The sequence below is a fragment of the Eubalaena glacialis genome, chromosome 3 (genome assembly GCF_028564815.1).
Source record: "Eubalaena glacialis isolate mEubGla1 chromosome 3, mEubGla1.1.hap2.+ XY, whole genome shotgun sequence".
Taxonomy (NCBI): Eukaryota; Metazoa; Chordata; class Mammalia; order Artiodactyla; family Balaenidae; genus Eubalaena; species Eubalaena glacialis.
Window position 1 is genome coordinate 182,680,433 of NC_083718.1, and position 60,980 is coordinate 182,741,412.

At 54.9% G+C, this 60,980-nt stretch overlaps 3 protein-coding genes across 3 annotated transcripts; all 3 read left to right on the plus strand.

Moving 5' to 3' along the window:
* Positions 1 to 1,505: 1,505 nt before the first annotated feature.
* CPLANE2 (ciliogenesis and planar polarity effector complex subunit 2) lies at positions 1,506 to 6,275 on the plus strand. The gene is made up of 6 exons (XM_061187069.1): positions 1,506 to 1,591; positions 1,975 to 2,097; positions 3,431 to 3,583; positions 4,188 to 4,312; positions 4,614 to 4,750; positions 4,989 to 6,275. Exons 2-6 carry the CDS (start codon positions 1,986 to 1,988, stop codon positions 5,236 to 5,238), a joined length of 777 nt encoding a protein of 258 aa, XP_061043052.1. The 5' UTR covers positions 1,506 to 1,591; positions 1,975 to 1,985; the 3' UTR covers positions 5,239 to 6,275.
* A 2,662-nt stretch (positions 6,276 to 8,937) lies between these two features.
* LOC133087260 (anoctamin-7-like) lies at positions 8,938 to 26,342 on the plus strand. The gene is made up of 23 exons (XM_061184086.1): positions 8,938 to 9,000; positions 9,059 to 9,212; positions 9,787 to 9,903; positions 10,412 to 10,539; positions 10,993 to 11,091; positions 11,176 to 11,297; positions 12,094 to 12,148; positions 12,227 to 12,337; positions 12,434 to 12,460; positions 12,557 to 12,616; positions 12,876 to 13,007; positions 13,124 to 13,291; positions 15,485 to 15,622; positions 15,732 to 15,830; positions 15,960 to 16,054; positions 17,745 to 17,840; positions 18,344 to 18,480; positions 18,562 to 18,675; positions 19,012 to 19,072; positions 19,506 to 19,596; positions 20,102 to 20,233; positions 23,262 to 23,391; positions 26,254 to 26,342. The coding sequence occupies exons 1-23, from the start codon at positions 8,938 to 8,940 to the stop codon at positions 26,340 to 26,342; spliced, it is 2,418 nt and encodes an 805-aa protein (XP_061040069.1).
* Positions 26,343 to 27,084: 742 nt separating this feature from the next.
* Positions 27,085 to 36,911, plus strand: ARHGEF19 (Rho guanine nucleotide exchange factor 19). The gene is made up of 15 exons (XM_061187070.1): positions 27,085 to 27,514; positions 27,930 to 28,211; positions 28,386 to 28,494; positions 28,574 to 28,650; positions 28,969 to 29,231; positions 30,051 to 30,211; positions 30,316 to 30,468; positions 30,714 to 30,843; positions 30,989 to 31,063; positions 31,238 to 31,327; positions 31,504 to 31,664; positions 33,628 to 33,786; positions 34,106 to 34,185; positions 35,781 to 35,885; positions 36,302 to 36,911. The coding sequence occupies exons 1-15, from the start codon at positions 27,100 to 27,102 to the stop codon at positions 36,457 to 36,459; spliced, it is 2,418 nt and encodes an 805-aa protein (XP_061043053.1). The 5' UTR covers positions 27,085 to 27,099; the 3' UTR covers positions 36,460 to 36,911.
* The last annotated feature ends 24,069 nt before the right edge of the window (positions 36,912 to 60,980 follow it).

Consider the following 60,980-nt stretch of genomic DNA (forward strand, 5'->3'; position numbering starts at 1 on the left):
GTGGTTGAGAATCCGCCTGCTAATGCAGGGGACACTGGTTTGAGCCCTGGTCTGGGAGGATCCCACATGCCGCGGAGCAACTAGGCCCGTGAGCCACAACTACTGAGCCTGCGCGTCTGGAGCCTATGCTCCGCGACGGGAGAGGCCGCGACAGTGGTAGGCCCGCGCACCGCGATGAAGAGTGGCCCCCGCTCGCCGCAACTAGAGAAAGCCCTCGCACAGAAACAAAAACCCAACACAGCCAAAAATAAATTAATAAATTAATAAATTAAAAAAAAAAAAAAACTTATAGAGGACTTCCCTGGTGGCAGAGTGGTTAAGAATCCGCCTGCCAATGCAGGGGACATGGGTTCGAGCCCTGGTCCGGGAAGATCCCACATGCCGCAGAGCAACTGACACCATGTGCCACAACTACGGAGCCTGCGCTCTAGAGCCCACGAGCCACAACTACTGAGCGCGTGTGCCTAGAGCCGCAACAAGAGAAGCCACCGCACTGAGAAGCCTGCACACTGCAACGAAGAGTAGCTCTTGCTTGCCGCAACTAGAGAAACCCTGCGTGCAGCAACGAAGACCCAACGCAGCCAAAAAACAAAGACAGTGTAATAGACAACCTGTCAGTAATGACCCACTTTGCGTCCTATCCAACTAATGGGCATTTACTGAGCACCCATCTTCTGGGTAACAGGCCTGATGCCCAGTGTTGGAAATCTTCAGGGTAACAGGCCTGGTGCCCAGTGTTGGAACGGTGGAGAAGGGCTCATGGCCTCAGTGCTGAAATGTCAGCTCCAGGAGGGCAGGGACTTCTTGTTGCCATTGTATTCCCAGCAGCTGGAACAGTCCAGGCATACAGTAGGCGCTCAGTTATTATTTGTTGAATGAGTGACATCAATCAATCAATCAATAAATGAGTGACTGGAGAGCCTCTGACTCATTTTTAAGACCTTGAGCAAGTCCGTTGACATCTCTCAGCAGCTTTTTCCCCATCTGTGAAGCCAGTGGTGTTTAATTCATATCGAGTTCCTGCCGAGCAGGAATAAGTAACAACAATAATAAGTAAACTTATTGAGCACTGCTATGGACCAGGCAGTGTTGTAAAGAACCCTAGGAGGTAATAGTATTTTACCTCCACTTTATGGAAGAGGAAACTGAGGAGCAAAAAGGCAGGGAAGGCTCCTGGAGAAGGGGGATTTGATCAAGTTTTGGAGGAAAGACTGGGGCTGGGACTGAGCAATGTGAAGAGGATCCATGGCCCAGAGGGCAAGTCCCTGTCCAGGGTGTCTCTGAGCCGGGGTGGCTGCACACATAGGAGAGACCAAACTTACGTGGAACCCTGCAGCCCAACCCCGCCCCCCGCGTCTCCATGACAACAGCCTCCGCACATGCGCCTCAAGCACCGGCGCCTGGGCTGGCGGCTTGAGCCGAAGCCGGACGCAAGCAGGGCGGAAGCTGACCCCGCGTGCTGGGCGGCGGGAGCGCTGGGCGGGCTTTTAAAGGGGCGGTCTCCACCGGGGCCCATTCGCCCGCGGGGACTGCTGATGGTGAGGGCTGGGTGGGCCTGGGAGTCAGGATCCAGGAGGCAGAGGAGAAGCAGGTCTGTGTGACTCCCCCCCAACCCCCCGAGGTGACAAGGGAGCTAGGGACTGTGTAAATGCCCGCTGGGGCAATAATGGGATGGCTGTCCCCCAGGGAGCAATACGGAGGAGAAAGGACTATGGAATTGCACCTTCTGGGTGGTAAGACAGGGACGGGGGTGTGTAACCCCTCAGGATGTTGAAAGGGAGCTTGGATTCCAAAAATGTTAGTCGTAATAATGAGAAGGGTGGGGCTCCATAATTGCTGCATCCTCCAAGGAGGGAGCTGGGGCTCCAGGGGAGAGTCCGAGGGCAGGTTAAGAGGCCTCACAGGTACAGCTTGGAACAGTTACCCTTTCCCATCTCCTACTCTCAGCATTCTACCATCTCCCCTCCCCGTCAGGTGGCCCAGCCATGGCCAGACTACCCGCCCCAGGCTCAGTGATTGTCCCAGACTGGCACGAGAGCGCCGAGGGCAAGGAGTACCTGGCCTGCATCCTGCGCAAGAACCGACGGCGGGTGTTTGGTAAGTGCCCCCCTCCCCCAGCCTGTCACCTGCCACTCCCTGGGGAGAATAGTGTCCCCTGTGGTGGGGGGCGTGGAGCAGAGAAGCAGGGCAGTGAGGGCCTGCTCCACTGCACTCCTCAACCTTGGGGACCCCAGAAGCCCTATCCTGGGGTCCCCACCCCCAAACCTCCTTAGAGTTAATTCTGTCATCAGAGCCATGGAAACAGCCAAAACCCTGCCAGGAACCACTATCACCAGAGAGGCTGTTGATTGAGGCCTCACCTGGTGGCAGGCCCTCTGCTGGGCACTTTATACAATGGACTCCAATTTAGCCTTCTCAACAGCACGTTGCAGACTTGTCCAAGATCCCCTAGTGAGTAGAGACAAGCCTCTTCCATATCCTGCTGTCTCCAGGATAAGACACTCATGTTCCCCAGGATGAAGCTAACTCACCCAGGCAAGGTCAGCTGACAGGCCAGCAGAGGGGCCTGGCATCGGCTGCAGGAGTCCAGCTCTGGCCAGGAGAGACAAAACACCAGAAAGCTTAAGACCAGAGAGTGACAGGCAACCCACAATTTAGGACTTTGAGGTCCTACGCCTATAGATGGATCATAGTTTAGACTTTATTTTTTGCGAGTTTTAAATTAAAAACATTCAGGGCGGTCCAGTGGTTAGGACTCGGCGCTTTCACTTCTGTGGGCCTGGGTTCAGTCTCTGGTCAGGGAACTAAGATCCCACACGCTGCACGGTGGGACCAAAAAAAAAAAAAAAAAGAATAAATAAATAAATAAGTAAACATTCATAAATATCTCACTGTATTGATTCTAAGGAGTTTATATTAATTAAGAATACTTTTGCTGATATTTCTCCACTGAGGAGAGAATTAGGAAAAACCTTTCTTTTACCTGTGGGAAATCTAGGATATGTGATAGTATTAATAAAAACCATATCAGGGGATTCCCTGGTGGTCCAGTGGTTAGGACTCAGTGCTTTCACCGCCGGGTCCTGGGTTCGATCCCTGGTCGGGGAGGGGGGGATCTAAGATCCCGCAAGCCGCGTGGTGTGGCAAAAAATAAAATAAAATAATAAAAATCATCTCATGCATCAAACTTTTTTTGAAAAATGGTGTTATTTGGAGTAGGCACTGGCCCAGTTCACAGAGCACAGGTGTTCCCAGCAGAGCTTCTCTTCCGGGGATGCTGCTTGTATCCCAGGCCTCTGTCATGAGTGCTGTATAGGGAATGGTTGGTTGGCACTGAAAAAGCCCTGAGAGATGAGGTTGTACACCCAAGGTATGATGGGGCAAGTGCACGTTGACTCCCTGACCCCACCTGGATCCCTCCTTGCCCCAGGGCTGCTCGAGCGACCAGTGCTGCCCCCGCCTGTGGCCATTGACACCGCCAGCTACAAGATCTTTGTGTCTGGGAAGAGTGGTGTGGGCAAGACAGCGCTGGTGGCGAAGCTGGCTGGCCTGGAGGTGCCCGTGGTGCACCACGAGACCACTGGTGAGTCCCTCCTAGGAGGCCTTCCCTGGGGTGGAGAAAAGACTCACCCTGGACCACATAAGCTGGGATTTGTAACCAGCCTTACCATTTACTCTGCAACCTTCGAAAGTCACTTCACCTCTCTGAGCCTACATTGGCTCCTTTGTCCAAAAGGGATAATAGTACCAACCCCTTGGAGTTGTGGTGGGGTTGGTACTAGCGATAGTGGTGGTAACATGCATAGCATTGAGCTGGCACAAGGTAGGTGCTCAGAAAACACTGATCTTCCTTTCTTGTTTCCTTCCACTGGATGCTGATTGACTATCATGTTGCAATATCTGAGAGTATTCCGGGACCTTTGGCTTCCCCAGTGCACAAGAGCGAAACTACTTTGTCATGGCTAGGGCTAGGGCTGCCTCTCCCTGGTAGACTGGAGGCTCCTCTGGGGAAGGGCAGTTTCCCCCATCAGACTGAGAGTTCTCCCACGTCAGGGACTATGCCTTCCCCATCAGACTGAGGACCCATTAAGGTAGGGACATATCTCTTCTTCCTGTTCCTTCTGGGCCCCCTACTCCTCTCTACCTCCGCCTGTCCCATGCTGAGTGACTGACCCCGGCCTCCCCAGGCATCCAGACCACCGTGGTATTTTGGCCGGCCAAGCTGCAGGCCAGCGACCGTGTTGTCATGTTCCGCTTTGAGTTCTGGGACTGCGGGGAGTCTGCGCTCAAAAAGTTCGATCACATGCTGCCGGTGAGCAGGAAGGTGGGCCTGGGTGGGTCCAGGAGGGGCTGGTTGCCTGAGGTGGGCTTCTGAGCACAGGCGTCTGAGTCTGGCCTGCCTGATCTGCATGAGCCAGAAGTGGGCATGAATGGACTGAGGATGCTGCCCGGGCTGGAAGAGCTCTGCCCTGGGACCAGCCACTCCCTGCTCTGGGCCGCAGTTTCCCAGTCTGTGAAAGGAGGGATGGTGCTGAGACTTCTCAGGGCCCTGCAGCCGATAGGTTCTGGTTACAAGCCTCGCGTCAGCCTCTCATCAGCCTCTCTATCCCCAGGCTTGCCAGGAGAAAACAGATGCTTTCCTCTTCCTCTTCTCCTTCACTGACCGTGCCTCCTTTGAAGACCTCCCTGGACAGCTGGCCCGAGTAGCAGGCGAGGCCCCTGGTGTGGTCAGGATGGTCATCGGCTCCAAGTATCCTTTGGGTGGCCCCTAGGACTGTCAGAGGCCACACTTGGCAAGGCACGGAGCAAGGGTGTCAGGCAGCCTGCCTCTGCCCAGCTATGGGGTCCAGCCCCATGGGCTTTGTCTTAAAGGCTACAACAGGGCCTCCCCCAGACCCTGGGTGTGGGGGGCAAGGGAGGAGGGAGAAGGCTGGGTTTGATGGGGTGGTAAGCAAGGCGCCCGGACAGGCTCCTTGACCCTCCTCCAGATTTGACCAGTATATGCACACGGACGTGCCTGAGCGTGACCTCACAGCCTTCCGGCAGGCCTGGGAGCTGCCCCTCCTGCGGGTGAAGAGTGTGCCAGGGCGACGGCTGGCAGATGGACGCACGCTGGATGGGCGGGCTGGGCTGGCCGACATTGCCCACGTGCTCAACGGCCTGGCAGAGCAGTTGTGGCACCAGGACCAGGTGGCAGCTGGCCTGCTCCCCAACCCCCCAGAGGACCCCCCCAGCTGAGGGGTGGTGGCATGATGAGTGGGCACTCCCGACCCTCAGGTGACCCAGAGCAGGACCCCAGGGCCTAAGGCTGGGACAGGAATATTGATCTCATCCCGAGGACTGGCCAGAGGGTTCTAGTCAGGGAGAATGGTGGCCTGAGAAGGCTCCCGCCCCCAGAGCACTTTGCTTGTGGAATTCTTCGCAGTGAGGTGGGGCACAAGGCTCGGTAGGGCAGCCGTCTGAGGGCATCTGGCTGTCCTCTGGCCTCCTCCCTCTGCCCTAGGAGTCTGGGTTTCTGGAAACTGAGGAACTGTATGCGCAAGGCCTGAGGGCTCAAGCATCTCCCCAGCCTCCCCCTGCCCTTCCCCCTTCTGCAGCAACCGTGGAGTGTGATTGGGGAGAGGGGGTGCCTCAGCTGGGCCCTGGACCTCAAGTGACTTCAGTCAGAGCCTGTACGTGTTAGTTGAGGTAACACCATCTGCTGTACCAGGTAAACCCTGAACTCTCAGTGGCTTAACTTAAGAGAAGTTTTTTTCTTTCTATGTCTCACCTCGGGTGGAGGTGAAGGTGGGTGTGGAGGCTCTGCTCTATACACTGATTCAGAGACCCAGGCTCTGACATCTTCAATGAGTTTCTTCCCAGTTTGTCCTGGGGCATCAACATCCAGTCAGCAGACAGGATGAGTGCGGGTGGAAGGTCCCCCAGCAGGTTTCTACGGACCTGGCCTAGGACGGTGTGCATTTCTGCCCACATTCCATTGGCCAGCACCTAGTCACATGGTCACACAGAGCAGCGGGGGAAGTTGGGAAATGTAGTCCACCTGTGTGTCCAGGAGGCAAGCACCTCACTCTGGAATTCCTTTTTTTGACCATGAAGCTGTCAAGCTATGCTTAGGACAGGGGCCCTGCCAGCCTGGGGGAACCAGAAAGTATCACTGGGCAGGGACTGGGCCAGGTGGGGGGTCAGGGCGTGAGCTGGCAGGAGGCCAGCAAGGACAGGAGCAGGAAGGTGAGTGACCTTGTGCCCTTGCCCCATCAGCCAGACACTAGTGAATGCGGGCCGTATTTATACTTTGTATAATAAATGTATAATAAATTATACATTTATTTATAAAGCCGTCCTTTATACTTTCTTTCCCTCCCCGGTGACACCCTCTCCAGCCCCATAGATGGACCCCTGGGCAGAGAGCCGGCCTGAGTCTGACCCAGCTGGAAGGGCCCTGGATGCCCAGGTCAGCCAGCTGACCCTCAGAGCCCCCTCTCGAGAAAGCAGCTCTGAACACTCCACACTCACGCGCATGATCATGTGCCCACACACACCAGTACTTGCCCTAAAATGCTGCCCCGCTTCTCCCTCCTGGCACACACAGGAGGCTCCTGCATGCTCTGCCTGGCTTACGCTCCTACGCTTACTGATGGCCTGCATGGCACTGCTTGTCAGTCTGTCCACCCTGTGCACTCACTGCCTGTAGGTTTGTCAACCTTTCCAGAGCCTAAAGCATTGATTTTAGCACCTTCTTACCCCCAACTCAGATTCAGAGCTGAGACCTGAGCTTAGCCCATGTGCCAGAGGAGGAATGTTGCTGGGCAGGACCCAAGCCTCACAGCCTGCACAGCCCACTGGCCGACTCCTGCTCCTGGGCCACAGAGTGTCCCACTGCTGCCTTCAGCTCTGCTTTGGCCCATTTCCCTCTGTTCTTAGCTCCAGTAGACCTTACCCACCAGGCAGAGCAAGGCAGGACCCAGCAAAGGTGGCCTCTGGGCTGGAATGTGACCTTCCAGCTATGGATACCCGTGTGTGTTGTGGGCACCAGCTACCCCACATCCCAGCCAGTTATCTCGGGCCTTAAAGCTTCAGCATCCTTCTTGGGCACCAGCTCAGCCAAGAGCCAGAGGTTGCTCTGGAGAAATAACCTAGATCCTCCCCACAGCAGAGCAGGGCACTGGTTGGCACTGGTTAGCACTGCTCCAGTCAGAGAATCGACCCCTCACCCACTTTCACCCCAAACCAAGAGGTAAACAATTCCCTTCTCCCTGAGTAAGAACAAAGTGGGGACCACAACGGTGCTAAGACTTGGAGCCGGCCACCTGCCATCCCAGCGCTGCTTTCTCAGCCCCTCAGAGCCCAGGCCCAGTGCCACTTTAGTATTTCGTAGGCTACCCCCTTAGAGGCCTCCACCGAAGTGCAGAGAACTGGAAGCCCGAGGGAGGAGGGAGCTGCAGAGCCATAATTCTCCTAATAGCTGGTGGCTGTCCCCGCAGAGTGGACTCTGGGCAGGGTCGCGGAGCGTGAATGAGAAGAGAATGTGTGTGCACACACACACACACACACACACACACACGGACTCAGGCCGGCTTTGTGGCCCTGGCACCTGAGCAGTCCACAGGGCTCTGCACTGGGGGGCCCACACCTGGTTTAATGCTCTGCTGTTGCCATCTTGAAATCCTTAATAATTTTTCAATAGTTTTCCACTGGACACCACCAATCACATGGTAGGTCCTGCACAGGAGAGGGTCCAGACTCCAGATAAAGTTCCTCTCTCAGGGCCTTGGAGACAGAGGCCATTCTGTGGCATGTCCGGAGGCCACCGGAAGTCGGGGAGTTGCCTTCTCCCCATTTTGGTGACAGAAATTCCACCATTAGGTTAAGCCTTGCAACAGCTCAAAGGCAAATACCCTGCTGCTCCCTTTGTGGGCCCTGGGGCTACCTGGAGGGAAGGGGTGGTGACTATGCCCCCAGGCTGGTTCAGGGGTGAGCCCTGACTTAGAGGGGATCCTTGGGAAGAGGGTAGCCATGTTTGCTCCTCCAGGCCCTGGTGCCCACAGACTTCAGGGCTCTAGAGGGAAGCTGGTGGGAGGAGGGACTAGCTTCTCCAGGGGTGGGGGTGTGTATGTGCTGCAGCCCAGCCCTGGTGCTGTTTGTCAGGACATCCCAGACCCCTCTTCTTCCCTCCCCAAGCCCCTTTCCTACAGAGGGGGAGTGCTATGGACCGAATGGTTGTGTCCCCCCCAGATGGGTACACTGAAATCCTAGTCCGCAGTGTGATGGTATTAGGGGCCTTTGGGAGCCGATTCGGTCATGGGGACAGAGCCCTCATGAATGGGATTAGTGCTCTAATAAGAGAGACCCCACAGAGCTCCCTAGCCCCTTCCACCATCTGAGGACACAGAGAAAAAGTGCTGGCTACGAACAAGGAAGAGGGCCCTCTCCAGAACTGGACAGTGGTGACGACTTGATCTTGGACTCCCAGCCTCCAGAGCCATGCGAAATAAATTTCTGTTTTTCATAAGCTACCCGGTTTGTGGTTTTTTGTTGTAGCAGTCCAATGGACTAAGATAGGGAGGCTGAGGCCAGAGAGGGTCAGGCGTTTCTCCAAGGTTGCAGAGCCATGGAGCAGCCCTGATGCTCTTAGCCTTCCGTGCTCCTCTCCCCTGGACTGTCCCTTCCCCTCATCCCCCAATGGTGTCTTCTGGGTCCAGCCCCTCACACGATCCTACCTGGTCTTGCTTTTCCAACCAGAAGCCTGGGGCTGCCTGTAGGAGGGGAAATACGGTACTGGTGCCTCGCTCCCTCCTCCCTCTCCTCTTCCTCTCCTTCCCCCATCCTTCCCAGGCCACAGTGAGCTGGTAAGTGAAGCTCCTGCCTGCTGCCAGCCACCAGCCAAGCCTGGCCTTGTGGACAACAAGGAGAACCCCAGGCAAGTTGCCTGCTCCCAGGATGAGGAAGGGGATGCAGGAGCCAGATCTGCAAAGGCTGCTGGGCAGGCCTCCAGAGCCTTGGGTGAGTCCACAATGGGGGTGGGACTCCCTGGTGCTGCCCTGGATCTCCTTACTCCCAGGGCAGCCTGGTGCCAGACATGACACCACCCCCAGCCTCCACCCCGTGCCATGAAACAGACTTGGGGGAGCAGTGCCCAGAGGGTGGCATGGGGCTCAGGGCCCAAGACAAGTCAGAGCTGTGTGGAGGCAAATCCCCAGAGGCCCAAGCTGGGAGTAAGGGGGTGGGGGGCCCCTCCCTCCCTGTGACCTCAGACCTAGAGGCTGGGCCAGTGGAGGCGAGGTGAAGTGGGGAGAGTTGGTATTCAATTCTATTCTAGAAAGAAGGGGTGTTTCCTGGGAGCAAAGGGGACCGACTGAGGCTTGGGACCATGGTCCAGAAGGAAGGTGAAGAACTGTGACTTTGGATTGTTCACTTTAATTCCTTTGTGTCATCTGTAAAATGGAGATAACAAGAGCACCCACTCACTACTTTTGAGTTGTAACAAGTAAATGCGTGTAAAATACTTAGTACTGGGCCAGGCACTGAATTAAGGGCCCAGCAAATGTTGGCTACTGTCTTTGTCGCTGTTGTTACTTATGGTCGTGGTGGTGTTTCTGGGGCTGAGAGCGAGTGGAGAAGAGGGAGAAGTGTCGCAGATCGCGCCGACAGTGCCTCCATTGTTGCGCTTTATATTTAGCCAGAGGTGGGCGGAAGGAGGGGCGGCCCATCTGGGCGGGTGGAGAAGTTCCTGGCACCTGCACCTTCGCCGGGGTCCTCTCACCCGCACTGCGGTCCTGTTGCGCCCAGGACGGCGATGGCGCCGAGGACAAGGATCAGAGGACGACCGTCTCTGCGCGTCCCGCGGCAGCATTTATGTCCCAGACTCCGGAGGCAACTTTTTCCGCGACTGGAAAACCGAAATCGGTGAGACTGGGGCCAGACAGGACTCTTACCCCCACTTCACCGCTTCACTCAGGCAGCCAGAGTAGCCAACCCACAGTCCCTCTCTTACAGGGAGGAAAGAGAGGTCTTACCTCCGCGAGGAATCCCGTGGCATCTCTGGTCCTTTTCTTGCAATGGGTAGTTCCTCCTTTGAGCTAAGCCCAGTCGCTCTTGCTGTGGCGCGAACTATTTCCTTTTTTTTTTTTTTTTTAATTTATTTGGCTGTGCCTGGTCTTAGTTGTGACACGCGGACCTTCGTTGCCTCCTGCGGGATCTTTAGTTGCGGCATGCGGTATCGAACCCGCGCCCCCTGCATTGGGAGCGCGGAGCCTTAACCACTGACCGCTAGGGAAGTCCCACGAACTATTTCCTTTAATTTGGGCTTTAGTGGGACTGATAAACCCAGCCCCCAACTCCCCACCCAGGGTGGAAGTGGGGTAGGGTGGGGCAGACCGTTCCTAACTGCCCTTCTGCCCCCGCGATGGGACAGACTTCCTGCTCGTGAGGGAGGAGAAGCTGCGACCCCCGCGGCGGGCGTGGTGGCAGCGACTCCTGCAGCGGAGCTGGCGCGGTAAGTTCCAGAGGAACCTGCGCGCGGCCGGGCTCCTCCTGGAGGAGGTGAGCGCGGCGGCGACGGGCTGCGCGGGCTCAGTCCCCGAGGCCGAGCGCGGGCTCCCCTAACGAGCCCTGTGACCTGCGCAAGCGACTTCAGCACCTCATCTGTAAAATGGGCTTTACCGTAGCGTCAGCCCCATAGAGGGGCTGTGATGATTAAACTGGCGAGTGTGCAAAGCGCTCAGCCCAGGGCCTGCACATTGGAGGTGCTCAATAAATGGGAACCAGCAGCCACTACTGTATGACGCCGGCCTACTCAGCGTCTATCTCCACGTTTGTAAAATGAGGGTGCTAGTTCCCCCCTCGTTTGAATTTCAAACGAGGAAACGCAAATCAAAGAGCTTTTGAAGGCGGCCAAGGGCCCGCGCGCGCGGAACGGGATCTTTCACTCCCAGGCGGGATCATGAGAGGAGGGGCTCCGGGCTCTGGCCCATCCGGAGACCCCGGCCCCCCAAGGAGTGCAGTCTCGCCAAGCGCCGCGCCCTCGCCGTGTACTTCGCCAAGCTGTGCGCCCTGGGAGCTGCTGGCGGAGGAACTGAGCCTGCGCGTGCTGCTGTAGGTGGGAGGGATGGGCAGGGGCGAGGTCAGCCCGGGGGCGAAGTCTTCCCAGGTACCGGTGACCCTGCCCTGGTCCCGCAGGCCCGACGTAACCCGGACTCGGACGGAGGGGGGAGCTACTGCGGCGCCTTCGCCTGCTGCAACCTCTGCAGCAACACGTGCCCAATAAGCAGCTGGACTTTCCGCCGCTCCAAGCTGGACTTGTGAGCGGGCGAGTGGTCTCGGGTGGGCGGGGCCTCCCGCAGAGGGGAGGGGCGCCAGCCGCAGGCTTAGCCAAATCGAGGCTCCGTTGTTCCTCCTTGGTTTGCCAAGGCGGCAACTCCTGCTTAACTCACTTTAGGTCTCAGGCTTGTCCTTTTCGCAGCCTGAGGTTCAGGCCGTGCCCGAGCGGCTCCCCGTCCCTGGCTCCCCTCCCCGGCTTCCCACCCGTTCAATGCCCCTCAGATGCTCACCTGGCTGCAAAACACCCAGCCCAGGCTGAGCTTTGTGGGGAGAAGGGCCTTCCGGTTTTAGCAGCTGGCACTTTTTTAAAAAAATAATAAATTTATTTATTTTACTTATTTATTTTTGACTACGTTGGGTCTTCGTTGCTGTAGGCGGGCTTTCTCTAGCTGCCGCCAGCGGGGGCTACTCTTCGTTGCGGTGCGCGGGCTTCTCATTGCGGTGGCTTCTCTTGTTGCCGAGCAGGGGCTCTAGGCACGCGGGCTTCAGTAGTTGTGGCTCGCGGGCTCAGTAGATGTGGCTCGCGGGCTCTAGAGCGCAGGCTCAGTAGTTGTGGCGCACGGGCTTAGTTGCTCCGTGGCATGTGGGATCTTCCCCGGCCAGGGATCCAACCCGTGTCCCGTGCATTTGGCAGGTGGATTCTTAACCACTGTGCCACCAGGGAAGTCCAGCAGGCACGTTTTATCCCTGTGTCCCCAGCCTAGAGACTGCGCTCCCATCGTGTTAGGTCTCGCATTCGGTGGAGGGTTCAGCTTCTGACCCCTGCTCTGCTCACAGATTCCTGGGCAGGGCTTCCCATGACTCCTACTTCTCCAGCACCCAGAGGCACCAAGTGATGAGACAACTGCCTGGGGAGGGTCCAGCTGGGACCTTACGGGGGCGGAGTTGATACCAGAATTCTTTCTGGCAGGTGGCAGAGATCCTGGCCCGAACAATCTATGGGAAACAGAAACGTGCAGAGATGGTCATGGCCCGTCTGCTGACCGAGGGAGTCTACACTGCAGCCTTCCCACTGCGTGAGGTAGAGATGACACAAACCCAGCTTTCTTTCACTGCAGGGGCATTAGGAGAAAATTCTGGGACTTCCCTGCAGCCCTCCCGCCTTTCCTCTCCCTAGGGCCCCTGTGATCTGCCCGGGTACCAGGTGCCTGGTGCAGACCTCAACCCTCGACAATTGCTCTATTCATACTGGGCCTGCTGAGGGTGCTGGCACAAGTACCAGCCCCTGCACCACATACAGGAGGACTTTGGGGACAAGGTAGCTATCTACTTCGCCTGGTTGGTGCATCTGGTGTTGGGGGTGAGGGCTGGGAGCTGGGGTTGAGTACAGAGATGGGGGCTCATGAGCATTCTGTCCCCCCGCATTCTGTCACCTACACAGCCTGGCTGCTGACTGCTGCTCTTGTGGGTACCCTGGTCTTTACCTCTGGCCTAGTTACCATGGGCACAAATGTACAAGCGTGAGTGACTGGGAGTGCTGGGGGGATGAGCTGCATGGGCTGGGTCAGCTGGCTGGTTGAGGATAGACCCTCCCAGGATGGGGTACTCTTTGCTCATAGGGAGGAGATCTGTGCGAGCAGGAGTTCCTTCCTCATGTGCTCACTCTGTGCCACATGGAATGGATATTTGTGACACATGGAATGGATACTTGTGCCACATGGAATATTTCCGAGATCTGCCCCATGGCCAAGGTGAGCCAGGGAAGAGAGCAAGGGAATGGGTAGGTGTTTTGGACCCAGCACCTTGGGCCTAGCTGCTGGGAAGGCAGTGTGCCCTCTGCAGTGTGCCCTCTCGCCCTCCTTTGCAGCTGGGCTATCTCTTTGACCATCTGGGAACTGTGTTCTTTAGCATCTTCGTGTCCTTCTGGGCCATGGCCTTCCTGGAGCACTGGAAGCACAAGAGTACCACCTTGGCCCACCACTGGGACTGCAGTGACTTCCAGGAAGAGGAGTTGACGCCCAGCTCAGCCCTCCAGGCCCAGAACTCTGCTTCCCGCAGTTCTCAGAGGCCATAAGGCATGCTGGGAACAGCTCGGACTCTGGAGTCCAGCATCCCAGGATCCAAATCTGGCTCTTCCCTACAATTTTCCTGGGTCACTTTTCCACCCTCCCCTGACATCAGGATGATATAAGGTTTGGTGAGGTTAAATACTAGAGGCATTTAGAGGCTCAAAGAGAAACTCTTCCTGAAACAGGGAAGAAGGAGAGAAGCGTTCCACGCACCTACCCATCTAGCCATCCACCTGTCCATCCAAACATCTAATCATTGATCCTGAATCTGTTTGCTTTTCTCCATCTCCACTGCCACCCTCACTTTCCCCACCCCCTAGCCCCAGTCAAAACCACAATTCTCTCTTACCTGAACCCCCGCAGTAGCCTCCCAATATATCTCTCTGCTCTTATGTTTGCCCCCATTCAATCCATTCCCAGCTGCCAGGGCAATTTTTTGAAGATACAAATCACATCCTGAATTATCCTACTCAAAGTGTTCTAGTGGGTTTTCATATGCACTTGGAAAACTATCCAAGCCCCTCACAGCAGCCCACAACCCTGTGTGATCTGGCTTCTGCCTAGTTCTCCTCCACTAGCTCCACTGGCTCCTTGCTGTTCCTTGAATAGGACAGGGTTATTTCCACCCCAGAGCCTTGGCACTGGCTGTTCTCTGCTAGAATCTTCTTCTTCCAGACTTTATATGGCCTACTTTTTGTCATTCATATCTTGACTTAAATGTCACCCTTTTAAAGAGCACTTTCTTGGGAATTCCCTGATGGCCAGTGGTTAGGACTCCGCTCTCTCACTGCCAAGGGCCTGGGTTCAATCCCTGGTCGGGGAACTAAAATCCTACAAGCTGCGAGGGGGTGGCCAAAATAAATAAATAAATAAAAATAAAGGGGCCTTCCTTGATCACCCAATCTAAAGAAGCTCCCTATCACTGTTTTAATCTCATCACAGCATTTATCACTACATTTTCTTGTTTATTGTTTTTTGTCTGTCCACTAGAACGTGAGCTCCAGAGACCTTGTGTGTGATGTTGCTGTCTCCCTAGGGCCCAGAACAGTCCCTAGCATATAGAAAGTGCTCATTAAACATATGATGGGTGAATCTACGAATCACAAATCTATCTCTCCACCTATCCATCTGTCCAAATATCCATAATGTAATCCATCCAACAGTTAGGGTTGACAAGAAGATAGAAACCAGACTAGTTATTTCAACAGAGAGGATTTATTATAAGGTATTGATTGGTTAAACAGGTTCTGGAGGACTGAAAAAGCAGGAAGGAAAAACTGAAGTAACAAAGTCATTGTGAATGGCACCTCTTAGAGCAGTGAATTATACAACTCATGTGACTCAAAGAGTGGCCCTGCCTCTGCACACAGTCTCCTCCCCAACCCCTGCAATGCTTCCCCTTCATTTTCCCCTTACTTAGCACCTGTTTATCTTTTAGGTCCCAGCTAAAATGTCATTTCCTCTGAGTGACCATCCCTGAAGACCAGTTTTCCTTCATAGGAGTTATTCACAAGTACATATTTGTGTTCATTTATCTAATGTCCGTCTCCCCAACTAGACTGTAAACTCTGTTAGGACTTAGATTTTGTCCAGTTTGTTCATCATGTCATATCCAGTATCTACTGCAGAGTGTATGTGGTCAGATAATAGTTATTGAATAACTAATACATTATCTACTCATCCACCCATCCATCCATCTACCCATCCATCCTCATGTCCATCATCCATCCAACCACACCCTCATGTCCTCCTCCACCTAGCCATCCATCCATCCATACATCCATCTGCCCATCTACCCACACATCTGTGCACTCACTTATAGAGATTTGCCTGTCTAGTTTGCCCACCCACCTGTCCACCTACTGCCACCCATCCTTCAGACTATCCAGCCCTCTCCCACATGTGCATCCATTTGTTGTTTACTTCTCTGTCTACTCACCCGCCCATCCATCCATCTATCCATCCATCCATCCACAGGCTCTTAGCCAGGCCCTAGGGGAAAAAGGCCCTGCAGAAACAAAAATGAATCAGACCTCATTCCTGCATTTCCAGAGCTCCCTGTGCAAACAGGAAAAGGCAGGAGGCTTCCCCCACCCCAGGGTCATGACACCCAGACCCTTGGGCCCTGGGATGCACATTTCTGTTGCCCCCTCTGATAGGAGTGCCCACATCCAGAGTTTGCTGCCCTGGCCCCACAGATGGCCCAGAACCCAGTGACAGGCCTGAAGGAGCCCTACTTCCCACCCCGCACCCGTCTTCCCCGCCTACTCACCAGCTCTGCAGCCATCCTCATCATGGTGAGGGGGCGTTGGGCCCTTGCTCTGGAAGGACTGTGCCCTGCAGGGTGGGCTGGTGCCCTGGTGGACCTGCCTTCCAGCTCTGACAGCTCTCCCTGCTGGCCCCCAGCTCTGTGTGGTGATGATTTTCCTGGTGTCTGTCATCATTTACTGCAGCATCATCAGCATTGCAATGTTCCACACGGCCAACTCTGTGCTCATGACCCAAGTGAGTGCCCCTTGGAGCAATGGAGGGTGGGACCACTGTTCCAGACTCCGGGCACAACGGGGGCATCCTCAAGTTCCTTCTGCCTCTCCACGTGGCTGGGCTCAAGGTGATGGCCATCACTCTGCCTAGGCTGGTAACATTGCCAACATCAGCAGCACTGTGCTCTACCTGGTACTGATCCTCCTGGGCCAGGTCTATACCTCACTGGCTGAGCAGCTCACCAGGTGGGATGAGTAAGAGCAGGGGATCGCAGGGGTGTCCTGGCATCACTTGGGAACTGTGAGCCCTGAGGCAGGGCTCCCTGCATCTCAGAGCCTGCAGCTCCCACCTTGGTGTCCCCAGCCTGCTCAGCCATCCTCAGATGAAGGTGGCCAGGGGGGCATGGTCGGCCTTAGGGGAAGGTGGATTGGGGACAGAAGCATATGAGCTGACCCAATGGGCTGGGCCTGCCCCCTTACACTCAATAAAACTCTGACCAGCTCTGCCTTTTGTCCGGAGATGCACAGAGCCCAGACCCTCCATGAAGATGCCTTCACTTTTAAAGTCTTCATCCTCCAGTTTGTCAATTTCTACTCCTCTCCTTTCTTTTTTTGTTTTTTTTGGCCATGCCACACAGCATGTGGGATCTTCCCCAACCAGGGATAGAACCCATGCCCCCTGCACTGGGAGTGCAGAGTCCTAACCACCGGACCGCCACGGAAGTCCATCTACTCCTCTCCCTTCTTTGTGGCATTCTTCAAAGGCAGGTGACGACTCCCCCCCCCCACCAAGGCTGTCGACTCTCAAATGATTTGCCAGCAGAGTGGCAGCATCCTTGAGCCTCTAGATTTGTCTCTACCAAGGTCTTGACCTTGAAGTTGGTCCTTGATTTCCCTGGACTTCAATTTTTTTTTTTTTAATATTTATTTATTTATTTTGGTTGTGCTGGGTCTTAGTTGCGGCAGGCAGCCTCCTTAGTTGTGGCTCGTGGGCTCCTTAGTTGTAGCATGCGAACTCTTAGTTGCGGCATGCATGTGGGATCTAGTTCCCTGACCAGGGATCGAACCTGGGCCCTCTGCATTGGGAGCATGGAGTCTTAACCGCTGCCCCACCAAGGAAATCCCTGGGCTTCAATTTTCTCAACTGTAATATACCAATGCATCATTGGGTAAATGTGAAACTCTAACACCTGCATTCATTCATTCACTCAACCTCCCATTGCTGACATTTGGCTTCAACACCATCTTTGTGGTAGCCTTTCCACTGAGCAGTCTGGACTGGATGCTAGGGACACAGAAATGAACCAGAGCTGGGCCTTCCCTCTAGGAGCTTCCAGTTTTTAACAAGGATGGGTCAGGAGTCCTCAAGGGCTAGACTCCCAGGAGGTGGTGTTAATGTGTAATTGCCATTGTCATTTGGCAGGAATGGGAGGGAGAATCACCAAAAGAACCACCCCTCCCCCCACCAGCAGCATGACTCCCTCTTCCTGGGCCAGAAATACCCAATTGACTTCTCATGGGTTGAGCAGTAGATACGGGCCATGGTCCCAACAGGCCTTGGGAACATAGCCTAGTTGGGGGCGGTGGGACAAGGCCTCCCAGCAGCCCGGTCACCAGAGTTATCTCTCAGTGGGTGGGCGGGCAGAGAGGTCAGCCTCAGCATGGAGTTTAGCTGTGGCCTGGCTCCAGAAGGGGAGGGCACATTACCAACAGATGCGGTGGGCCTACAGGTTTGTGGGATACCCTGGTGAGCATGGCAGGCTGCTTGGCATGTGGAACGAGGACGTGAGTATCCTTAGAGGGCCAGCTCTTGAGGGACGGTGGGGGGCATCACACCCTCAGGTCTGGCAGGGCAGGATCTGCCTCTGGGGCCTCCAAGGAGTAGGGGGCCAGCCCCTAAGCCCTGAGTAAGGTGCTGTGTGTCTGCCAATCACAGCGAGCCTGGAGGCTGCCTTCTCGAGCTTGCTCAACAGCTCTTCATCATCACAGTGAGCAAACAGCTGGTCAGCAACGTGCAGGAGTTCATTGTGCTGTGAGTGCAGGGGATGATCTGGGGGTTGGGCCTAGTCAGGCTGGGGCAGGGGGCCTTTATGAGAGCAAAGCAGAAACCGCCCCCCCCATGGGGGTCAGGACCCCAGAACATAAGTCCTAGTTCTGCCTCCTGTAAGCTCTGGCTTTGCTTCTCTCTAAGCCTCAGTTTGCTCACCTGTACAATGGGGACAATAATACCTCTCCAAGAGAGTTGAGTGGATTAAATGATATGCTGAACAGGAAAGAGGAGGGCTTTCTATTAGCACTTTAGATCGGGGAAGGGCTTTCAGAGACGGAGAATGGCCATGTAGGAAGCCCAGAGTTTAAGAGCCCTGGACTCTGGAGTCTAACAAACAGGACTTGAGCTCTGGTTGCACCATTTACAACTTGGGGAGCCTTGGGCCAGGTCTCTGAGTCTCCATTTCCTCATCTGTAAAGTATGAATAATCATGGTGCCTATCTTTAAGGGAGTGGGAGGATAGAAATGGCGTTGTCTGGTCCCAGGAAGCTGAAGACCTGGCGGCAGAAGAGACACCTGGCCGGGCTGCTGGACACCCAGATCAGGCAGGAGCAGCGGCGCTGGGAGGAGGACTATGAGCTCATTGAGTTCAAGGGCCAGTGTGATGAACACCTGGAGATGGGTGAGCAGTGGCCCAGCAGGGTTCCTGGGGGCCTGGCCCAGCAGGGGAGGTGACCCCAGGCCCGACACTCCCCAACTCCAGTGCTGCAGTCTAGGTTCATCACCATCTTCGTGGCAGCCTTCCCACCGGCACCCCTGTTTGCTCTGCTCAACAACTGGGTGGAGATCCGACCGGACACCCAGAAGTTCTGTGCGAGTACCGGCGGCTGGTGGCTGAGCGGACCCAGGGCATCGGGATCTGGCTGGTCCTGCTTGAAGCCATTGCTTACCTTTCTGTCATCGTGAATGTGAGGAGAGGCGGGTAAGGAGGGAAATACAGGGTCAGAGGGGGAAATGAAGATCAGAGACTGGGAGGAGGCTCGGGAATAGGGAAATGGGGGCTGAGGCTGGAAATCCGGGTGAGAGATTGGGAAATAGGGGCAGAAGGCTAGAATCCTCGGGCACAGGCTCCTGCCTGCGGGAGTGGGACTGGACCTGGGCGACATGAGTTAGGAGACTGGGCCCTGAAAGGCGGGACGGCCTTCCTGTGAAGCCCCCTTGCAGGCTTTCCTCATCGCCTTCACCTCGGACTTCCTGCCACGTCTCCTGTACCAGTAAGAACACCACAGCCAGCTGCGCGGCTACGTCAACTTCATGCTGGCGCCCGCACCCCCAGCTTACCTTGCCTAGGGCAACCACACGCCCCGCAGGTGGGAGAACCACTGGCCGGGGCTGAGCGCGGTGGGGCGGGGCCTGCTTGGGAGGGGCGGGGCCTGCTTGGGAGGGGCGGGGCTCTGAGCCTGCAGACCCGCTGGGCCTGGCTGGGGGCGGGGTGCTGAATCTGGAGGCGGGGCAGTGAGCTTGTGGGAGGGGTGGGGCGGAGCCTAACTGGGAGGGCAGGAAGCTGAGTCTAGGGGGCGGGCTAGAGGGCAGAGCTGGCTGAGGGTACTGCTAACCTGTCAGGGCCAGGCTCTAGGGTGGGGAGGGGTGGGAGTGTCGGTCGCGGAGTCGAGAACCTCGCGGGACCCCGCGCCCTCCTCAACCCAGGGACAAGGGCTTTCGCGACGCTCAGAGGAATCTCACCCTCTTCTACTGGAAGCTGCTGGCTGTGCGTCTGGGCTTCATCATCGCCTTCGAGGTAGGCTCAGCCATCTGTGCGTCGGACAGACCCGGGTCCAAGTTCAGGCTGTGCGGCTGACTGGCTGTAAATGGGGTATATTACAGAATAGGATCTACTTCATAGGGTCGCTATGAAGATTCAGTGGCAAGTACTTGCACAGCATAGTGGGTGCTCAGTGAATTAATGTCACGACTACTACTATTATTATCTCTTGGCAACAGCCCTGGAGCTCCTTCCAGCTTTGCTCAAGATCCTCTTTCTCTAGCTCTGATTCTAACAGGGTCCCTAGTGTTAAGGGGTTCGAATTATACCTCTGTGTCTTTGGGCAAATGACAACCTCTTTATGCTTCGGTTTCTTTACAGGTAAAACAGGAGAAGTAATTTACTCACCTCCTAGAGTTGTTGTGAGGATTAACTGAATGAATACCCGGAAACCCTCAGCATAGTGCCTTGCACTTAGTAAACGCTCGGCAGATTAAGATTGCTAAAGCAGTCCTTCTCTTTGGCCCCTCCTTCTCCCCAGCACGTGGTGTTCTTCCTGGGCCTCATCGCCTGGCTCGTGCCCGACGTGCCAGCCGCCCTGGCTACCAAGATAAAGCGCGAGCGCTACCTGGCCAAGCAGGCGCTGGAGGACAACAGGGAGGCGTTACTTTCGGTTAGCGCTGCCCACGGAACCTGGCCCCACCCCCTGACCACGCCCCTCTGCCTGCCCCCAGGCCCATGCTCAGCTTTCTTGCCCCGCCCTCTTGTTTGGCCTCGCCCAGGGGGAGGATTGTCCGCTTGCCCTCAAATTTTCGCCTGGCCTCCCTCTTCATCCAGCTCCGCGCACGCCACGCCCCTTCTTTTACACTGTTTCCACCACTGTCGCTTCTGCTCTGGAGGGCCCTCCTGCTCAGCCTGACCTAGCCTTGCTTTCCGTCTACTGCAGCAAGGGCGCTGTCCCCAGAGCCCAGGACGCAGGGTCGAGTGAGGAGAGACTGCCCTTCCAAGACCCTAGTTCCCCCAGGATCCTCCCTCCTTTGGGGTCCTCTGCTTCCAGCTAGGGGTCTGGGCAGTACCTTGGCCAGCGGCCCCAAGGTCGGCCCTGGAGTTGGGATGAGAGGGCTAGGGTTCTCTGAGGAGCCCTAGTCCTGCATTGCCTCCCTCTTCATGTTTCCAGTGTCCTGCTCTATGTGCAACGCTGACAATAAACCTCTCTGCGCCCCAGCGTGCCACCTCTCCATGGACACCTGGTCCGCAACCACTCTGTGCAGTGTCTCCTCATTATGTGACTGTGCTCTGGGGGGCGAAGTGGATATGAAGGAGTGGAGGGACCTAACCTCTCTGAACTGAATGGTCAGCAGTTGGTAAGGGAGAGCTCATTAGGGTCTGGGCGTGGACCTCCTGCCCTGTATGCTCATCAAGGCCTGTAGTGTGTCAATAATAATAAAAGTGTTTATAGTTAGGTCAGCTGAGACACCTCCCAATGGACTTTCACACACTTTTCACCAGATCCTCCCCAAAGCCTGGGGAGGCAGTACTGGGCAGTAGTTAAGGGCACAGATTGGTGGTGGAGTCACAGACCTGGGTCTGAATATTAGTTCTGACTTTTATTTGCTGTGTGACCTTGGGCAAGTTCAATTTCTTCATTTGTAAGATAGGGACTTCATAGAGCTGATGAGAGATTTAAATGGGATAATATACTTAACATGTACAAGTCTCATGTCCTCATCTGGTAAGTAGGAGCAGTAACAGTATCTATCTTGTAGGGTTGTGGTGGATATTAAATGATTTTATGTGAAGTGCTCAGAACAGTGCCTAGCACACAGTGAGTGTACAATAAGAGTTATTAGCAACGTGAGTATTAGTATTTGTATGCAGCTTCATATTAAGTGTCTGGCAATTACCAATTGCTCAAATAAATGGCATGCGAAGGGGATTCCCTGTGGTCCATTAGGACTCGGGCACTTTCACTGCCAGGGCCGGGGTTCAATCGCTGGTTGGGGAACTAAGATTCCACAAGCCTCACTGCGTGGCCAAAAAAAAAAATAAAAGGCATGCGAAGATTGCATACCACTGGGCTATCTGAATTTTTTTTTTTAACATCTTTATTGGAGTATAATTGCTTTACAATGGTGTGTTAGTTTCTGCTGTATCACAAAGTGAATCATCTATATGTATACATCTATACATATATATACATATATACATATACATATATACACATATATACATATACATCTATATGTATATATTCCCCTATCCCCTCCCTCTTGTGTCTCTCTCCCACCCTCCCTATCCCACCCCTCTAGGTGGTCACAAAGCACAGAGCTGATCTCCCTGTGCTATGCGGCTGCTTCCCACTAGCTTTTTTTTTTTTTAATTAATTAATTTATTTATTTTTGGCTGTGTTGGGTCTTCGTTTCTGTGCGAGGGCTTTCTCTAGTTGTGGCGAGCGGGGGCCACTCTTCATCGCGGTGCGCGGGCCTCTCACTGTCGCGGCCTCTCTTGTTGCGGAGCACAGGCTCCAGACGCGCAGGCTCAGTAGTTGTGGCTCACGGGCCTAGTTGCTCCGCGGCATGTGGGATCTTCCCAGACCAGGGCTCGAACCCGCGTCCCCTGCATTAGCAGGCAGATTCTCAACCACTGTGCCACCAGGGAAGCCCCCCACTAGCTATTTTACATTTGGTAGTGTATATATGTCCATGCCACTCTCTCACTTCGTCCCAGCTTACCCTTCCCCCTCCCCGTGTCCTCAAGTCCATTCTCTACATCTGCGTCTTTATTCCTGACCTGCCCCTAGGTTTTTCAGAACCTCTTTTTTATTTTTAGATTACATATATATGCGTTAGCATACGGTATTTATTTTTCTCTTTCTGACTTACTTCACTCTGTATGACAGACTCTAAGTCCATCTACCTCACTACAAATAACTCAATTTCGTTTCTTTTTATGGCTGAGTAATATTCCATTGTATATATGTGCCACATCTTCTTTATCCATTCGGAACATTGAATTGGTTTTTTGAGGGCTCATTCAGTGTGGACTAGAGTCCGGGAAGCCTGGTGGAGGAGGCTGTTGGAGATGGTGAGGGTGGGTCACTACAGGCAGCAGGGGAGGATGGATCATTCGTGAGGAGCTGTGATGCTGGGAGGATGGCCAGGATGGTGCCAGGTGTGTCACATCACTGGCTTTCACGATTTCCGTCTCCCAACCATAGAGATGAGTGATCCCTTTATAGATGCTGTAGCGGGCTCAGAGAGGATCAGCACACTGCAGAATTCTCAGGATCCCTGAGGAGACCAAGGCTTGGGAGTTTCTCTGCAAAACTCCCAGGATGCTCCCCAGCCTCAAGAAGCCCCCTGAGCACATCTCACATTTGGGAAGCTCCAGAAGAGGGGTGACCTGTCTGTCCCCTGGGAGGAAAAGCAGTGCCTCCCCCATCTTTAGGATGTCGGTCTGGGGTCCTTCAGAGCCTCTCCTGGGCATAGGACTCCCATTGTTCCAGCCCCCCTCTTGTACCTCAGACTGGCCAAACCGGTTCTGGGAAAGGGGGGCGGGGAGCAGGCACGTTGAGACAGCCGCCTGCCCGCCCGCGAGGTTCCCTCCGCCCTTGCCTCCCCTTCTCCCTGCCCCACACAATACCCGGGAGCTTGCATTGCCTGGCTCAGGGGCCATGCTGACATCGCCCCCTGAGGACCCAGCTGCAACCCCAGAGCTCCCAGGGTGTCCTGGAGCCCTGGACCGTGCTGGAGGCTGGACGGAGCTCCCTGGCTGAGGTAGGACCCCACCTGGCTGCCAGCAACCCCATCCTCCTCCCGCCAGTCTTCCCAAGTGAGTCCTTTGTGCAGCCTGCCTGGCCTCTGATCCTGGCTCCCACACACTTATGGCCTCTTGGGGCTCCACAGCCTGCTTGGCCTGGATTCCCTTTCCAGTCATGACCTCCCACTTGGCCTTGTCCCTTAAGGAGAAGAGGGGCCCTGGCAGGGCCCTACTCCTCGGGCAGCAGGGCAGGGGGCACCAGGGAGGGGGAAGGGAAAAGCTGGGCACAGGAGGTCAGAGGTGCTTTCTCCGGACCATAGTAGTGTCCAGGGGCCTTCCCTGCCAGCCTTGCCAAGTGGGCCCATTGTCCATGTGATTAGCAGTGGCCACTGGATGGGACCCTTTCTGGCCCTGCCCATCCTTCTCAGCCTGCAGAGATACTCATGATGAGCAAAGTTTCCTAGATGGGGTGGCTGAGAGGGGCCCTGGGGGCTACTCTACAGATGGGCACACTCAGGCCCAGGCACAGGCTATGATTTGCCTAAGGCCAGTGTCAACGCAGGGCCTTGAATGTTGGCAGGGGTTTTCCCCTGTGGGTTCCAGAATGACCCTTGCCTAGTGGGCACTAGAGTATCCTGTGACAATGTCTTGGGCAGGTAATGTCCCTCTGTTACCTGGGGCCAGTCTCTTCCTGAGGTTTTTTTTTTCTTTTTTTTCTAGCAGAGATAAGCTATAAACACTGTGAATATAGTTCTGCCCCTCCTTGGTCCCCAGCATTGAGGCTGAGTGGACCACATCCATGGAAGGCCACAGGGCTGGCATCCTGGCCAGATGGGTCATTCTCATTGTCCCTTGGCCCGGACGGAGGTGGAGGCTGACCCACTCCTGACTTCCTCCCTAGGGACCTGCCTCCAGCCTTGTGTCCCCTGAGGAAGCCTTACACGCCCTCTCCATTTACCCAGCCTTCTCCTCGGAGGCTTTAATAGGGGGTGCTCCTTGGAATTCCCTGGTGGTCCAGTGGTTAGGACTCTGCGCTTCCATGGCAGGGGGCACAGGTTCGATCCCTGGTCAGGGAACTAAGACCTCGCATGCCGTGTGGCATGGCCAAAAAAAAAAAATTTTTTTTTAAATTGGGGGTGCTCCTGTCCCAAGGGTTCCACGTTTTGCTCATTTATCCCTGCAACTGACAAGGGCAGGGGGTTCCTCCCTGCCCTCTAGGGGCTTCCAGAACCCAAGTGGAGAGAATCTCCCAGAATACAAGGGAGCAGAGGCATGTGTGTATTCTTGCACATGTGTACCCGCAGAAGCAAGTGGGACTTCTGTGTTAAGGACTTCTGATTCCAGCAGAGGAAGAGACCTGTCTGGTGGGCAGTGGTCCCCTGTGTCTCCTGCCACATGCTCCTACAAAATAGGGTGTGTCTCACCCTCACTGCCTCAGTTTCCCTAACTGTGATGGCTGAAGCCATCCCTCTGACTAGAGAAAGACTAACAACACCCAGAAGAACGACTATCAACTGCAAAGCTCCCACTATGTGATAGGTGCTTGATATGCATTATTCTTTTTTTTTGGCTGCGCTGTGAGGCATGCAGGATCTTAGTTCCCCGACCAGGGATTGAACCTGTGCCCCCCTGCACTGGGAGCGAGGAGTCTTAACCACTGGACTGCCAGGGAAGTCCCCCTGCATTATTCTTAATTCTCCTATTAGCGTTTTGAAGCATGACTGTCCCATTTACCAGATAAGGAGAGACTTGCTCCCTGTGGGGAGGGTCTGGAGGAGTAACTGTTCCTCAGGAGCAGCCACCCTACCTGTACTCCAGGCAGGGGATGAGAAAGCAGGGGGAAGCAGGTTGAGGGACTGCAGAGAGTGGGACCCAGTCACAGATCCAGCTGTCCTCCACTGGGTCCTCCCCTCTTTCCCTCTCTCCCAGGGTCACTGACACTGTCACTGTTTCTCTCATGCCGAGGCTTTCTCCCTATCTCTGTGGACTGGGTCCTTGGGTATTTCAGCCAGAACAGTTCACTCTTACTTCCTCCAGGATGCCTTCCTGGAATGCCCGGGTTGAGCGGAGCCCAGCACCCTAATCTGACGGTTCCTCTGGGTTGGCTCTTGCCAACCTGGATTGTAACTGTTTTCATTTTTGGCTTCCCCATGAGACTGGCAATCCTGCAGGGCATGAAACATTTGCCCATCTGTCTCCCCGAGTTTTTCCAGGCTTCACATCTGTCTCTGAATATCTGGTCTGTCTGAAATTTTCAGTGTCTCTGTCTCTGTGTCTCCATCTCTGGGTTCCTGAATGTCTCAGCGTCTGTGGTTTTCTGGTTTTGAGTGCTTTGGGGTCTTGGTTTCTGGGTTGCTGTCTAAAGGGCCTCAGCTTTCCAGGTCTCAGTCCCTCGGTCTCTCAGTCTCTGTCTCCTGGGTCTCCTGGCCCTGCGAGGCTGGGCACTGCCCCTTTGGCCTGAAGGGGCCTCTGGGGGGGTCCTCGCTGCCCAGCCTGCCCACAGCGAGGCCAGGCTAGGGTAGGCCCCCGCCCAGCCCGCTGCCTGTTCCCTCCCTCCCTACCCGCTTGCCTTACCACAGGGTTTGATGAATCAAACTCTTTGTCTGGGTGGGATCTCCCCCAGCCAGCTGGGCAGAGAGAGGGCTTCCCCTGCCGGAGCAGCCGAACAACGTCAGCAGTGGGCCTTGGCTGGAGAGGTGAGGGGCTGCAGGAGGGCAGCCAGCAAAGGGCCACGGGGCAAGGGCTGGGGGGCTCAGACCCCTTGATCCGTAGACCTGTCCTGAGGCTCCGGCAGCCTCCCTCGGGACGACGTCCTGCCCAGAGAGGACCCATTCAGCCTGGCCTGATCCTGGGGCTGGGAGCTGGGGTAGGGAAGAACCCCTCCCTCACCCCAAGCTGAGGGGCTGGGGCACTTCCCTACCCGTCTCTTGGGAGGGCCCAGTCTGATCTGTGTGGTGGGCCGCCTGCCAGTGTGTGACCCTCCCAGCCAGCTTGGCATGGGTGTGGGCACCACTCAGCGCTAAAGGCTACAATCTGGGCACGGGAGGGGAGGTTGGGTAACACCAAAGCAAGGATTTCTGGGCCTGTGTGTTTGTATCTGCATCATGGTGTGTGACTGTGAATGGAACAAGAGTGTGAGAAAACTTGAGTGGATATGTAAATATCTGATGGGTCATCATGTGTTTGTGAAAGTCTGAATGAATATATGTACTTGTATAAAAAAGTGTGTGTGAATATGTGAGCCTGCGAATTAGAAATGTCTGAGTGTATCTGTGAAAGTATGTATGTCAATGTGTATACTTGGAAGAAAATGTGTGTGGATATGCATGGAACAGACATGGGTTTGTGTGACAATGTGTATCTGTATGTCTGATTGCATGTCAGTGAGAGTTAGGAAATGTGCAAGGTGCTTAAAAGCACAGACTCAGAAGCTAGACTGCCTGTGTTTGAATCCTGGCTCCATTATTTACCAAATAACAACTTCTGTGCCTCACTTTTGTCACCTATAAAAAGGGGCTAATAATAGCATCAACTCGGGGTTGTTGTGAGGATTAAATGAAATAAGATGTGTAAAGTACTTGGCCTGTCATTCAGTAAGTGCCAAGTAAGCATTAGCTATTTCTGTATAATAAGGTGTGTGTGTGCTTGTACAGATGTGTGTACACAAGGCTTTGTCCAGGTCTCCAGGACATGGTGCTTACTGGCCAGCCCTGCTGTCCTGTTTCTCGCTCTGATGCCTTCTCCCCTGCAGGCCCAGGTGGGGGGCAGAGCAAAGGAGGAATGGACTGTGGGCCACCTCCCACCCTCCAGTCCCGTCTGGCTGGGTCACCTAGCACTGCCCACCGCCCAGTAGCTGTGTGCCAGCAGGAGAGTCTGTCCTTTGCGGAGTTGCCCACCCTGCAGCCCCCAAGCCCTGTGTGTCTGGATCTCTTCCCCGTCGCTCCAGAGGAGCTGCAGGCACCTGGCAGCCGCTGGTCTCTGGGGACCCCTGCTCCTCTCCAAGGGCTGCTATGGCCACCATCCCCAGGAGGCCCAGACACCGAGATCTCTACCAGTGGGGGAATGCGGCCCAGCAGGGCTGGCAGCTGGCCACACTGTCCTAGTGCCCAGTCCCCAGCTCTGGAGGGACCCTGGAGTCCCCAGCACCTACAGCCACAGCGCCGGGCCAGCCACGGCTCAGAGAAGAAGTCAGCCTGTGAGTCACTCAGGGTGTGGGGGTGGCGGCCTGGTGGGGAGGATGGGGAAGAGGTTGGGTGGCTCTTTTAGGACCCGTAAGCCCCCAAATTCCCCAAATAGGTGGGACAAGTGATAGATTTTAGTGATAAGGGAACTGGGGCTCAGGGGAGGCAAGTGACTTGTCTGAGGTTACACAGTGAGTGGCTGGCCTGGGCTGCCTGGTCCTTTGCCCACCCTTTGCCAACTGCAGTCAGGCACTTTGCTTTCTCTCTGTCCCTCTTGTTGATCCCATTACTCTGGGGAAAGATCCTGGCAAAAACATTGGCCTTTCTCATAGGCACGTCCCCCTGATGCTCAGGGCCACAGAGCAGTGGCAGGGAGGAGAGGCCCCAGTGGATGCCAGCCTATGCCCTCTCACCCCACCCCCCCTGCAGGGCGCAAGATGCGGGTGTACCAGCAAGAAGAGGCCCTTGGCAGCCCTGAGGCCCATGCTGTCTTCCTGGAGCCAAGCCAGGCGACAGAACAGGCCCTGAGCACAGGGGAGCCTAGGCCGCTGGAGCTGCCTGGGCCCACCCGAGTGGGCCTCGAGGGGCCTGAGCGGAGGCGCTTCTCAGCCTCTGAGCTGATGACCCGGTTGCACTCTTCCCTGCGCCTGGGACGGAATTCAGCAGCCAGGGCACTGACCCCAGGGTCAGGCCCTGGAGCTGCCCGGGAAGGTACAGCCTCCTCCCCTGGGCCCTAAGAACAGCCCAAGAGCCAGACGTGGGGTGGGGCACAGCTCACGCTCACTGGATACCTGAGACTGGGGCCTGGTCAGCTGGAGTGTGGTGGTGCCCCGGTGCCCAGCAGCACTCTTGGGGCCACGCTCCCTCAGCTCTTGCCCCCTCCAGGGAAAGCGTCTGGAAGAGAGTCGCGCAGTGTAGACATGCGGGTGGACGCTATGGCGATGCCGGCTCTTGTTGACCTGAGCGGGGGCCATGGCAGCTGTCCCGAGCCCAGGTACCACCCACCTCCCACTGCGGCCTTGGGTCCGAGGCGGGGTACAGGTGAAGAAGGGCCCTGACACTCCCTTTCCTAGGCTAGATGCGCAGGAAGAGCCGGCTCCGGGTTCCAGGAGCGCCAGCGAGCGTCGCCAGTCACGGTTCCTCCTTAACTGTACGTGGGAGGGGGTCACCGAGGAAGGGTCTAGGGGCTTTGGTGTACTGGGAAACTGGGGTTTGGAGAGTTGAGAGGTAGGGCTCTTGTGAGAGGGAGAGAATTGAACTCTCAGTATCCAGCACAGGGGCTAGCACGCAGTTGGTGCTCAAGTAGTGTTTGTGGAATGAGTGAGTGAATTAATGAATTCACTGAGTCCCGCTATCCGAACCATCGGAAAGGCTGGTTAAGTGAGGCGGGCCCTCGGGGTAGCCTGGGAAGAGCCGGGCAGGGCTGGCGGGCGCCCCACGGCCCTCCCCCGCCCCTCTCCCCGCCCAGCGGTGCTCTACCAGGAATATAGCGACGTGGCCAGCGCCCGCGAACTGCGGCGGCAGCAGCGCGAGGAGGAGGGCCCGGGGGACGAGGCCGAGGGCGCGGAGGAGGGGCCCGGGCCGCCGCGCGCCAACCTCTCTCCGAGCAGCTCCTTCCGGGCGCAGCGCTCGGCGCGAGGCTCCACCTTCTCGCTGTGGCAAGACATCCCCGACGTGCGCGGCAGCGGCGTCCTGGCTACGCTGAGCCTGCGCGACTGTAAACTGCAGGAGGTGGGCGCCGGGACCCGGCGGGCGGGGCCGGCGGGACTGCCAGCCGTGGGAGGCGGTCCTGGGGCCCAAAGAGGCCGGGGCAACATAAGGGGCGGGGTCAGGAGTAGGTGGTCCGCGGACTCTGCGGCGACACGGGCCGCAGGGGTACCCGGCCAGCGGGACTACAAACTGCAGTAGGTGGCCATGGGATCCAGCGGGGAAAGAGGGGCCACAAAAGAGGGGCTGTCAATGGGGAAGATGGGTCTAGAACACGACAAGGTGAGGCTAAATGCAAGCGAGGACGCAGGAGCCCTGGAGCCAAAGGCGAGTGGGGAAGCTCGATGGAGGGGCGGTGTCAACGGGGCAAGGCCTAGGATAGGGCAGGGCCAGAGGAAGGGCGGAATCAGGCTGGGCCTTATGACAGAGAGCACTGAAAGCGGGGACCGGGAGGAGGGAGCCATGCAGAGCGCAAAACGCAAGGTGCGCGCAGGACCAGGCGAGAAGAAGAGCAGGGGCGGGGTCGGCGGGAGGGCGGGGCTAATGGGAGGGCGCACCAGGGAGGGGCAGGGCCACCAGAAGACTAGGACCCGGCTGGATGGGCGGAGCTAGGGGCGCAAACCAGGGCTGCAGTAGGGTTTGGACAATCGCAAGAAGCAGGAGGCGTGTCTCCGAACCCCATCTGGCGCCAGATCCGGGGTGAGGCTAGAGAAGGGGAGGGGACACGGGAGTGCAGCTACGTCTAAGGAGGTGGTGTCCAGGGCTTGGAGTGTGCGCGGTGGGCGAAGCGAGCGCATTCAGCGTGGGCTGGTTCGGCCTTTTCAACCCTGCGTCCGCCCTCAGGCCAAATTTGAGCTGATTACGTCCGAGGCCTCATACATCCACAGCCTGTCGGTGGCCGTGGGCCACTTCTTAGGCTCGGCCGAGCTGAGTGAGTGTCTGGGGGTGCAGGACAAGCAGTGGCTGTTCTCCAAACTGCCCGAGGTCAAGAGCACCAGCGAGAGGTGAGGGAGTGGTCTGGCATCACCGGGAGTCAGGGACCGAGCCTGGGCTCCCATATCTCGGGTCTCATCCTGGTGCTGGCCCTGACGCCTCTCTGACCATTCAGGTTCCTACAGGACCTGGAGCAGCGGTTGGAGGCTGATGTCCTGCGCTTCAGCGTGTGCGATGTTGTGTTGCACCACTGTCCGGCCTTCCGCCGCGTCTACCTGCCCTATGTCACCAACCAGGCCTATCAGGAGCGCACCTACCAGCGCCTGCTGTAGGGCTGGGGGCTCTGAAAGGGGAGGTGGGGGAGGATAGGGGAGTCTCAGGCAGCAGTAGGTGCAGAGGACTGGGTGAGGAAGGGTGACCTGGGAGGGGAGGGGTACCTGAAAAGGGCTCTGTGGCCAGGAGAAGGCTAGACCTGAGAAGGCACCTCAAGGACAAATGGGGTGGCTGGAGTCGTGGATCCAGAAGTTCAGGGTCACCTGTGATCGCAGACCCTCCCCTCTCCCCATTTTCCAGCCTGGAGAACCCCAAGTTCCCCAGCATCCTGGCTCGCCTGGAGGAGTCTCCCGTGTGCCAGCGTCTGCCCCTCACCTCCTTCCTCATCCTCCCGTTTCAGAGGATCACCCGCCTCAAGATGCTGGTGGAGGTACCTAGAGGGCACCGGGCTGTGGGGAGGGCTGGGTGGGGGAGATGCTGCCGTGCCCTCCACAGCCCCTTCCGGGCACCCACGGCTGGGCAGGGTCACTGGGAGAGGTCACAGCCTGCCTCATTGCGCTGACTCCACCCTCCAGAACATCCTGAAGCGGACAACACAGGGTTCAGAAGACGAAGACATGGCCACCAAGGCCTTCAATGCACTCAAGGAGGTGAGCTCGGCAGGGCAGGGGATGTCTGGCTTCCAGGGGCCTCCCCGGAATCCCTGTGTGCCTCTAAAGGAGCCCCAGCCTTCAGAGTCTCTGGTCCCCAGGTGGGAGCCTGAGGCTGGACTCTGGGAGCCAGGGTAGGGGATGCTGCAGGTGACCCACCTCTGGTCTCCCCAGCTGGTGCAAGAGTGCAATGCCAGTGTGCAGTCCATGAAGAGGACAGAGGAGCTCATTCACCTGAGCAAGAAGATCCACTTTGAGGGCAAGGTGCATGACCTCAGCTGATAGGATGGGGCACGCGAAGGGGCAGCCCTGTCTCCTCCTTCCCTGGGGGCTGCAAGCCAGTTCATCACTGTCCAGCCCTCCCATCCCCTGCCCTGTGCTCTCTGCCCTGCTGCGCCCGGCCTGACCTGTGCTCCCCCTTGCCTCCTCTATCCTCCCAGATCTTCCCGCTGATCTCTCAGGCCCGCTGGCTGGTTCGGCACGGGGAGCTGGTGGAGCTGGCACCACTGCCCGCAGCACCCCCTGCCAAGCTGAAGCTGTCCAGCAAGGCGGTCTACCTGCACCTCTTCAATGACTGCCTGCTGCTCTCCCGGAGGAAGGAGTGAGTCGGGGCGGGGGTGGGTGTAGATGAGAGTGGAGCTCTCTTCTTCCCCACCAATGGGCTCACAATCAGTCCATCTGACAGGCTGTGCTGCCAGGGCACCCTGAGCCTTGGAGGTTCCCCTAGGAAAGGCAGACCTAGGGCAAGTCCATCTTCTGGACCTAAGAATCAAGGGCTGAACTGTGTGCCAAGAACTTTGAAGCTGCTCTGAGCTTAAGCTAATTGGAGCAGAGATTAAAAGCACAACCCTAGAGTCCCAATCTCCCCTGAGTCATAATGATAATAATCAACATTTACTGAGCGCGTATTCTGTTCCAGGCATGCTATGTGGATTGTTCCCTTTAATCCTCTAATCATCTTCCTGAGAAGTAGTCTCCCTTGTTTTTCTCAAGATCATGGAGCTAGTAAGTGCAGGAGCCAGGAGGAGGCCAGGTCTGTCTGATGCCAGATCCCAGGCTCTTAACTATTGTACTATCCTGTCTTCCATATGTAAAATAGAAGGGAGATTCAATGTGATAATAATATGTGAAGAGTTTAGCAGAGTGCCTGGTACATAATGAACATTCACTCAGTATTAGCCTTGGTTATTATAAGTTTGGGATGAGGGAGAGACTTCTGGAATGAAGTAAGCCTTAAGGCTGGATGGGACATCTTATGCCATGAAAAGGATGGACATCTTATGCCACGAAGGATGGACATCTTATGCCGTGAAAAGAGTTCATTGCTGATTTACTCATTCATTCAATGAAGCATCACTGAATCCCTGTTCTGTACTGGGCCCTCCAAAGTGTGTAGGAGCTCTCAGACCAGTGAAAATACATCCTGATAACCACCTGTTCAGGGTTTTGATGGAAGGGGGTAGTATACTGTAGTATCCCCTGGTGTGGGGTGAGAATCAGTAGTTTCACAGAGGAAGGAACATCTGAGTTGGGTTTTGAAGGATAAGTAGGAGTTTTTCAGGTAGAGAAATTTGGGGGCTTATAGCCAAGTCACAGAAGGGTATAAGAGCAGAGTATGTTTGGGAGACAATGAAGCCTAGTATGGCTGGATTTGTAGAGGGGAAAGGCAGGAGAAGGAAGTTGGGATGTTGAAAGTCATGGCAGAGAGGCTAGACTTTCTGAAGGCAGTAGGGAACATGGGGAGTTAAGCAGAGGAGTGATATTTACTCCTGGCCAATTTGGAGAATGAGCTGGAAGGGCAGAGACCAGAAGCTCTTGTAACTGCCCAGATGAGAGTAGATGCTCCAGAAGTGGTAATGGGCTTGGGGATAACTGGATTCTGGGGACAATAAGGAGATAGACAGATAGGACACAGCTGCTGGTTGGGTGTTGGGGGAGAGGGAGGAAAGAGGTGAGAATGAGGACTGAGTTTCTCAAGTTTTGGGCAACTTGGTGGCGTCTTTCACTGGAATGGGGAACAGTGAAGGGACCTGGTTTGGGGTAGGAGATACTGGTTTTGTTTAGGTGGGTTGAGATGAAGGAATTTATGGAACATCCTTGACCCACCCACCCACCCATCCTTCCCACAAGGGTTTATCAGACCCAAACAGTGGGCCTGGCAGTGTTGGGCGCTGGGATACAGCGGCAAATGAGACAAAGTTCAGCTTCTCTACCAGTTAGAGAGTCAGACACGAAACAGTCCATAGATCTCATCAGGGGAGCTGCCCAGTTGGTTCTTTGGAACAGAGCCTCCAGGAAGAGGTTCAGAGAGAAGTGGAAAGTGTGCCTGACGGCCAGGGACTGGTCTCCATCACCTTCCACCTCTGTCAGTGAGCCAGCACGAATGGAGCCCCCGTTCCTTTTAGGGACTTTGCTGGCTGCCAGGGAAGCGGTGCCCTGTGCAGCCAAGTTTCCTTGAGGAGGGTCCTAGAGGGACAGGTGACCCCTTCTCCTCTCTTCCAATCAGAACTCACCTCGTCCTGAGGGTGGGGGCCAGGCTGACCTCGCCTCCTCTGGTCCTGCAGGCTGGGGAAGTTCGCCGTCTTTGTCCACGCCAAGATGGCTGAGCTGCAGGTGAAGGACCTGAGCCTGAAGCTCCAGGGCATCCCTGGCCATGTGTTCCTCCTTCAACTCCTCCATGGGCAGCACACGAAGCACCAGTTCCTACTGAGGGCCCGGACAGAGTGAGTGGGCTTGGGTATGGGGAAAGGACCCCCCGGCAGGCACAAGGCCTTTATCTCTGGCTTCAGGATGGCGGCATAAGGCTGGACATGGGCAGAGCTGGCATCCAGGGTGTCCTGCACCTGTTCTGTTCTTATGCTCAGAGCTGGGTGGGGCACCGGCTTGGGAACAGGGCTGTGGGTGGGCTCTGGGGTAGAGAAGACCTGATCCTGGGTCCCAGGTCTGGACATCGTACCCAGTTCTCCCAGCTCCGGTTTCACCACCCTGGCCCTGGGAGACTGCACTTTGCATGTTGTGACAACTCAGCCCCCCTCTTCCTAGAAGTGAGAAGCAGCGATGGATCTCAGCCATGTGCCCCTCTAACCCCCAGGAGGACAAGGAGGTCATCAGCGAGGGGGAAGGTAACAGCCTGCCCCCTACTGCGACTAGAGCCACATTCCCTGGGCTGGGTACCTCATTGCTCTCCCCTTTCCTCCAATCCTGGGTGTCCTGTTGCCAGCGGGGCTAGTGCGAAGAGAGATCAACTGGCCTGGGGCAGGCAGGGGCAGCTCTGTGAAAGCTTGAAGGATGGGTAGGCTTGACATAGGACAGACCAACCTCCACGTGCACAGGTAGCACCCTGGAGATGACATAGCCTTTTACATCCTCCCATTTTGTCCCCATTTTACAAGTTAGAAAACAGATTCAGAAAGGTAAAGTGACTTGTCCAAGTTCAGCTAGTAAGTGGCAGAGCTGAGACTGGAACCCAGGTCTGTCTCTAGCTTTGCATCAGTTGCAAAGAGGACGGAAACCAGAGTGGCTGGGGCACAGGGGTGGGGGTGGTAGGATGAGGGATCTGCTCTGTTGATCCAGAGGCTTCTCTGGGTATGAAATGAGGCTGGTAAGCTAGGGTGCAGCCCAATCAGAGAGCATCTTGGTATAGTGGGTACCAGGTAGCTTTGGACGGTTTCTGAGAGAGGGTGTGAAGGCTAAGCTAATGAAGGTGAAGGTAGGGAACTCATTTCCACCCAGTACCTTCCATGTGCCAGGGTGCTAGGGGTTTTGTATATGCCTTTATTTTATTTAATCCTCATGACGATCCTATTAGGTAGGTTCATTTTTCCTATCTGAGAAAACTGAGGCCCAGTAATGTTAGGTAACCTGCAAGGTCATACAGCCAATAAGCTGGTCTGGCCCCAAGGCCTGTGGTTTTCCCGATACTGCCAGCCCACCTAGTGTGGTAGAAGGGGCTGAGGGCCTGGAATGGAGCTGATTCTCTGACTTGAGCTAGAGGTCCTGTTTGGGTTGGAGGGTAAACTTCCCACTCCAAAGAGGTGGTCAGGGAAGGCCCCTGAAGGATGGGGAGGGGCAGCCATGAAAAGATCTGGGGAAAATCATTCCTGGAAGGGGGAACAGCCAGTGCAAAGGCCCTGAGGCAGGAGGGAGCCTGGAGTGTTTGAGGGACAGCAGGGTGACAAGTGTGGCTGAGCTTCATGAGCGAAGGAGAGAGGGGAAGATGAGGGAGGTGAGGAGGTTAGCAAGGGGGGCAACACCAGACTGTGTAGGGCTTTGTAGGCTGTGGGGAGGACTTTGGATTTTATTCCAAGAGGAGCGGGAAACCCTGGAGGATTATAAATGGGGGAGTGATGTGGCTTGTATCTCAGTCGAGAAGGAGAGACTGGAGGGGGCACCAGAGTAGCATGAGGGGGCATACAAAGGGACCATTACTGTTTTGTGGGGGCTTTCTGGGGGCAGTTAGACCAGGAAGTCAGGAACAAAGTATGGAATTGAGCTGGGGAGATGAGAGCCCAGGCACAGAAGCAGTATTGAAGCCGGGAGAGACTGGATTCACCTAGAACTTGTGTTTAGGGTCAGAGAAAAGAGTGGCCAGGGTGGACAGAGGAAAAGCAGCAGCAGAGACTACCCTCCCACCCCTTATTTGCTCCTGCTGCCTCTCCCTGCCTCCCCCTGCCCCATCCTACCCTGGGGACTCCCTCACTCTCCCTTGGGCTCTCAGACCGCCCCCAGGTTCAGTGTGTCAGGACATACAAGGCACTGCAGCCAGACGAGCTGACCTTGGAGAAGACTGACATCCTGGCAGTGAGGACCCGGACCAGTGATGGTGAGAGGGGCCTCCTGGGAAGGTTGCCCTGATGGGGCTTCGGTGGGCAGGAAGTAGCTAGATAGCTAAGACTGCACAGGAAAAAGGTTATGCAAGTGTTGATCAACCACAGCATGCAAGAATCAAGTTAGACAAGAGGAGGAACTTCCTGCTTGCAAAGATTAGGATTGAGAGTAACTGATGAGGGAGAGTGGGAAATCCCTTCTCAGAGGACGTCAGGAAAAACAGGTCAGAAGTTCATCTACAAGTCTGCTAGAGGCATGCTCCTTCCTGGGTCTGGGGGGTGCTGAGATGATGTCACCTCGGCCCCAGGGCTGCAGACGAGGCTTGTATCAGGGCCTAGATGTTTCCTCGAAGACCTAGCCCACGTGTTCCTTTGATGCCACTGATGCAACTCCTGGCCTATGTGCCCTTAGGCTGGCTGGAGGGGGTCCGCCTGGCAGATGGTGAGAAAGGGTGGGTGCCCCAGGCCTACGTGGAAGAGATCAGCAGCCTCAGTGCCCGCCTCCGAAACCTCCGGGAAAATAAGCGGATCACAAGTGCCACCAGCAAACTGGGGGAGCCCCCCGTGTGATGGGCAGCCATGGCCTGGGACACCTGCTCCACGCCCGGCTCCTGGACAGGTCTGGAGGGGGCCTGCAGTGTCTCCATGCCCCAAGCTGCTGTCGCTGGGACTTCCGTTCCGAGGCCTGGCATTGAGAGTACAGGCTGGACACAGGAGGGCGTCTCCCCTGTCCTCATGCTCCTCAGTGTCCACAATTCAGGGACGAGGGTAGTTTCTTCCTCTGGCTTGGGGGCCACAACTTGTGACCTCTGATATCTGGCAAGGACTGGGGCCCTCTCCCTTTCCTGCCCTCGACACTGCCTGACTCTTGGTCCCTCTGGCAGGGACCTGGCTGGCAATGGCTCTGGTGCTGATGGGTGCTGGGACCTGTACATGTATATGTATTTGGAGTCTTCTGGCCTGAGCCTGTGTGGGCCCTGGTTGCTGTGACCTGTCTGTAAATAAAGTCCCGTAATGCCTTTGCTTGGAGTCTGTGAGCCTTTTGGTGCTGCCTCCACCCCAGCCCTATTTCCCCAGCTAAAGATCAGGAGGGTCTCTGGCTACCTCCCACTGGGGATTGGCCCTTCTGTAGAGTTCACCTCTTAACCAGAGGAGGGTGAGCAAGGGGCTGTATATCAGTTAGACTGCTTTTGGCCGCAATTAACAAAATATCAGATTCAAATAGTCTTAAATATTAAAGAGAATATATTAGTTCTTGGATTTTTTTCTTACAGCTTCTTTAACAAATTATCACAAACTAGATGACTTAAAACAACAGAATTTTATTCTATCGCAATTCTGACCAGAAGTCTGAAATCAGTATCATTGAGCCAAGATCCAGGTGTTGGCGGGGCTGTGCTCTGTCTTGTAGAGGAGATGTGCTCTAGGGGAGAATTGTTCCTGGCCTCTTCCAGCTTCTGATGGCTGCCAGCATTCTATGGCTCGTGGCTTCATCACTCTAATCTCTGCCTCCGTGGTCACATTGCCTTCTTTGTGTGTCTGTCTAATCTCCCTCTGCCTCCCGCCTATAAAAATACATGTGGTTGGGGCTTCCCTGGTGGCGCAGTGGTTAAGAATCCGCCTGCCAATTCAGGGGACATGGGTTCGAGCCCTGGTCCGGGAAGATCCCACATGCCGCGGAGCAGCTAAGCCCGTGTGCCACAACTACTGAGCCTGCGCTCTAGAGCCCGCGAGCCACAACTACTGAAGCCCGTGAGCCTAGAGCCCATGCTCCGCAACAAGAGAAGCCACTGCAGTGAGAAGCCTGGTCACTGCAACGAAGAGTAGCCCCTGCTCTCCGCAACTGGAGAAAACCCGTGCGCAGCGGCAAAGACCCAACGCAGCCAAAAATAAAATAAATAAATTAAAAAAAAAAGAATACATGTGGTTGCATTTGGGGCCCACCCAGATAATCTCCCCATCCTATAATCCTTAATTTAAATCCCATCTGCAAAGAACCCCCCTCCTCTGCCTTTGTCCTATAAGATAACATTCACAGGTTCCAGAGATTAGAATGTGGATATCTTTTGGGGGGGACATTTCTCAGCCAACTGAGAAGTGTAGTGGCAGGATGGGCTTCAGGCAAGGCTTGATCCAGTGGCTCATTGATGTCACTGACAACCCAGCTTTTTCCATTTCTCTACTCTGTTGTCCCTATAATTGTCTTCATCCTAAGGCTTCCAGGGGCTTCTTCATTTACATCCAACATGGAAGAAGAGAATCGTCTTTGTCCTAGCATTCCCTGTCAAAGTCCTGGGATGTTTTAGACCTGCTTGGGTCACATTGCTTGGGTCACATGGCTACCTCTGGGCTGATCATAGTGGCCAAGGGATGGTGTGTGCTAATAGACCTAGCCTAAGTCATGTGCTTTATCTCTGGAACCAGGTTATATTCTCTGGAACCCCATGGATCCCCAAGTGGAATCTGATGGCTGCTGCGAAGGAGGAGTAGGTGCTAGGGAGGCCAATATTCACTGAAACCCAAGTCACCCAAGAGAGTGGAAGGACCTGGGAATAATGAGCTTGGAGATGTGTACACACCTGAGGGGATAGGAGCATCCTTCATGTCTCAAGAGGAGGTCATGGGGCAAAGGAAACAAATGAGTTAGGGTGGTCCGAGAGGGCAAACGTGGGAGAGGGGAAGAAGCTCAGACCCATGAAGAAGGCTTTGGGAATGACCTTCTAACATGAGATGGTGCGGGGAAGGTGGAGTGTATGGGCTAAGGGGACAGACATATTTGAATTTGAATGCTGGTTCATACATTTATATCCTGTATGATTTTTTTTTGACCACATCGGGAGTGCAGAGTCTTAACCACTGGACAGCCAGGGAAGTCCCCCGTATGATTTTTTTTAATTAATTAATTTATTTATTTTTGGCTGCGTTGGGTCTTCGTTGCTGCACATGGGCTTTCTCTAGTTGCGGTGAGCAGGGGCTACTCTTTGTTGCGGTGCGCGGGCTTCTCATTGCGGTGGCTTCTCTTGTTGCAGAGCACAGGCTCTAGGCACACGGGCTTCAGTAGTTGTGGCACGTGGGCTCAGTAGTTGTGGCACACGGACTTAGTTGCTCCGCGGCATGTGGGATCTTCCTGGACCAGGGCTTGAACCCACGTCCCCTGCATTGGCAGGCGGATTCTTAACCACTGCGCCACCAGGGAAGCTCCCCCGTATGAGTTTTTAAAATATAGCTTTTACTTTGGAATAATTTTAGGTTTACAGAAAAGTTGCAGGATTATACAGAGAATTCTGTATACCCCTTATGCAGTTTCCCCTAATGGTAACATCTTACATGACCATGGAACAGTTGTCAAAACTAAGAAACCAACGCTGGTACATGACTATTAACTGAACTCTAGATTTTCTTCCGATTTCACCGGTTTTTCCACTAATGTCCTTTTTTTTGTTCCACGAGCCAGTCCATGTTCCCACATTGGATGCAGTTGTCATGTCTCCTTAGACACCTCTAGTCTGTGACAGTTTCTTAGTCTTTCCTTGTTTTTCATGACCTTGACAATTTTGAGGAGTTCTGGTCAGTTTTTTGTTAGACTGTCCCTCTGTTTGGGTTTGTATGATGCTCATGACTGGGCAGGAGTTGTGGGTTTGGGGGAAGAAGACCACGGAGGTGAAGTGCCCTTCTTGTCACATCATCCCAGGAGGCACATGGTGTCCCCGTGACTTATTACTGGTTGTGTTAACCTTGATTACATGGTTGAGTTGGTGTCTGCCAGCCTTTTCCACTGTGAAGTTACTATTTTCTCCTTTTCACAGTCTGTTATTTGAAGCAAGTGGAGCCCACACTCAAGTTGGGGGGAAGCCATACTCCACCTCCTGGAAGCTATATCTACATATATTATTTTGAATTCTTCTGTTAGGAAGATTTTTCCTCCTCCCACCTCCCCCCCTCTCCCCCCGCCACATTTATTTCTATCAGCATGGACCCATGCCTTTATCTATCTTATTCTTTGGGTTATAATTCAATACTAAGTTATTTATTTTATTGTTCAGATTGTTCCAGCTTTGGCCATTGGGAACTCTGTCAGATTAGCTCCTGTGTCTGTGACATCCCCCATCCTTTTTTTTTTTCTTTTTGAGCATTTCCTTACTTTCTGGCACACGATGCTCCAGGCTCATGTTGTATTTTCCCTTTCTCAGCACCAGAATCACCCATTTCTCTAAGGAGCATGGTTCCTTTTACTGAAGAGTGGTGTTTAGAAACTAAGATCTGGGCACTGGATGTGCTCATTGCTATTGAGGTGTCACTGTTTCTAGGCCCTTTCATCAGACAGAGGTAGGAAAAAAAATATATATATATACACACACACACAAAATGTGATTTTAGGCAAGATGCATAATGGCTCTAAACCTCAGTTTCCACCTCTGCAAAATGGGGATGGTGATAATAGTACCTACTTCACGGAGCCACTGTGAAATACAGTATGTAAGGTTGACACAGTGCCTGGTCCATAAGAAATTGCAAAAAATGGTGGCTTTTATTGTCAGAGCTGCATAGCCAAGACATGGGAGCCCTTGTGAGGTGGTGTGGCCTCTGTTTCTTGAGGATTTAAGGAACTCAGAGAGTCCAGGAACGGGACTTCCCTGCACTGAGTAAAGAGCAAACGGCCTCTCTGCTTCTTCCAGTGCTGAATCTGCAGGGCGATAGCCAAGGTTGGCACCAGGTTGGCAAAGCAGAGGAAACAAGCTCTCCTCATTCAACCTGCCCTGGCACATCTGGCTGACACCGGAGTCTGGGCTAGGCTGCTGGGGGCTGGCGGGGGTGGGGGGTGGCTCTCTTTGTGGCCGTGCTGCCGGGCAGAGAGGCAGGCTGCACGGGGTCCCATGGGGTCTACTTCAGGAGGTATATCCGGGCAAGGCATCTTGGGGGAGCCCCTCTCTCAGTGGAACCTCTGCACAGTAGGCTGTGCCCTGGCATCTGGCCTTGGCCAAGGACCCAGGGCCCTGCCCCTGCTTGCTGCAGGAGACGGAGGGAGGTGGGGGTGGTATTGGGCAGGACAGGAGATGGGTGGGCATGTCTGGGGCAGGGGTTTTGGCCCCTGAGGCTGTCTGCTCAGCCAGTGTCCAAGCCATGGGCTTCCAGGAGCTCATCTCAAAGGCTTCCCGCCCAGTGCCAAGCCCCTTCTGCAGTGACTGAGGGGATCCTGCTGTTCTCCGCCCCTCCCAATAGTTCCCAAACTCTGAACCTATTGTTTAGAAGACTTTATCCTGAAATGACTTGAGAAAGAAACTTATTCAATTGTTCATTTTTAGGGCACAATGAGGTTTCAGGGTGAACCAGAGCCAAAGCTTCAGCCCCAGCAGGCACTTACCTCCGGGGCAGCCAGCATGGAGCCCACAGCACAGAGATATTCGCCTTTCTTTGTTCATTCTCTCCCTCTCTCCTCTCTCTCCCTCTCTCCCTCTTTGTGCTTTTTTTTTTTTTAAATGTAGTTTAACTTATTGCTGTCTGTTTATTTATTTATTTTTTAAAATTTTATTTATTTTATTTATTTATTTTTGGCTGCATTGGGTCTTTGTTGCTGCGCGCGGGCTTTCTCCAGTTGTGACGAGTGGGGGCTACTCTTCGTTGCGGTGCACGGGCTTCTCATTGTGGTGGCTTCTCTTGTTGTGGAGCACGGGCTCTAGACACGCAGGCTTCAGTAGTTGTGGCTCGTGGGCTCTAGAGCGCAGGCTCAGTAGCTGTGGCGCACGGGCTTAGTTGCTTCGCGGTATGTGGGATCTTCCTGGACCAGGGCTTGAACCTGTGTCCTCTGCATTGGCAGGCAGATTCTTAACCACTGCGCCACCAGGGAAGCCCTATTGCAGTCTGTTTAGAGTTAATTTTGTTACAGTTTATTTTTTGGCCACACCATGCGGCTTGCGGGATCTTAGTTCCCCAACCAGGGATCGAACCTGGGCCCCCAGTAGTGGAAGTGCAGAGTCCTAACCACTGGACTGCCAGGGAAGTCCCCTTCTGTGCTTCTTTCTAATCCCCTTCATTCTCCTCTCTCTCATTTGTGTCTCCTGTGGGCCACGTGGGCTCGGACAGCCTCCTCTTACCCTAATCGGTGAGACAGACAAGTGAACAGATGCAGTGCGGGGGCTACCAGACAGTTTTGAGAGTAGACCAGGATGTGGGGCAGCAGGAACTCTCCTACTCTGCTGGCAGGGTGTAAACTGGCACAACTACTTTGGAAAACAGTTTGGCTGCATCTGCTAAAGCCGAGTACATGCCCACCCTATGACCCAGTAATTTCACTTCTTTGTTGTTGTTGGTTTTTTTAAAAAAAAAAAATATATATATGTTTGTTTGTTTATTTATTTATTTTGGCTGCACCAGGTCTTAGTTGCGGCATGTGGGATCTTCATTACGGCGTGCGGGATCTTTTTTTTTTTAAGTTGCAGCATGTGGGATCTTTTTTAGTTGTGGCATGCGGTATCTAGTTCCCTGACCAGGGATCAAACCTGGGCCTCCTGCATTGAGAGCACAGAGTCTTACCCACTGGACCACCAGGGAGGTCCCTTGCTTCTTTCTTTGCATATACACCCAACAGAAATCTGTACACATGTGGCCCCCAAAACACGAACTATTTAAAATGTTCTTAGCAGTACTATTCATTAACTGACAAAAATACTGGAAATTACCCAAATGCTCATCAATGGTAAAATGGATAAATTCTGGTCTAGTCACACATGGGAATGCTATGAGTATTACCGTTCACATTGGAACGGTAATGAGAATAAACCATCTGCAACTATGCGTAAAGAGAGAGAAGCCAGACACAAAAGGGGACTTCTTAGATAATTGTTTTTGCATAAAGTACAGAAACAGGCAAAACTAATTGAGGGGTAGAGGTCAGGGTGGGGATGCCCTGGGGCAGGACTAGTAACTTGTGGGGGAGGAGTCTGATGATGCTGTTTATACAGGCTGTTCATTTGGGGACAATCCATTCAGCTAACCGCTCAAGACCTGTGTGCTTTATACCTGTGAGTTAAACTTCAACAGAAACTTTACCCTGGTAGGAGGAACCCTGGGGCTGTGGGTGGGCAAATAAGGGAGCAGCCAGCTCTTACAAGGGATCAGGGCAGGCTTCCCGGAGGTGGTGTCACCCAAGCTACAACTTGAAAAGCTGAAATGGAGGTGGCAGGACAAGGACACAGCAGAGCAGAGAGACGCAGGATTTGCCCTCCTCTGGGAACCAGCAGCTTGAGGAGAAGCTGTTTCCTGTCAGGAAGTGAGAAGGAGTCAGTGGCTTGAGTCCTTGACCTGACCTTGACTTTGGCCTGCTCCTGATTTGCTTCCATGTGAGAGGGTCCAAGGATCATTCTTGCTCCAGTATTTTTTCTGGGTTTACATGGAGGCTCAGCTTCTGATTCCAACAGAGCTTAGCTGTGATTCAGAACCTCCCAGGATTAGGAATCTATGTGGCTGGAAAATGATCCTTTCTGCAGATGAAGGAAGTTTGGTAAGAAAGGCCTTTGGAATTTGAAAGTTCATCATGGAGGCAGGAGTGGCAGGACCTGGACCTGAAATCCTTTGAGCACCTGCTGTGGGCCAGGGACAGACAGACACTCTGCCATCCAGTGACTCCAAAGATTTCCACAGCCACCTAACTCTGCAGGGCAATGGAAGGATGGGAGGAAATGCTTTATAAACTGTGAAGTGCAGTACACTTGGACAAGACCTAAAACACTTCAACACCTCACTGAATGGTTGCGCAGCCCGTGTGCATGGTGTGGATAGTTTGGGGCTGGGGCATGGTGTTGAAATTAAACCCTGAAGGATGCCACCCATGAACCTGTTATTAGAGCAATGATGAAATACCAGGTACGGGGCTTCCCTGGTGGCACAGTGGTTAAGAATCCACCTGCCAATGCAGGGGACATGGGTTCGAGCCCTGGTCTGGGAAGATCCCACGTGCCGCGGAGCAACTAAGCCCGTGCACCACAACTACTGAGCCTGCGCTCTAGAGCCCACGAGCCACAGCTACTGAGCCTGTGTGCCACAACTACTGAAGCCCACGCGCCTAGAGCCTGAGCTCCGCAACAAGAGAGGCCACGCAATGAGAAGCCTGCGCACCGCAACGGAACAGTAGCCCCTGCTTGCCGCAACTGGAGAAAGCCCTCGCACAGCAACGAAGATCCAACGCAGCCAAAAATAAATAAATAAATAAATTTATTAAAAAATATATGTATATATATGTATACCAGGTACCATTTACTGACCACTTACCAAGACCTGGGATAAGGCCTGTATGTCCATCTTCATGTTAAGTGGGTATTGTTGATCCCATTTTACAGAGAAGACTGACACTCAAAGAGAAAGGCACGTGGGACTCCCCTGGTGGTCCAGTGGCTAAGATTCCGCACTTCCACTGCAGGGGGCGTGGGTTTGATCCCTGGTCAGGGAACTAAAATCCCACATGCTGTGAGGTGCGGCCAAAAAAAAAAAAAAAAAAAAAAAAAAAAGTTCTTTAAAAAAAAAAGAGAGAAAAAGGCACCATGTGAGTCCAGAGACGAGAACCCCATGCAGCGAGCCTGCCCTGTCCATCTTTCTAGTTGGTCTTTAGACTACAAGCTCATTCCAACCTCGGGGCTTTTGCCCTGGCTGCTCACTCCTTCTGGCATGTTCTCCCTTCAGATATTCAGGTCTGGCCCCTTCTTGTTATTCAGGACTTGGCTCAAACGCCACCTCCTCAGGAGACCTTCCGTGATCACCGTGGCATACGTGGTCTCCCTACCTCCCCTCTTGCCACTCTGGGATTCCTTGTTTATTTATCTATTGACTTGTTGACTGTCACTCCCCCATTGGACTGTGAACTCCACGAGGGCAGGGACCCTGGCTGTGGCCTCAGTGCCGCATGCAGCACCTGGCACAGAGGAGACACTCAGCAAGTGTTTGTTGAGGGGCTTGAGGGGATTCGAACCCAGCTCCACGTGACTCCTGAGCCTGAGCTCTTTGTGTCCCCTCGCACCCGCTCTGCCCCTCGGTTCCCACACCACCCCCCTGCTAGGAGCCACATGGTGGCAGTGGGGCAGGGGGTGAGCACAGGTGTCCTCAGGCTGTGGGTGAGGCTGCCCTGGGCACCAGGAGACCAGCTCAGCCACTGTTGCTGCCCTGACCTGGATTTGAACCTGGGCTCAGCTCTCACTTCCTGTCCCTGAGTGATCCTTCCCCATTCCAGGGTCCTTCTCTCTGGGTCTCAAGTGTCCTCCCAAGATTATATTTCTGACACTCCTCAGAGGAAGAAGAAAAGGAAATGGGCTGAAACTGCAGCAGGAAGGACTCTGGTTAGACATAAAGTAGAACTTCCCAGCTGTGGGAACTGTAACAAACACCTGGGCGGGTGGAGGAAGTGGAGTTATGGAATCTCCTCCCCTGAGTAGCGTGAAGAACAGGATGAACAGTCATCTGCTTGGGTGGGGTGCAGGAGGATGGACACGATGAATTTTGGAAGCCACTCTCAAGCTCTTGGCTCATGAGCTGCCTTGAGGGCCAGGGACCTGGTCAGGAAGGAGAGAAAGGGTCAGCTGTTAGGCCCACCCGGCATTGGTGTGGGTGTGGGAGAAGGTGGAGAAAGAGGCTGAAGGGGGCAGAGGCTGTGCTTGTTTATTTAAATCAGGCAATAAGGACTCGGGAAATTTTAAGGTGCTTTAGAGTTTCCAAAGCAGGGTGTGGGGAAGTGAGCACTGGAGCTGGAGTCAGGCAGACCTGGCTTTGAGTCCTGTTTTACCACTTATAAGCCATGATGCTCTAGGCAAGTTACTTCCTGTTTTTGATCAATTCCCTCCCCTGTTAAATTGGAATGATAATGCAGATTAGAGGAGGTGACAGTTTGAAAGAGGACTTTACAAAAAGCATTATGATATATGCAGGATATATGGCAGACTGGGCAAGTGTTATTATGATAACAATTATGGTGGTTTTGTTTTCAGTTCAAATTATGTGCCAGGCATAAGGTCATTTCATCCTAACAACAACCCTAATTTTTTTTTTTTTTTTTTTTTTTTGCCATGTCCCATGAACCCGGCTCCTTGGCAGTGAGAGCGCGGAGTCCTAACCACTGGACTGCCAGGGAATTCCCACAATAACCCTATTTTTGTCACCCATTCTACAGAGTGAATGAGGCTCAGAGTGGTGACATGACTTGTCCAAGGTCACATAACCAGTTGGAACCTGACTCAGGACTTAAATCCCATATGATTTCAGTCCAGTATCCTGCACCCTCCCCCTGCTGCCTATGATTGACTGAGAAGGAACTTTACAAATTGTAAAGTGATGAATATCATCAACATCATTTTTTAAAAAAAGTGATTGCTGTTCATTAACTAGTTTCCTCTAGAGCAGGAGTCCCCAACCCCTGGGCCATGGACCAGTACCGGTCTGTGGCCTATTAGAAACTGGGCCACACAGCAGGAGGTGAGTGGCAGGCCAGCGAGCGAAACTTCATCTGTATTTACAGCCCTCCGCATCGCCTGAGCTCCACCTCCTGTCAGATCAGCGGTGGCATTAGATTTTCATAGGAGCGTGAACCCTACTATGAACTGCACAGGCGAGGGATCTAGGTTGTGCGCTTCTTATGAGAATCTAATGCCTGATGATCTGAGCTGGAGCTGAGGTGGTGATGCTAGCGCTGGGGAGCGGCTGCAAATACAGATTATCATTAGCAGAGAGGTTTGACTGCACAGAGACCATAATAAATCAATTGCTTGCAGACTCATATCAAAACCCTATCATTGAGTGGCAAGTGACGATTAAGCTGCATCTTACCTAGTAGACTGGACATAAGCAACACACTTCGGGTGTCACTGTATCCCATCACCCCCCAGATGGGACCATCTAGTTGCAGGAACATAAGCTCAGGGCTCCCACTGATCTTGCATTATGGTGAGTTGTATAATTATTTCATTATATATTACAACGTAATAATAATAGAAATAAAGTGAACAATAAATATAATGCACTTGAATCATCCAGAAACCATCTCCCACCACCCGCCATCCCCACCGTCCGTGGAAAAATTGTCTTCCACATTACCGGTCCCTGGTGCCAAAAAGGTTAGGACCGCTGCTCTAGAGGGAGCAGAGTACTTCTCAGTTCTGCCACTAGAGGGCAGCAGAGCCCTGGACCGAGACCCAGAGGTCCTGAGGGTGGTGCCCTGCCCACTTCTCACATCCCTGGGTCTTGAGCCCTCCTGATGCTTAGCTGTGTGCTGGAAGGTAGGCGCACAGAGCAGCGGGCTGGGCAGGGGGCAAGAGATGGCACAGCCTTTGGGAAATAGGAGCACATGCCCAGTCCTGACCTCAGCTCTGAGAGGAAAACGTCTGACAAGCAAGATGGTGGTTGGTCGTGACACCCTCCTCCAGGAAGCTCCCCGCTGACTCCAGGGCTGGGTCAGGAGCCCTCTTCTTGCCCCCATAGCCTTGGAATCCACGGCATCAACATCACAGGGTACGTCACCTTCTCCATGCTCCCTTTGGACGGTCGGCACCTTGAGGGCCGTGCACTCTGACTCCTTCAGCGGTCCCAGCATGGGCCAAGCACTCAGGGGTGGTTAACGCTTATTGAATACATGTATGTGGGCAGCGGGTGTCTGAGCTGGGTTCAGAGCCCCTTCCTTCTGAGACTGCCCCGAAGGTGGAGTAAAGGGGAAGGGAGAATTCCTAAGACTGAAAGATGCTTATCTCCAGAGGCTCTGGAGACCACCCACTTGGCCCTGGGATGTCTGAATCTTTATGCCAAGTTCTTGGCTGCATAATGCGACAATAAAATCACCACCACCAGGCACTAAATGTTGTTTGTCATTTCATCAACGTTGTTTACCTCCTTAACCCCTGTAACAACCTTCCAAACAGGTTCTATGTATACCTTCCAGATTTTTCAAAGGAGGAAACAGAGGCTCAGAGAGAGGGAGTGAGGTCACACAGCAAATAAGAAGCAGAGCCTCTTTGAACCCAGACCCACCTGACCCAGGGCCTACTCCCTGAAGCCCTTTGCTATAACAACGACCTTCTCCCAGCTCTGCAGCAATTCCCAACTCGGGAAGCCCATGCATGTCCACCAGTCACCAGGGTTCTCACAGCAGCTCTGCAAGGTGGGCAGATGGGGATGGGGAGCATGAGGCAGTGTCGCACCACGGTTCACTCAGACGGGCACTCAGGAGCAGCTCTTCCCAGCTCTGCGTTCAGTGATGTCAAGCTGGTGCTGGAAATTAGCCATGCTGGGCGTATTTACACTACTGAAACCAGCTGCCCCCCATCCCTGTCACCACTCTACGTCAGAGCTGGTTGTTAATCCTTCACCAGCACACCCCTGTATGAATAGGAGCCCACCGAGCCTCAGAGAGAAGTGAAGATACTGAGATGCCCACAGGCCCTCTCTGCTTCCCAGCCAGGCTTCAGCCCCTCTGCCTGGCTCTCCCGGAGCCTCTGCCCTCCCTCTCTTTGCTCACATCCTGCCTCGGTGTGGGAATGATGCAGTTTCAGCAGCTGGGCCCCTGATCCTATTATCCCCTCCAGGGCGTGACAAGTGCCTGTGACTGGCCCTGCTGGGCCCCCTGCCCCTCCCTCCTCCTGCCTGTGGACTGGGGGTGCTCCTGACCCCCCAGGTAAAGTCTTGTGCCCAGCGGGCAGTGGGATGCCTCGAACCCGACTTTGATGCCCCTCAAGCTGTGACCCACGGCAGAGTGGCACTGATATCCGCCAAAGAAGAGTGACACCAAATGGTGTCACATGCACCTTGCCTCAATGCCTGTGTACACCTGCCCCCCGCAGGGTGGGGTGAAGCAAGGCTTTGCGAAGGCAGGGGTGGACATGTGCTGGAAGGCTGTATTTCTTGGCTGAGGTAGTGGCCGGTGGCACTGGTCACTCAGGGCCCCAGTGGCACCCTGGATTCAGCCCTACAGCCACTGGGGCTGGTGGGGGTGGTTTTGGGGTCCAAGCGTGCAGTCAGAGCACCTGGAGGTGAGGACATGTGGATGGGCTCGGGGAGGAGCACAGGGAAGGATGGGGGGCCCACACCCCCTTTTCCCAAACAGGTGCCTCCCTCCTGGACACCCCCGCCGAGTCTGCTGGTTTCCACGAAAAGGCCGATGCAATCGCTGAGTCAGTGGATTGAGGCTTGTATCACCCTGGCAGCTCTACGGGATGAACCTGTTGCTTCCAGGGCCCAGCAGGGCCTGCCCAGGAGCCCCGGACCTGGCCAGGTTCCTGCTACCCACCCTGCGCCATTGTTCCTACCTGGCAACCAGCCCTGCCTCTCTCGCTCTCCTTCTCTCCTGCCCCAACCTCTAGCCCAAACATCACCTCATGCCCCAAACCAGCCTCTCTCCAACTTCCCAGATGCCAGACTTGCTCGCTCTGGAGTAGGAGGGGGTGTCAGGAGACCTGGGTTTGAATTCCGGGACCACACCTACCGGCTCTGTAACCTTGGGCAAGTGTCTTTACCTCTCTGAGCCTCAGTTTCCTCACTGATGAGATGCAGGTTGTCACCCCACTGGGCCTTACTGTTCAAAGGATAGAAGGGGCCCAGAGGGTGCCGGCAGGCAAGAGGTGTTCAGGGAATGAATGGTTTTCACAGACTCTCCTCCAGCATGACCTGTTTTCCCAGGGCCTGTGGGGGAGAAGGAAGCTGTGGAATCTTCTGCTCGCCCACCTCACTCCATCAGCGTCAATCATCATGCTCATCATACAGCTCCATGGTTCACTGGTGAAATGGGTTTGAGCTTCCGTCTCCTACCTGAGCCAGCTCTGGGTTCCTGGCATTAGCAGAGCCTGAGGTGTGGGCAGGGAATGGGCACGGCCAGAGGCCACCATCTGGGCGAGGTCAGGACTTGGAAGAATCCAGCCTGTCCAAGAGGAGAGCGGACAAGACTGCCTTGTGTGGGGAATCGGGGGGGAGGCCTGGTCCTCTCCGGGGCAGCTCCAGGTGATGGCCCCCGGCCAAGGAACCCATGCTGTAGGCTTAGTGCCCACACCCTGGTTCTGGTTGTAGCATGGCACCCCTGCTCCAGACAGCGTCTTCTTGTTTGTTTCGGGTTTGGGAGGAATTAGTGAAGTTGTTATGTAATTAGCAGTGTGGTGGGCACCATCCAGGACTGGCAAGGGGGGCTGGGAAGGAAGGCGAGAGAGCCTGGGAACCGGGATTGCTCAACAAATGACCAGTGAAGAGGGAGGAGTGGGAAGGGAGTGGTGGATTGAATAGAGTGAATCAGTGAATGAAGAAGTGAATGAGTGAATTAATGAATAAGCTAATGCCTAAATAATATTAGCAAACACTTACGTAGCTCTCGCTACACGCCTGGCGTTGTTCTAAGCCCTTTCCTTGTCTGTACTCACTCAGTCTTCACAAAAGTAAGCTGTCTTACTACCTCCATTTCATGGAGGCACAGAGAAGTTAAGTAACTTACCCCAAGTCATACAGCTGGTAAGTGACTGAGTTGGGATTGAACCCATACAGGCTGGCTCCAGAGTCTCTGGATACCAAATGGGAGCACAGCCCCAGGACTAGGAGGAGAGTTCATAGCTGAGTGGTGGGAAGCTGGATTTTGCAGTCTGGACCTTGAGACTTCAGACTTCACGTTATTTGGTGGGTTGTCCATTCATTCATTCATTCATTCATTCCACATATCTGCTGGCCACTCACTCACACACTCATCCATTCACTGAGTGCTAGCTCTGGGAAAGGGAGGGGTGAGAATAATGATTCTGTTCTGCCCTGGCAAAATGTGTCCTTCAGGGTTCAGCTCAGGTGCCACCTCCTTCAGGAAGCCTCCTCTGATTTCCTCTGTAGAGGGCCCACAGGCTCCTGGGCTTCCCTCAGTATTATCTTCCCCCTGTGCCTGCTTCCCTCTCTAGTAGGGCAGTGCTTTAGTCTCTGAATTCTTGGTATACCATGGGTGCTCAATAAAAGCTTGATGAGGCAACTTGTTGCTGCTGGGCCTCCTCCTGGGTACTGCCAGCACCCTGCTCTCTGCTGCTTCCTCTCCTCACTCCAGCCAGGATGCTCTGGTGTCTGGGCACACCCCCCAAAAGACCTTCCCATCCTGCTGGTGAGTGGAAACTCCCCAGGCACTGGTTCCAGCCAGGGGCCATGGTCAGCAGGGATGGGATTCACCCCTGCCTCGGGAGGGAGGGAACTGGGCCCGCCCTAGCTCAGCAACCAACAGCAGCCTCTTCCTTTGCTGGCTAAATGTTTGTTTTCAAATTCCTGAGGCCCGCATCACCTCCCACCCCTGTCCCCACTGGCCCCTGGCCTGGCTTTGCTTCCTTCCTCCCCTTACTTGACCAGGCTGGTTTGCCCTGGGGAGCTGGGCCAAGCCTGTCTCTCCTGCTGCCCACCAGCTAGGGCCCTAGCCTTGAGCTGGCTGACTGGGGAACCCAGAGATTGGGGCATGAGATAGGGAGCTCAGGAGCCCTCCCCAGCTCCTCCGCAGAGAGTATGGAAAGGCCAAATCTTTTTGCTCTTCAGGGAATCACAGGCTGGTAGCCAGAACAAGTTACTGGGTTAGCCAGGTTGGGCAGGCCCAGGCCTGGCTGAGGAGGCCCAGCACAGGTCAGACCTAATTCAAACCCTCCCCAGCTGGGAGTCTTGAACAAGTAGTGTGGTGGGTCTCAAACTTGAACTCTTGTGCCTCAGAATCACCCAGGAACCTCGAAAAAAATACAGACTCCTGGGCCCCATCCTCTGACTTTCTGATTCAGTGGATCTGAGGGAGAACCTGGGGATCTGAATTCGGAGCATGCTTCCCTGGTGATTCGGATGCAGGAGGCCCACACTGCTGACACACAGTGGTAAAAAGCTTGAAGAAGACAAAGCCAGGCTAGACAAACATGGGTTCTAACCCCAGCTCTACCATTTACCTGTCCTATGACTGACCTTTGAGAACTGTACCTTCCAGTTCAGTCGGCACTAGCCACAGGTGGCTATTTACATTTAAATTAATTGAGATGAAATAAAATTGAAGCCAGTTCCTCAGGGGCATTGGCCACAATTCCAGTGCTCAGTAGCCCCATGTGGCTTAGTGGCCACCATATGGCACAGAGCAGATATAGAACACTGCCATCCAACCATCACTCCATCCACAGAAAGTTCTCTTGGACAGCACTGTTATAGAATGTCAGCTCCATGAAGGCAGAGGTAATCATTTGCTTTGTTCCCTGGTGTTCAAGATATACAGCATAGTGCCTGGAACATAGTTGGCGATCCATAAATACTTTTTTAGTTGATTTTTTATTGTGGTAAAATATACCACATATAATGAAAAATTGACCATCTTACCCATCTTTAAGTATTCAGCTCTGTGGCATTAAGTGTATTCACATCGTTGTGCAACCATCACCACTATTCATCTGCAGAACTTCGTCATCATCCCAAACTGAAAACTCTGTCCCTATGAAACAATAAATCGCTATCAATAAATATTTTTTTAATAAATGGGTGATCTTCGTCACCTCCCCGCTCTGGGCTTTAGCTTCCTTACCTGCAGAATGGGTGTCATATGAGTTCCCATCTTGTGAGTCTGTAAAGGTTAAATGAGATCTAGAGCGTGTGTTTAGCACAGACCCTGACGCAGACTAAGTGCTCATCAAATGTTCGCTGTTACTGTGTTATTGCCCCATCGGGCAGTCTTGCCTGAGTATCCCACAACTCCCTGCTCTCTGAACTCTCCATTCAAGTAGACAGAAACAGGGACCACTGTTGGTGTAAATGACATGGGTGTTTTGTCTCCAGGGCTTGAGCCGCTGTTGCCTTTGTGTCCTCAGCCAGGCTAGCTACCCTGATGACCATCGCTTCCAGCTGCTTCACCAACAGCCTATCCTGGGACCCTGCAACACCCCCTGAAATGGTGGGGGGGAGTCGGAAGAAACCCTTACAGACGATGTCAAAGTACAGATGGGAAGGCTGAGGCCCAAGGTCACATAGGAAGGCAGAGGCAGAGCCACGGCTCGGAGCAGGAATGCTGATCCCAATCTTTTCAAGACACTACCTGGCTGGCACATGGGAGCCACTAACTGAATGAATGGATGGATGAAGGAATGAATGCTGTCAGGTGGATGAGCCTCGTTCTGCAGCTGAAGAAACAGGCTCAGGGAGGTTAAGTGAGGTGCTTGGTAAATGTTTATGGAATTGATCGCATGGTGTCAGAGGGCAGGGCATACTGGCCAAGCACCTTGAACCCTGCAGTACCTTTAATCGCTGCCCCCAAGGGACAGCCAGGACAGTCTCTTGCTCATGGTGGAGTAGAAAGAGAAGCTATCTCTTGGCGTCATGAAGGAAGGAAGGAATTTCTTTGGTTTTGGAGTCAGACAAGCTCAGATCTGCCACAGACCTTTTTTTTTTTAAAATTTTTATTTATTTATGGCTGTGTTGGGTCTTCGTTTCTGTGCGAGGGCTTTCTCTAGTTGTGGCAAGCGGGGGCCACTCTTCATCGCGGTGCGCGGGCCTCTCACTATCACGGCCTCTCTTGTTGCGGAGCACAGGCTCCAGACGCGCAGGCTCAGTAATTGTGGCTCACGGGCCCAGGCGCTCCGCGGCATGTGGGATCCTCCCAGACCAGGGCCCGAACTCGCGTCCCCTGCATTGGCAGGCAGACTCTCAACCACTGTGCCACCAGGGAAGCCCTGTCACAGATCTTGAGACAAGGGAGCAGTCTTGCTGAGCTCTCAAACTTTCTAAGCTTGGGACCCTCCTGAGACATTATAAAAGCTGTGGCCTCCAGCCAGTGGTGAGCTGGTAAATGTTTACCAACTGGCCCTCTCAAAGGAGGAAAAAAATGCTCTGGTTTGCATCATTTGCTGATTGCTGTGGTGTAGATACTTCCACTCACAGTTATTTCAAGGTACCCATGAAATCTGGCTCACAAAATTCATGAAATTTTAACCACCCACTCTCCCTGAGCCAGAAGCAGCCAGCTCTAGCACGTCAGGCCAGCCTCTTCCCCTTCCTGTGCCTCATCTTCCTCGTCTGTAAAGTGGAGGTGCTGATGGTTCCTACCTGCAGGGCTGTCGTGAGGATGAAATGGGTTGTTTCTATGCTCCAACCCAGAGGCCAGGAGATCAACAAGACTAGGGGGGACTGTGGAAGGTCCCACCTTCCAGCCCTGGCTGGGGCATGTTGAGGGGGCCCAGAGGGCAGCCAGGAGCCTCAGCTGTGGGAGACCGGTACCTCATCCCCTTCCCACCCCTGGTCTCCTGGGCAGCCTATCCTTCCTTTCTGATTCCCGGCCCAAGGATTCCTGGGTTGCCCAGTGGAGGTGACCATGAAGCCTCCCGCCCTTCTGTTTGGGCCACTTCCAGAAGCGGGTGGCGCAAGGGGGTGGGCAGAGCAGCTCAGTGGCGACAACAGTTTGCCCAAAGCTGGAAAGACAGGCTCACCTGCCCGAGTCTGGCTAATCCCCTCCTTTTACCCTGGCTTAATTCCTGTACCATGGGAGGGGGAAGGAATTCCCCTCCACCACCCATGCAGCCCCTCCTATCCCTACCTGAGTGCTGGCAGGACCCTGGGTACCCAAGGGAGCCCTCCTTTGACAATGGGGTACCAGACCACGGTGCCATGCCCCACTCTGCATCTCTCCTCTTGGTTTTGGCATCTAAGGTGCCTGCATCCAGGGGCAGTGAGCCTGGCAGTTAAGGGGAGCTGATCATGTTGAGAAGGGTCCTTCTCACTTTGGGACTGCATTCCAGGCCAGGTGTTCTAAAAGATTCTTTGTAAAGAACAGGAGAACACAACAAAATATTAGCGCAGAAAGGGACCTATGGCAAAGGCAAGACTTCTGCTGCAAAGATGGGGAAACTGAGGCCAGGGAGGGGAAAGGTCATATTCATAGTCGCACAAGGACTCAGAGGCTGAGCTGGGACCTGGACCCAGTCCCTGGATGGCCAGTCTCTTTTTTGCTACCTGGTGAGTGGCGGAAGGGGCTGGAAGGTAGTGGCCCAAGAACATGGCTGTCCTGGGGGGAAAGGGTGACCAGCCAAGGCCTACAATTTCCCTCTTGCTGGTGACCACCCTCCTGCAAGCCCCAGGCCCTGAGAAGTGGAGTGAAGGTGAGTCTGGGGGTGGAACACTTCCCTTCCTGAGGTGTAGGTGATGCTGCCTGCGGGTGGGGACCTGGGTCTGCCCAGCTTTGCCCTTAATTCCCTGTGTGGCCTTGGGCAATTCATGGTCCCTCCCACCCCCGCCCCCGCCCCTTGACACCATTCTCTCTGGCAGCAAAATGGGTGGTTTGGACCAGACCAGTGGTTGAAAACTTGTTTTAAGCTGCAGAATGATTGTCTAGATGCCTGGTATAGAAAACAGACACAAGAGGGACAGAGCTGGGGGAAGCTGGGGTTTGAGGAGGGGCCGACAGCAGGAGGGTGGAGGATTTGGGTCCTGGAGCCTCAGCTACTCAGACACCAGGGGAGGGGACTCAGCCCTCCATGGCACCCCCTGGGGACTGCACCTGTAGGGAAGGGTGGGATGCTGGGTCTTGGGCCACACCCCAAGGGAGGGAGTCTGGTACCACCCCCGACCCCTGAAAGAGATGGAGAAAGACAGAGAAGTCAAGAGATAGAAAGACAGAGATAGGCAGAGACAGAGACAGAGGCAGGGAGGCAGAGTGAAATAGAGCAAGACAGAGAAAAACAGAGAAAGGGAGGCCCCCAAAAGAGAAATATTCGAGAACGAAATGGAGAGAGAAGGAGAGGGAGAGAGGGGGAGGGGGAGAAGAAGAGACACATGTTTCCACTCAAAGTTCTTTTTTGTTTAAAATAAAACCGACCCAACAATCTCTGCTGCTGACGGTTGGCCGGAGCCCAGGCCCCAGGCGGAGTGTGCCCACCGGCCTCCTGGCCTCCTGCCTGGGAAACTCAAGTCATAGCTGCCTGGGGCTCTGCTCTCAGCCACCTCTGACACAGAGCCTCGTCCCCTGGCACGGCTCAGGCCTGAGGGGCCCAGGAGGGACCCCCGAGCAGGCAGGGCCCCTGAGCCTTCTCCCGGATATCCCCCCAAGGGGGCTGCCCTTGCCAGAGCTTCGTGGTCATTCTGGGCTGGGAGCAACCAACCACCATGAGGCCCGAGTCCGAGGGCCAGGCGGGGCACTGCGGCCAGGAGGAAGGCCGGAGAAGGGACAGGTTCAGGCTCAGCATTAACTTGGGGCCTGGTCAGCAGGGGTGCCGCATCCCCAGATGTTCAGAGGCCCTCCCCCACTCCTCTCTAGGGACACGTCGCAGGTCCCTGCAGCCCTGGGTCGAGGGCACCTGGCTGGGAGTGAGCCGTGTGCCATGGGGACCATGGAGGGTATTATGCGAGGAAGAGCAGGCGGGGTGGGTCGGGGGCCTTGTCTCCCAGCACACCTGGCCAGGCTTGCTCAGAGCCCCTCCATCTCACACGCACATATTTTGCACTCAGACCCCAAATTTTGATCTGGCCTAAGCCCCAGGGACCCAGGCAGGAGTGAAGCTAGTCTGATAGCAGCTAGCGTTTGTAGGGCACCTAACGGGCCCCAGAAACTGCCAAGCGCTGAATGCAGCATCTCATTTAATCCTCACACCCCATGAGGTTGGAGCCATTATAACGTCCGTCCACTTTACAGATCACGAAACCGAGGCTCAGAGGAGTTAACACGCTTACCCAAATCTCTTAATGAGTAAAATGTGGGATTTGAACCCGGATTTGCTCACCCACCACAGCCCCACACCCTGGGACAGTGGGGAGCTTCTGGGGTGTGGAGCCACCCCCTGGCATCCCAGGGCCCATGGAGGGGGCACCCTCCACCCTCAGGCCCAGGCTCCTGTCCCTTCCGGAGCTGAGAGAGGCAGGTCTGAGAACAACTGATCCCTGGGGTTTTGTTATTGGCACAAAGGCATCCGGATCCAGGCTTAGTGGTGAATGGCGAGGGGCCCGCAGCCCCTCCCGTGGGCAGGCCTGGCAGGCTCTGCTCCTGCCTGCTTCCCCACAGCCTGGGAGCCCTCAGCTTCCTATTCAGAACCCTGGCTCAGCCACCGACAGGAGTATCAAAGGCAGGCAGATCTGGGGGGATTAAAGGAGGCAGTGAGAGGCTGGGGGTGCTGGGGAGGAGCTGGGAGCACTCACATGGGACTCCGTACTATGTGCTGGGCACCCCCTGATCTCACGTAGTCCTCATGGCCACCGGCAGTGTAGGTAACGATGGGAATTGGAAGGCCAGAGAGGGAAGGGACTTGCCCAGGTTCACACAGCAAGTCGGAGGCAGAACCAGGCTTCAAATCCAGGTGACCCAGCTCCCACTCAGGGCTTTTTTCATGAAACAAGTTTCCTCTGTGCTTAAGACACCCCTGTCCTGTGGCCTCTTCCAGAGACAGAGAAAAGGACAAAGGCAGGCAGAGAGAGGAGGACACACCAGCTGGCAGAAGGGAGGAGAGAGGGGGTCACCTAGGGGAAGCTTCCCCTCCTGAGCGCCTGAGGGGGGCGCTGGGGAACGAGGGCTGCAGTGCCTCCTGGACTTTGCCCAGCCTGGTAGAAGAGCCGAGGAGGGACAGGGGACAGCACAAGGATGCAGTGCCAGGACGAGGGGAGATGAAAGCCCAGGGCTTCCCCACCCAGAGCCTCCTGTACCAGGTCTGCCCCCGGCCAGTGTGAGGAGTGGGGCCTGGGGGTCCTCGCTGACCTGGGACTCAGACTCACCTGGGAGAGAATGGAGTGTGGGTCTCAATAGTGAGGGCTCTGGGTGGGTGTAGAGGATTAGGGGAGCATCACGATGGGCAGCTGGGCCCTGAGGCTCTGCCCTGCTGTGTGACCTCAGGGAGGTAAAAATCCCTCTCTGGGCCTCATTCTCCTTCTAGGGCCCCAGAGCCAGAAGACCTCCTCATTCTGCCATGGCGATGTGGGCTTGATGACTGAGGGCCCCCTTCACTGAATCCTTCGGTGAGGCAGGATTGTGCTAGGGCCTGGACCTGCATTCTTTCATCCAATCCTCACAGCAATTGTACCAGAATCATTTTGCCCCCACTTGACAGATGAGGAAACTGAGGCTCAGAGAGGCCTTGTTCAAGGTCACACAGTTCGTAAAGATTTCAAAGCCTCATGACCTCACTTTGGTCCCCGGTCTCAGAGGCCAAGCTGTGGGCTGGGATCCCAGCAGGCTGGCCCCAGGGCCTGGGCGGTTGTAAGGCCCTGTGCCTCTGTCTGAGGCCCCCTCCTCCCTCCCAGTGCCAAGGTGGCAGAGCAAGGTGCCGACCTGCCCCCCAGTTGCAGGCACCCCCAGGAATGCCACTGCATTCCTGTGGTGCGGGTGTGGCGGCCCGCGGCTCTGTTTGCCCGAGGCCTGTGCTGGTTGTTAAGCAAGTCCCAGCTCCAGGCGCTGAGTCAGCAGGCCGCGCAGCCCTGTCACTCCCAGCAAACCCCCGTCACCAGGAAGGTGGTGGCAGGAGGGGAGGAGGAAGCTCTGCTTCCCTTGCAGGGGGAGGGGGGGTGGGGGGAGATGCCTTAGTCGGGGAAGTCGGGCTGAGTCCTGCATGGGGAGCTAAGAGGCTCCCTGCAAAGGAGTTGGGTCAGTGGAGCTCAGGGCCCAGAGTGAGGACTTCAGACCCGAGCGGGGGCATCTGTGCTTTCAGTATCGCCTTCCATATGCCGGGCGCCGTGCTGGCTGCTTTGCCAGGTCTCGTATCTCCTCCAATAAAATTGACTCACTATCCTTATCCTCCATTTTTCATATGGGGAAACTGAGGGGCAGCCAGGTCCTTAGTGAGCAAAGGGCAGGGCCAGGCCTGTGACTCAGAGCCTTGCTTACTGTGCAGGGTGGTCGGGAGGGATCCCCTGTTCCCCCAGGCCTGGCCTCGTGCGCCTGGACCAGCCCCTCCCGCTCTGGGGCCTCAGTTTCCCGTCTCTGCTGGGATCAGCGAGGGTCTCTCCAAGCCCTGAGGGGGAAGGGAAAGCGGGGGCCCGCCACGTCCTCCTCAGTGCTATTTGCTCTTGATTAGGGACAAGTCACTTCCCCTGGCTGGCCTCACCCTCCACGCCAGCCTTTGATCTCCTGGCGGTGCCTGCCTTCAGATTCCCTTTATCTTTATGGGCAATGCCCCTGGGCACCACCCTCACCCCCCCCACCCCACACTGGCACCCGGAGGGCAGAGGGGGGCGCACCCAGGAGAAACAAGAGTGGTGGTGGGAAGAGCCTGGGCCAAGAAGGGCCGGGACTTAGCGGCGTCTCGGACGTTGGCCTCACGGTGCCAGCTCTGCTCCCCGCCGGGTCTCCCTTGGAACGGAACTGGCGGGTTGTGGGCAATGGGAGACAGGATGGGACAGACGGGTGGGGCACGTGGGGGACGGGGTCAGGAGGCCAGGAGTTTCAATGGCTGGTTTTGGTGGTGTTTGATAAGAGAAGGAAGGGGTGGTCAATGTCCGTGGGAGCCGGGGCGGGGGCAGGAGACAGGGTGGGGTGGGAGAGGGGCAGTGGGTCTGATTCCCGGCCTGCCTGCCAGTTTATGCCCCACTGCCCGAGGCCTCAACCCGGGTCTGAGGACCTGCTGCCCCCTGCCCTGCCTCCCCTCTCAGGCTTGGGGGGAGGGGACTCGAACAGATGACAATGATTTTGGGGGCCAGGGCTGAAAGAGGCCGTGTCTGTGGGGCCTCCTCTGAGATGTGCACCCTGAGCTGATGGGCTGGGCTGGGGGGTCCCTGTCTGATGGGGGAAGGCTTGGCCCCTGCCCTGGGAATATCACTCCTCCGATGAAAGAGACACAGCCCCTGCCCTCAGGGAGCTCCTCGTCTCAGGAGAGGGCACACAGGCCATTCCTGGAAAAGCACCCCGCCAACTGCTGGAGGACCTATTGTGCCCTTCCCTTGGGGGATTCACAGTCTGATGGCAGAGGAAGGCAGGCGGGCACGGCTGCGAACTAGCAGGCCTGCTTGGAGTCCAACCCCTTCACCTGCTGGGCCTGGTCAGGCCAATTTGGAGGCGAGGAAGGCAGGGCAGGGCCCAGAGACATCCCTACCCGCACCAGGGATCAGCCTGAGATCAGGCCCAGGCTGGGGAGGGGGGGTCTCTGCCAGACTGGCCCCGAGGCACAGGTTCGGGCTGTGACATGAGGTGGATCCGCTGTGCAAAACAGTTACTACCGCTGCTCCTCTAGGCCCAGGCGCGACAGGGAGGCTCTATTACAGGGTTGGAGCTGCAGGCAGCACTCCCTCCTCATCCCACCCCGCCCTGCCCACCGCGCGCACACACGCACACACACACACCCGGGCACAGACACGCACATCTGTGCGCACACGCAGACAGACATGCTAGTTGTATGATTCTGAGCAAGTCCCTTCACCTCCCTGAGCCTCAGTTTCTTCAACTGTGAAATGAGGATCATAACAGCTCGCATGCCTGGCACCTCCCTCCCCCACCCGTTCCCTTACTCTGGGACACGCAGACGTGGGCACATACGCATCCTTACACACTCATGTGGGCACCCACATGAGCCCACACGGTCCTGCTTAGAACCCCCCCAACTCACATGCAATGTGCCCACACACCCTTGCTTGTGAACCTTCACACAAGTGCACGCACAAGTACATGCAGTTGGGGGACTGCGGCAGGGTCTCCAGGACCGCAGAGGGAACCCTCACCCCCCACCAGCAGCTTTCTGTCTCTGGGGTGGACCCCTAAGTCAGCCATGCCCCAGGCAGGGTGCCCAGGCTCAGTGCCCCCTGCCCTCTCTCCTGGGTTAATGCCCATTTGGCCAGGGGGAGGTTGTGTGTGAGAGACACATAGATCTGGCTTCAAATGCCAACTGCCCCAAACCTTGGCTTCCTCATCTGTAAAGTGGGGAAGTGCAAATAGTCATTGAGAGGCCACGGGGCAGGGGGTGGATGCCATGAGATGATCTATACCAAGTGTGACATGTGTAAAGTGCCCAGTATACAGCAGATGCTCAATAAGCGCTGGTTGGGTTGACTTGGGGCAGCAGCACCTACGTGGCATGTGGAAGAGAACAGATACGATCAGCTGTGATCCACAAACCTGCTTTGTTCCAGGCTTTGAGCTGGGCACTGGGGCCTCAGATTTAAAACAAAGCAAAACCAAACCAAACCTTGTTCCCTCCCTTCCCTCA

Coding starts and splice junctions, on each gene's coding strand:
- CPLANE2 (XM_061187069.1), top strand. CDS start 1,986: ATGGCCAGACTACCCGCCCCAGGCTCAGTGATTGTCCCAGACTGGCAC. Junction 4,313..4,613: donor AGTTCGATCACATGCTGCCG/GTGAGCAGGAAG, acceptor CTCTATCCCCAG/GCTTGCCAGGAGAAAACAGA. Junction 4,751..4,988: donor AGGATGGTCATCGGCTCCAA/GTATCCTTTGGG, acceptor ACCCTCCTCCAG/ATTTGACCAGTATATGCACA.
- LOC133087260 (XM_061184086.1), top strand. CDS start 8,938: ATGAGGAAGGGGATGCAGGAGCCAGATCTGCAAAGGCTGCTGGGCAGG. Junction 16,055..17,744: donor CTGGCTGAGCAGCTCACCAG/GTGGGATGAGTA, acceptor TGCCAATCACAG/CGAGCCTGGAGGCTGCCTTC. Junction 23,392..26,253: donor CCTCCCGCCAGTCTTCCCAA/GTGAGTCCTTTG, acceptor GTCTCTTGGGAG/GGCCCAGTCTGATCTGTGTG.
- ARHGEF19 (XM_061187070.1), top strand. CDS start 27,100: ATGGACTGTGGGCCACCTCCCACCCTCCAGTCCCGTCTGGCTGGGTCA. Junction 27,515..27,929: donor CTCAGAGAAGAAGTCAGCCT/GTGAGTCACTCA, acceptor CCCCCCCTGCAG/GGCGCAAGATGCGGGTGTAC. Junction 33,787..34,105: donor CTACTGAGGGCCCGGACAGA/GTGAGTGGGCTT, acceptor CCCTCTTCCTAG/AAGTGAGAAGCAGCGATGGA.